The 53,209-nt window shown below is 40.3% G+C and overlaps 2 protein-coding genes across 2 annotated transcripts; both read right to left on the minus strand.

The window, feature by feature from the left end:
* Positions 1 to 12,052: 12,052 nt before the first annotated feature.
* LOC143127049 (basement membrane-specific heparan sulfate proteoglycan core protein-like) lies at positions 12,053 to 45,274 on the minus strand. Its single transcript, XM_076288351.1, has 31 exons — positions 43,228 to 45,274; positions 43,065 to 43,089; positions 42,868 to 42,974; positions 42,600 to 42,653; positions 42,334 to 42,384; positions 41,999 to 42,057; positions 35,425 to 35,482; positions 31,953 to 31,994; positions 31,503 to 31,781; positions 30,966 to 31,238; positions 30,208 to 30,267; positions 29,666 to 29,938; positions 29,303 to 29,563; positions 28,801 to 29,067; positions 28,227 to 28,499; positions 27,862 to 28,137; positions 26,703 to 26,948; positions 26,494 to 26,607; positions 26,338 to 26,368; positions 25,982 to 26,127; positions 25,817 to 25,870; positions 25,669 to 25,716; positions 25,313 to 25,363; positions 16,521 to 16,565; positions 16,045 to 16,209; positions 14,889 to 15,161; positions 13,621 to 13,887; positions 13,244 to 13,516; positions 12,735 to 13,007; positions 12,451 to 12,622; positions 12,053 to 12,229 (listed from the first exon to the last, which is right to left on the minus strand). The coding sequence occupies exons 3-31, from the start codon at positions 42,881 to 42,883 to the stop codon at positions 12,136 to 12,138; spliced, it is 4,494 nt and encodes a 1,497-aa protein (XP_076144466.1). The 5' UTR covers positions 42,884 to 42,974; positions 43,065 to 43,089; positions 43,228 to 45,274; the 3' UTR covers positions 12,053 to 12,135.
* Positions 45,275 to 46,020: 746 nt separating this feature from the next.
* On the minus strand, positions 46,021 to 51,934 carry LOC143127386 (Fc receptor-like protein 5). Its single transcript, XM_076288861.1, has 6 exons — positions 51,870 to 51,934; positions 48,976 to 49,011; positions 48,341 to 48,613; positions 47,971 to 48,237; positions 47,480 to 47,738; positions 46,021 to 46,415 (listed from the first exon to the last, which is right to left on the minus strand). Exons 1-5 carry the CDS (start codon positions 51,898 to 51,900, stop codon positions 47,563 to 47,565), a joined length of 783 nt encoding a protein of 260 aa, XP_076144976.1. The 5' UTR covers positions 51,901 to 51,934; the 3' UTR covers positions 46,021 to 46,415; positions 47,480 to 47,562.
* Positions 51,935 to 53,209: the final 1,275 nt, after the last annotated feature.

A 53,209-nucleotide genomic window follows, 5' to 3' on the forward strand; every position in this document is an offset into this window, starting at 1 on the left:
TTTTCAGAAAAACTTGCTAGATTTGTTTAAGATTATGCATTAGTTCACCATATATAATTGGCATGGATATAACTACAAGAAAACAAATGCATCTGAGATATAGAGATGGTTGTTGTTTTTAAATGTCATGCATATGTGGTCTATGTGTGCTACATTCCGTACAAACCTGCTTCTGTGAATCAAGAAGCAGCAGCCAGAGATGTTCTGAGAGCTGACCCATGTTTAGCTAAAAGCCACAGAGTCTTCAAAAATAAACATGTTGGTCACACAAGTGTGAACTTCAAAAGTCCCTTTTCTCACACATATTTTGTGGTTTAAGTGTTGTTTTTTCCATTGGCTTGGTTTTAGTATCTGTTGGTAAACATTTTGGATAAACCAGCTTGTATTTTAGGAACACCTCCTCATTATTTTGTACAAGGAGTGTTGTAACTGAGAATAATATCAGTGGTCATATGAACAATAAGGCCTCAAAAACTGCATACAGTTTAACAGTATAAATTATTTAGTCTTGATCAACCTTGGATTTCCTTTAACATTTGATGTTTCTGTGCAATATAAAGTATTCAATTCATTAACTATGTCTAATTGCCATGGCTTTTTGCCATAACTATATTTTGATGCATATTTTCTGTTATATTGTGTTCTTCAGAAAATGTTCAATGTACTACCATCTGCACATGTGCAGTAGAGAGGAAATGGTTGGTGAGCTCCTCCTACACACAGCTCACAGCCTACAGAGGAAACCAGACCAGAACCACAATCTCTCACCTCCTCTTGCACAGCAATAGACACGTAGAAACACAAAGAAAAGGTAGAAAAGGTAGAAAACAAGTGAACGAGCAACAGATGAAGAAACAACAAACAAACAGCAATAGGGTATAAAAAGACACAGAGGGGAGGAGAGTAACAGGCAGATTGGGGCAGATGATTGTGAAACACTGAAACCAATGAAGACCCAGATAGTGACTAATTCAACACCACGGACAGCACCCACATGTGGCTCAGTGTTTCATTGTGTTTCTCACGCTGACTATAAATAGCCCTTAATCGTCCTGTCTTCTGACTACCCTGAGTGATGTCAGCCTTGGGGTCGTTCGTTGCGATGGGTTGAGTTGATACAGATAATCATCTTGGGCTAATACTTTTTTTATGCCAGGTCTTTTCTCAGTTCTCTTCTACATGCTGTACATATCCAAATAAGTGTGCAGTGAAGTGCGTGAGTGCGATATGGACTGAGAGGTGAAATGCGTGGATGCAAAAAACAAACAAACAAAAAAAACCAAGAAGGCCCAAAAAACAGCAGCAGGGGAAACCCCCGTGCCCTTTATTCACTGGCCAGTTAGCACCAACAGGTGTGCTGGCCTCGCCCACGCCACCAATACCTGCAGACAACCAGCAGAAAAAGCGCAAGCAGACGGACCAAGCAGGGACGTCACCATGTGAATTCTGGTATGGAGCTGAGTTTGTTATTTAACTGTAATGTTGTCATGTGTTAAATTCTGTAGCCTGCTAGCCTAGAAATCTAAACGCACCCTTGCGGTGGCAAATTAATTTGCTCAGCCTGTAGGTCTAGTATCAAACCATAGGGATTTCTATTGGCTGACGCCGTGGACGTCATCCAATCACAGCGCTCTATTTTGTTAGAGAGTCTTAAGGCGGGCTTAACAGGATAACGACAGTCCTGCGACAGTGAACAACAAGGAAGGTGGCTATGGCGAACGAAGAGCGGTTGTTTGAATCGACGTTGGCGTCAACTTTGGAGGAGTTGGACTTGTGCTTTTCTTTGAAAGTTGAGCAACACAATGCACTTTTTTTGCACGTATTTGCCGTTTTGCCGACTGGATATGGATATGGTCGTAGCGCTGGCTTATTGCATGCCTAGGCAGTTTGAAAGACAATTCTCTGCCCGCCCCTTGGATTAAGCGAGGTGAATGGTTCGATTCCAGACTATACATTTCAATGATATAGGATGGCCCACCAGGCTAGTAGCCTGCTTCTGTGAATGAGGAAACAGAAGCCAGAGACCTTTTGAAAGCTGCAATATGTTCAGTCAACAAAACAGCACAAGAAAAAGGGTGTTGGTGACAGAGTTATGAACTTCAAAAGTGCTTTGCATTTGTGGTTTAGGTGCTGTTTAATGCCTTGGTTTAATTTGAAAAAGGTTTGAGATGAAATTATACACATTATAAATAAATAAAATACATTATTTTGAGCATGGATGGTTCAGAGCAGTGCTCCACTGGTGATCACTAGTGAACAAGGCCTCAAAAAGTGTCTGTGGTTCATAAGTATACATTTTTTGGCCTTGAATCATACACTTTTTCTCAGAAGCTAAAACACTAAAACCCATTGGCTGAAGAAAGTTCTCAGTTGCTTGAACTCATTAAGCTAATTGTTCAGTCTGTTGTCAATACCTTAAACCAGTGGTTCTTAACTGGTCTGGCTTTGGGACCCACAATTTCCCATGTTCATGAAGTCACGACCCATATATATTTTATAGCGTTCAAGACAACAGATTTGGTGAGCTACATGCTAAGAAAGGCGAAGTGCCCGTAGGCCTATTTGTTTGGAACATGCTGTTTGTGTGTTGCCCCCTGCAGGTAACCCCCAGAACCTAGTCAACGTCAGCCGTTTCTCAGACGTAACCCCAGGCCTAGGCAGTTAAGACCCACGATACCCCCTTGAGGTTATTGTAGATAGCAGGGACCTACTGTCGAGTGAAGTCGCACGTCTTCCCTCTGCGGCGCAGATAACCTATTTACTCCTATTTTTAATTATCCCCCTCGGAAGTTGATCAGGCTTCCGTGGTGGATTTATTGAGATGTTTATGAATTAAGGAGCGACTACGCCTAGGTCTCGAACAGTTGGCTAACGTGCGAAGATGTTTGACCCTAGAATTTATCTAGAGACACAGGTTATAGGCTACTTCTTGCTCAGGTTTTATAAGGATGGAGATTTTGTTACCGTCCAGCAGCACTCAAGTCCAACTAACCCAAGTCTTAGAAAGAGCAGATGAATAACCACAGAAGAAACCAGTTATCTTACCCTCCTGCTGGAATTCGTAGAAAATACTGCTTGAAGAATTGGATGCCAAGGTTAAATGAGTTCTTTACTTTTCAGCACTTTGGTGATGTTACAAAATGCGGCGTAATATCCACTTGCAGGTTACAATGTTGTAGAAAATATAAAAAGAGTAAATCCCCAAAAGAGAGTACAATAAAAATAGTAATCCACAGATGGTGAAGAGAATACAATAGTAAATCCACAAATGGAGAAAAAGGTATATAAGAAAAAAGAGTAAGTCCTCAAAAAAGGGAAAAATCCGCTGATAGTCGTTCGGCAGTCTCTCACTGTCGGAGTAGCAGTGCGATCCCGGCAACAGGTGGTGCGGAGTTACGATCCGCGGCTTCAGCCTGGCACGAAGTTCCAACACTTTGCTTCTCAACGAAGTACGGAGGACGAATTCTAACAACCGCACGCGACATCATAAAGCAATAACCCAACGAGTTGAAGGAAGGAAAAAAAAGAAGAAGCAGCCCCGATCATTTAGTTCGGCCCCTATTTATACTAGGTAGACTTGACCTCCCCCACACATTCCTGAGACAAATCAATCCTATTTTCCCACGACAGTTTAGAACCTTCTAGAAGTTCCCACGAGGGCTGGGAATATTCTCACGTTAGCTGGGAATATTCTCACGGTAGCTGGGAATATAGCTGGGAATATTCTCACAATAGCTAATACATTCTAGAAGTCACTGATCTTAACCAACAATTTAAGATGACACGCATTCACATCCTTCTCCGGGTTACATTTCGGAGATGATACATTACATTCAGGTTTACAGATAGTTTCCAGAGGTTACACAAACAGTTTACATTCAATGGCAATTATAACCATGTGACACATTACATTTAGCAACATGCACTTTTACAGTTATCAAGAGAGATCGGTTACATTCTTACAGGTTACAAACACTTATGGCATTAACTCTTCACACAATGCAATCTGAATACATTCATTTAACCAGTTTAAGGCACTTTATCCATTTCACAGTTTTGAGACATACAATTCCTTTACATACATAACTCCCTAGACTTTACAAAGTCAGGCTACTAGAATACTTGTAATGATACATTTCATTCATCGCACTTTATTATTTATTATGAGGTCATTGTTTGCAGTTATGGTTCATTTTCCATTCTTTTATTCACATTCAATAATCATCAAGTATTTCTGAGGTCAGGGTGATCTGGTTTAATAATCCTGCACATTGTTCAACATCTGCTTCAACACATTCATTCACTTCCACGCTTTCAGGTGAACTTAATTCAAGAGTATGTTGCAAGGTCATTGGTTTAACATTACGATTCAATTCCTGGTCAGTTTCTTTCCTAATTTGCCTAATCATATTTTCTAGATCAGAGAGATTACCTTGATAGCTAGCGCTGAATCTAGCTTTTCTGCGTTTTCGCCTTGTAAGACGTATTGGTTTTGTGCTACTGCTCTGTGATCCATACGGTCGGTGTTCAGGCAACACGTCATTTGGCATTACATTTGTGAAGTCTCCAACTCCTGATGTCACCTTAAAGTACTTGACAGGTCTGTCTTTGACAGGTGTACTTTATTATGAGGTATTTTCACTCATGTTCCAGCAATTGTGAACATCGCACACTGTGGATTCTGCACCATTTCGTCTCAATTTAAGTCTGTTTGAAATGGGCGATTTCTTCTTTTTTTTAACCACAAGCTCTGCGACCCACCCAGAATGGTTCCGCGACCCACTTTTGGGTCCCGACCCACCAGTTAAGAACCACTGCCTTAAACCATGTCACATGGTAAAACACAATTTGCAGATATCACTTACAATTTTTAGCAAAACTTTGAACACATTGTCATTCTCAAAACACATTCTGCACTCCAATGCACATGCATCCATACTGGTAAACACAAATGGCAAAAATGAAATAGAAATAGACATACACATGTCATTGATTTAACACAACCACTCAAAATTGATTTCACTTGTTTCAAATGATGTGACAAAACCAATATAAGCCAGTTCAGAGAGCAAACAGGTTGTTGAAGGTGGGAATGAGAATGGATAGAAGAAACTATGTGAGAGGACGAGGACGAGTGCATACAGTATGTGAGGTGGGGGACGAGGAGGAAGGGGAGGATGGCAAGAAAGAGGATTTTTATTGGACACTGTACTACAGTGCATTGTAGGCTGTACTGTAATACAATACTGTAAATAAATCGTATGGCCCTGACCATTGTGCTTTCCATTTGTTCACAGTACTGACTGCTCAATAGATTTTGACTGGTGCAAGTTCATATCAACAAAGAACAAGAATCAAAGGACAAGTTTGTGAGATACAGGGTACTGTAAAAATAGGGGTACAAGGAGGAAGAACAAAAAAATTCAAAGAGCAAACTTGATGTTTTCGTTCATCAATAGACAATGACGGAAAAATATGAATTTTGTTTTTAGATTTAAGAGAACTATATGTTTTGAATAATGTGTTTTCTATTTTTTGGTGTATTGTTTACTGACTGCTTGATAGTGTATATCATTTTGATCACTTTGTTTATGGTTTGAGAGGAGTGTTTGGTTTTGGGTGCAGGTAAAACTGTTTTGAGCCGAAAGTTTCATTTTGCAAGAGGAGCCAGAGGTTTTGTAAATAGTGCTTGAAGCTGAGGTTTTGTGTTTAATGTTTTAAGAAAATGGAGCAAGGTTTCAGAAACTGTGTTTTAGGAATTGAGTAAAACTGTAAAATGTCAGTGCAATATAATGTATTTTTATATCTAATTGCAGAGTGAAGAAAGAGAATGAATGATGAATGTGACATGAAGAGAATGTGAGTGAGTCAGTGAATGAGTGGGTGAGTGAGTCAGTGAGTGAGTGGATGAGTGAGTCAGTGAGTGAGTGGGTGAGTGAGTCAGTGAGTGAGTGGGTGAGTGAGTCAGTGAGTGAGTGGGTGAGTGAGTCAGTGAGTGAGTGGGTGAGTGAGTCAGTGAGTGAGTGGGTGAGTGAGTCAGTGAGTGAGTGGGTGAGTGAGTCAGTGAGTGAGTGGGTGGACGAGTGAGTGAATGAATGAGACAGGAGAGAATGTGAATGAGTGAGTGAGTGAGTGAATGAGTGAGTGAGTGAGTGAAAGAGTTTTTGATTTTCAAACTGCATTACACTCAAGTCCCATGATGTGTCTTTGTGTCCTGTGGACCATGACAAGACTGGAAACACTGTGATGATGAGAACACTTACATACAGTTTGTATCTACCAAAGTCAACCTGAAGCAGGACTAAAAGGGAAGTGAGCACTGTCTCTTTAAGAAGAAGAAAACTGATGTGGACATCGGTTAAAGTCACTGTGGTCTGTGACTTCAGTACGTTAGCTACGTCAGTTTCAGTGCATCTGCGGTTCATTAGTGTCAGAGCTTGTTCACATGCATGCTAATGCAGAGTGGAAGGCAATGGGCTGCACATACAGGTAGCGATGGGCAAAGTGAGACTTTGTGGAACACTGAACCCCATGAACACTCAGCTACCAAACAATTCAGCACCCCGGACAGCTCCCACACATGGATCACAACTTTTTTTTTTAATTACTTTTATCTGTCCTGTTTGAGCTTGGAATACACATTTCCATCAGTCCACACGCAGCATTGGGAGGTTTAAAGACAATTTTAACCTTTTTCGGAATTGCAGTGAATATTTCAGTCCAAAGTCCAAATTCAGTCCAGTCAGAACTTTGGGGGCTTAACTGAAAGCTGTCGCCTCTCCCTCCATCACCCAACCTGTTTTCTGCTGACCTTGAGCCGACTAACTATAGTGGCCAGGGGCTCCTGAGTTATTTTGGTCCCCCGCCAACACACATGCACGTGTTTCCCACCCGTACTCATACTTCTCAACACTACATTTTTACATTACATTTTTGTTCTTTTAGGTACAACTTTTGACCCTTTACCTTATAGGGAACACAATTGAGCCACTAAAGTACTAATATGTACCATTGCGGGATCATTAATGTACCTTTACTAAATACACTCACAAAGGGACCATATTTCTACTTAAGGGACAAAAAGTCCATGGCCTGCCACTCAAAAGATGTTGGGGGAGGAGATTTGAGAGAAACCGTTACTTATTTCCTTAACTTTGTCTCACTCACCAAATAATTGACCTCTCCAGAATAAGTCCCGCCTCCGTAACTTCCGTATCCATCCAACTTCCGGGCGTGGATTGTCTATGGGAAATAACATGGCGTTTCGAAATATCATACCGGTAAAACATCTGTAGGTAGCGAAGTTGAAAAAGCTGGTGCCGTTTAAGTAGTATACTATAGACTATACTACTTAAACGGCACCGAAAATCTAAAAATCCAGTGGAAACTAGATGGCAGAAGTGTGTAGGCCAATCTGCCCAGCAGCTTTTTCTACTTTGTCACCTACAGAGTTTGACAGGTACGATCTTTCAAAACGCCATGTTATTTCCCATAGACAATCCACGCCCGGAAGTTGGATGGATACGGAAGTTAGGAGGCGGGATATATTCTGGAGAGGTCTATGGAGCAACTTACAGGAGCTTGGTGCGCTCTAAGAAATGCAAGTACCAGTGTGTACCTAAGTCGGTACAAATGCTTGTCGCTGGGGCAGTATCCTTTTGAAGAACAATAATGTATCCATGAATGCAGGTAATTTTTTGTACCCATCAAGGTACTAATCTGTATTTTAAGAGAACCACCCCACACTGTAAAAAATAAAGATTAGGGATTATGGGTAAATGTTACTTTCTTGTTTGCCTTGGGGTTCCGGGTTGTTGGTTTTAGGATGAGGTCACAAAGTGTTACTTGTCATCATTCTCTTGCATGTCAGTTCTTTGGACTGTGAACATGTCCAAAAAAGGAGATGAATTATTTTAACTGTGGTGAGACAACTGACTGATGCAGCTATCACTGTGTCTTCCGTCTAAGGATGAACTGCAGATGTATTCAGTCAGTATCATAGACTCTATCTATACAGTCTATGGTTAGTATCATAAAATAGTGTAAGTATTTTATGTGAATACATGAGGCTAACGAAACAAGGAATTATTCACTTTTTATTATTTTCAATATACAAAACATGACAAAACAAACAGAAATACATGGATATATTTTAAATTAACTGTGTAAAAATGTTCATTTAAGACCAAAACTCACCACTTAAAAACATGCAATACAATAATTAAAGATAGAAAATCTACATGAGATAAAGTAACCTTGTAAAAATGTATGAAAATAAAAATACTGAGCAATATTTCAAAAACATTACTGTTTACTAAATTACTAAATAATGTGTATGCTACTTGCCTGCCACCATTACATAACAATAAAATGTGCTGTTCATATTTAATGGTGGTTAGTACTGTACATTAGCCTACAATAATGTGCTTAGCTTAATACTGGTACATATATTTACAAGAACAAGTTGTGCTGCTGGTCTCTTTTTTAAATGAGTGTGTGTTTTAAACACATAGATAGATAGATAGATAGATAGATAGATAGATAGATAGATAGATAGATAGATACTTTATTGATCCCGAGGGGAAATTCAAGAAATTATGACACACTAATATAACTAGTTATTTTGTGTTTTTGTCCCATAGAGAAATAAATACACTGCATTTGAAAGACAGTACACATGGTCACATTTGAGAATATGCATGTAGAACATACATTGATACATTTACACTAAAGCACATAATAACAAATCATACATTTACAGTACGGCTCAATGCTGTTATTGTGATGTTATGCAAGTCCTACGCCTTGGTAGGTGGAGCTTTACTGACTTACTGACATTATAAATAGACCTATCATACTGATTTTATAATTCCTCATCCAGTGAACTCATACTCATTTCATTGGGCATTCCCTGTCCGTCTCTCTCATTCTCTAAGTTACATATTTTTATTGTTCTGAAGTATCAGGGAGATCCACATCGTCATATCCCTCCTCATAATCTACACAGGAAGACAGAGATAAGGAGGAAGGTCACCATAAACTCATACTTTGTTTTCTACAAATACTTGTATTAATACACGCTTATATTACTTATAATACTTGTATTATTACACGCTTTCCTTTAGTAAGATTTTTCACTGTCAGGTCCATGACTGGTGTACAGTATATGGTAGCTTTATGTTTTTAAAACAAACACATACCAGCAGGAATATTAAAAACAATCCCCTCGGTTGAAATTGTATATGCAGTTGTTTGCAGTTGTTACTGGTTATGGAACTAATCTGCATTATAAGTACAAATCTGTACAAACCAAAATAACTAGTTTTACTCTTCTTACCTGGAGAGTTATTAGATTATTTAATTGTTTCATAAACATCTGTAGCACCTGTTTTTAGATAGAATTGATTCAGAAAAGGTAACTCCAAATATAGTGCAAAAACAACCAGATCAATATACATGTATACAGATATTTAATAATGTGATCACACTAACCTCTCTGCAGTGGCATATACAAGGGTGTGAGGGTGTCATAGTCATCTGTGCATCCTATGGTATGGAATGAATGATAAATAAAAGACATGTATTTGTTCTGCAAAAATCCTAACCATACATTACATTAACATTAACAAAACAATACAATCAACATAAGAGTCAGACTTACTCTTCTGCAGGGGCATATACTCTGACTGAGTCCCCTCACTTCCTGCAGACTGACTCTGATTTGGATTCCTCTGGTCCAGGTCTGAACTCTGATTGGTCCTCTGGTCCGGGTCTGAACTCTGATTGGTTGTCTGCTGTTGCTGGTCTCTACAGGGACACAGAGATCTGTTATGTGCTGACAATGTGATGACGTATGACTGACTGTTGAAACCCATAAAGAAAACAGACTGTTAACATGGATAAAGACTAAAAAGACTGGTTATAAAGTAGTCTGTGACTAAGTTCATATTCAGGGTTAAGGCATTTCTGAGTGATTCACAGCTTTCCATTAACAAATTAAATTGTGAAGAAAACTTACAAGTTTCGCTTCACTGTACCGGAACCTAAATCTCAGAACAGAAACAGTCTTTTGTTAACATGTCAGATGCAATACAGGAGTTATTTCCATAAACTGATAACTTTTACTCTTACTTTTAACTTTGTAGGAGTACAGTATGACCAGTACAATGACCACAGCAAATGCTATTAGGAGCCCAATCACCACACCTACTCCTACCACCAACATGGAGGACCCAGAACCTGAAACTGTAAACACAAAGAACAGCTGACAATGGCTGTTACTGATATCCAAATACCATTGATGTGTACATAACCATTACAAAACTATTAAACTCTCCAACCTCTAACTGTGACCCGGCCCTCTGGTGATAATCCTCTCTCTGGGTTGCTGCACTTATAGAGGCCTTCATGTGACCTTGAGACTGCAGGGATGGTCATCTCTCCTGTGGTGGAGGTCTGCAGGAGTGTCCCATCTTTATAGAAGTCAGCACTGATGTTTGATGGCTGGTAGCGATATCTACAGCGCAGAGTCAGAGGATCTCCCTCACTCACAGGATGGACAGGACTCTCCAGGATCACATCACCTTCTGCACAAAGAAAATTACTCATTTAGTTGCCTATACCAAAAGCAATCACACTTTCCGAATGTAGGTGATTGATAAAGATCTTGACAAAGTCTGAGAATTTCCTTCACTGCTCTATAGACCAAGTATTATGAAAGTCTGCTGAACCACCCCATGGAGATACAGACACAACTAGAGTGGCACTCAAACAGCACAGACCTCCACAGAATGTATCACAGCTCTGGGTACTGAAGCTATGGCACTATTATGGGTGAGACTGCAAATAAATGCATTTGCTTGTGTTGACCACTAGAGGGCACACCAGGTGGGAATGTCATATGGTTCAATAATAGTGAAAGTGAAACTAAATCACTGCAGTTGATATGAGAGTCCAGATAATCCCGCACACATAGAGATGGGCAAAACACACCACACCTGGCAGGGGTAATACATTACCAACAACAACTAAAAGAAAACCTAGATACTAAATGGAAAACACAGTTACATTTTCCATACAATATCTGATTACACACTGTGAACTCTTACTAAATGGAAACACTGCACTTTAACTCACTGTGTACTGTGATGTTGACAGGATTACTCTGCTCTCCAGACTCAGACTGACACCAGTAAACTCCACTGTCTGATGGAGATGCTGAGCTGATGCTGCAGCTGTATCCTGTTTCTGATCTCCAGTCAGTGGGACACTTTGATTCTCCTCCTCTGCCTGTGAACCACCTCAGTCTCCATCCAGTAGAGTTGCCCTGAACCCCACAGCTCAGGGAGAGAGGCTCAGATGTAAAGATCTGGGTCCAGTTTGAATGGATAATCACAGAAGTTTTAGGAGACACACCTAAGAGAGACACAAATCAGAATTGACAGTAGAGGACTATAAAACACAAACATACTCATAATAACTTGATATTCTAAGTAAACAAACTAACCTATGAACTTTATCTCAGCTGCATCACTATATTGAGTATAGAAGACTGGGTCTCCTCTCCCAGCTCTGCACCAGTACTGTCCTCCATCAGAGACTTTAACAGAGCTGATGCTGTAGGAGTTCCCATCAGTCTGGGCCACAGGATCAGAGGTCTGTGTGTCTCTGTACCAGTAGAACACCAAACCAGAGGAAACACCCAACTCACATCTCAGAGTCACTAAGTCTCCTGTGAGGAGCAGGTGGTCTGGACTTAATGTGAGTTTGGGCTTTGGTACTAAAGAGGAAGAAACAGTCATTGTCAACCACATCTCAACAAAATGACAGTCACACAGGACGTAAATACATACACGCATCCACACACAAATGTGTGCACACACACACACACACACACACACACACACACACACACACACACACACACACACACACACACACACGCACACACACACACACACACCTTTAACATCAAGAGTTGTTCTCCTGCTTGGTTGTGATGATGTGGGTCTGTGTCTCCTCTCCCCCTGACACCAGTACTGGCCCTTATGAGACTCAGCAGCTCCTCTGATGGTGAAGGTGTTTCCCTCAGACACTGGGGTTCTGCTGGACCCCTTATACCATTTATATGTCCAGTCACTGAGAGACTCTTTCACACACTTCAGAGTGACCGTCTCTCCAGTGAACACAGGACTCTGGGGCTCTACAGTCAGTGTAGCTAAAGGCAGCTCTGCAGAAGAACACATGGAGAGAATGAGGAGCAAAGGAGGATGAATGTGAACTGTAGGTACTGTTTAGATAATGCAAGACCTTGGTAACAATATAGTGGACATATCAATGCAATATTTTACTATAATATTTTAAACATGTATCATTACATGATTTAGACATGATACCTTTGCATATTATTTTCCTCTTAAGTTAGAGAGAACAATGGCATAAAAATATCACCTGGCTCTGTTGATGGTGAGGGTGTTACTGTTTGATTCAGAGGTTCTGATTGACCCGAGAATATTCCATTGATATGTCCAGCCACTTGAAGGCTTTATTGCACATGTCAGAGTGACTGTTTCTCCAGTGAACACATTACTGGGCTTTACTGTCAATGTAGGCACTGGAAAAGCTGTGTTGTGACAAACAAATTGTAAACATGTGTATGAATACAAGCTTTCAAGTAAATATATATATATATATATAATTATCATTTAGAATATAATTAGTGTAGTAGTATTCACCTCTTACACTGACAGAGACAGGAGTACTATGCTGGGAAGTCTTCGGTCTATTTTCTCTACTCCCTTCACATGTGAACTGGTACTGGCCAGCTTGGTCAGGGTGGGCAATGGTGATGGATTGACTATTCTGATTGGGAATGTTATCATTACCTCTGTACCAGTAATACCAATTCCAGTCTGTGTACTCTGCTATGTCACACCTCAGAGTGACCTCATCTCCAGGGTAGTATGGACCCTCAGGAGACTCTACAGTTACTGTAGCTGTGGGCAGAGCTGTGGAGGGCAATGTAATACACACACATTAGTTTACTGATTGACTACTACTGTGTAAGTCAAGGACCATTGAATGTATAAAGAGCCATATGACAGAAAGATACATCTTATCATGGTCCTCAATGAATGATCTGTCTCTACTCAAATTCCTACTATTCAGAATAGCACAACAAGATAAAATCAATCCTTCAACACCCTCTCACTCATACACACACACTCATGCATGCAAAAGTTACCTTTGACATCAATAGTTATTTTATTGCTTGTATGTGATGATGATGTGGGTCTGTCTCTCCTCTCCCCCTGACACCAGTACTGGCCCTTATGAGACTCAGCAGCTCCTCTGATGGTGAATGTGTTGGTGTCCCCCTGAGAAAGTACATCTCTGTCCCCGTCTTTATACCACTTATACTTCCAGACACCATCAGGCTCAATCTCACACTTCAGAGTGACGTCCTCTCCAGTGAACACAGTCTCTGGCTGCACACTCAGTGTAGGTGTAGGCAGGGCTATGGGGACACACACAACACTGATTAACAGCAGGCATCACATGAAAAAGGGGAGTTTTAATTGAATGTATGTTTATCTGGCATTTTCATCAGGCTGTATTCACCTGTGACACTGATAGAGACAGGTGTACTGCGCTGAGAATTCCTCGGCCGGTCTCCTCTCTGCCCTTTGCATGTGTGCTGGCCAGCATCATTAGAAAGAGAGATGGTGATGGTCTTCCTGTTCTGGTCGGGTATCTGCTTACCATCTTTAGACCAATAATACTGATCCCAGTCTCTGTTCTCTGCTATATCACACCTCAGAGTGACTTTCTCTCCAGGATAGAAGGGAGGCTGAGGAGACTCTACAGTTACTGTAGCTATAGGGAGATCTGCAGATGAGGTACAAACATAGGTATACACACACCATCATCAACACTACCACCTCTAATCCTTTCCTGGAATGAAAACATAAATGTTTCCCTGCTACTACCAGTCATTTACGGCCACTTATCTGAATTTAAGCTTAGTCCTTGACTAAAAGAAAACTTCAACGAAGATCTCCATTGAAAGAAACATTTTGGTCAAGGACTAGGCTTATCCCATACGGGAAAGAGGCCTTTAGAGCTGAGGTTCTTAAACTGGGGGTCAACCTGGTGTGGGGGGTTAGTCCCAGGAGAGGGAGGAGGAGGGGGCTGGGAGCATATTCAAGTTCAAAAGGTGAATAGCCTCAAAAGTAAAGGTGTTGACAGCCTATGAAATAAGAAATGTTCTGCCCCCGCCAAAGAGAGTGGGGTCAATTATTGGGGGGGGGTCACCAGACAAAATGTTTTAAGAGTCACTGCTTTAGAGTCTTTCATAGTAACACTCTTTAAATAGGTTGAGCTACCTATACTCTCATTAATGCGTAATAATCCAGTCACTAACCAATTTGTCTGCTGCAGCTCAATCTTGTTGCTGGAAGTTAGCCTATGGGGACTATTTTCAGGTGCTGCATGATATCATTGTGCTGCTGCGTCCATGGTACGTTCGCAATACTCCTTGATTATTATGCCGGAATGAGAATACTGTACAGTTCCATGTCAAATCAGCCTAGAAAATTTCACGTTTCATTTTCCGTTAGTCTTATTACACTTTCTAACTTGAGAGCAGACAAGCTTTAAATAGGAAACTGGAAATCTTAGTCACTTTTAAGCGTGATGCTAGCGGGCGAGTTGCTAATGGTCTAATCAGATTCAATGATCTATGCTAGGCTGGAGCTTAAAGTGGCAACAGCTGGAAGAACTTGAGAAAGGTAAAAGTCAATTGTGGGGGAGGTGGAAAATGAGTGTAATTCCCCAAATGGTGAAGTAAGAGCAAAGATACACAATACCTCATGCCAGATGTTACTCACCTTTAACAGCAAGATAAACATGTCCACTCATCAGTGATGACACAGCTCTGCCTCTCATCTCTCCCTGACACCAGTAATGACTCTCATCAGACTTGGCTGCTGCTGTGATGGTCAGTGTGCTGGTGTCAGGCTGAGAGAGATGACCACTGCTGGAGCCTTTAAACCACGTATACGTCCAGTCACTCTCAGACTGTATCTCACACTTCAGAGTGACTTTCTCTCCAACATACACAGAACTCTCTGGCTCTACGGTCACTCTAGCAGTGGGCAGGGCTATGGGAGGTAAAAAGTAGAATATGAATAAATACTCTTCAGAGTGACTTCCTCTCCAGTGAACACAGGAGTCTCTGGCTGCACACTCAGTGTAGGTGTAAGCAGGGCTATGGGGACACACACAACACTGATTAACAGCACACTCATCACAGGATAAAGGGGCCTGATGATTAACTTGATAACCAGTTTGTCATCCATCACACTCTTCAAATACAGGTGCATCAGCATCTCAAAAAAAAAATAGAATATAGTGGAAAGTCAATTTCCCTGAACAGACTGAGAGATTAAATGATCGGGAAATCATTGCCAGTATATTGACTTAATTATCTGATTAGAGCTCTCGGTATAGATAAATTCTTCATTCTAATATTTTGATTTTTGACATCATTCATTGCCAGTATATTGACTTAATTAGCTCATTAAAGCTCTTCTCAGGTTGACATTTTTTGTATGATAAATTCTTTATTCTAATATTTTGATATACTGGATTTTTGATTTCCATGAGCCGTAAATTGCAATAATCAAGATTATAATAATCAAGAATAAATCAACAAAAAGGCTTAAAATATTTCACATTTCTCTATTTGAAATATATAACTGGAAAAAAAATAAACTTTCTTGTTGTCATGACGTCGGCTGTGATGGTGTATGTGCTCTTGTCAGACACAGTAGCCTACATTATCAGACCTGCCTTTACACCACACATACTTCCAGTTCCTGTCAGACTGTCCTTCACACTTCAGAGTGACTCTCTCTCCAACATACACAGGACACCCCAGATATACAGTACACAGGCACTTACTGGAAATTCAACTGTCTTTTACTGCTAGCATATCCAGTGGAAGAAAATGATTATGGTTCACATTTAGGGACCAAAACTCACCAGACACTTGCAGTTTCACTCTCTCTCTCTCACTCCATTTGCTGACTTCTCTGTTATCTTTGAGACCCTGGCAGATGTAGTCATCACTATGGGACATGCAGAGGCTGTAGTGTGTATTCATTCTTGTCACTCCAGCCTTCTTGTGGGTAATTATATCTACCATCTCTTTGCCAGACAAACTTCCACCCTGACGTGTCCTGTCCCTCTATGCTGCATCTGAGAGTGACAGACTCTCCAGTGTAGAACTGTGTTTGGTCAGGATCCAGCACCAGAACAGCTTTGGAGGTCCCTTTGTAAATCACAGGAAATCACAGGAAATATTACATCCACCTTCATATGAAAATATGAAGGTGGATGTAGGTGATGTAAAGACATATAGTCTGATAACTGAATGAGTCTAGTCTGTGATGTGGGGGATAAGCTGTGTCTGGGATATTTCAACATATTAAAAATGACATGATCACATTCACTTTTACCTTCCCATGGTGCTGCATGTCCAGAGTAGGAACGCAAGATCAGCACTAGAACACAAAGACACACAGATCCAAGTTCATCAGAGTTCTCCACACAGTTTTCATTAAGATTCTGACACTCACCAATGATTTGTTATCTGAGATTTGCTGTTGGGTAAGAACAGAATCACCACTCAGGAGTACACTAACGCACAAGATCAAGTGAAACTATATTATGCTGTAGGGCAAATGTGCTTCATCATTATCTCCTCTCACCATGAGAGTCACCACTACCAACATCACTACGAACTCTACCTTTAAATGTTTTTAAGTGAAATAACAGTGACATTGATGTTGGTAGTGGTATATAAGTATAACAGTGACATTGATGTTGGTAGTGGTATAGTGGTATATAAGTATACTTATATACCACTACCAACATCAATGTTACTGTTATTTACCTGTACATTCTGTATGTTACTGCTTACAATATAACCCACGTTATCTTCAATCTTCAAAGTCACTTTTCAAGAGCAAAAAACAACAACCAGTAGAAAATGTTAAATTATTGTGCCGAGGCCCAGCACAACTACATTACACCACTGAGTAGCAACACCTAATCAGGCCCAGCACAACTACATGACACCACTGAGTAGCAACACCTAATCAGTCCCAGCACAACTACATTACACCACTGAGTAGCAACACCTAATCAGGCCCAGCACAACTACATTACACCACTGAGTAGCAACACCTAATCAGGCCCAGCACAACTACATTACACCACTGAGTAGCAACACCTAATCAGGCCCAGCACAACTACATTACACCACTGAGTAGCAACACCTAATCAGGCCCAGCACAACTACATTACACCACTGAGTAGCAACACCTAATCAGGCCCAGCACAACTACATTACACCACTGAGTAGCAACACCTAATCAGGCCCAGCACAACTACATTACACCACTGAGTAGCAACACCTCATCAGGCCCAGCACAACTACATTACACCACTGAGTAGCAACACCTAATCAGGCCCAGCACAACTACATTACACCACTGAGTAGCAACACCTAATCAGGCCCAGCACAACTACATTACACCACTGAGTAGCAACACCTAATCAGGCCCAGCACAACTACATTACACCACTTAGTAGCAACACCTAATCAGGCCCAGCACAACTACATTACACCACTGAGTAGCAACACCTAATCAGGCCCAGCACAACTACATTACACCACTGAGTAGTAACACCTAATAGACTATAAGCCGTACTCTTCATTAAAGGATGTGTTGATTCTCACCACTAGAATGTGCTGCTCTACTGACATACTCAAAAGAGGCTCCCCTCCTCAATCAGGGACACAGGAGCAGGACTTTCACAACTCATCAGACTAGTGAAGGTGTGCTGGATTATCTAATGATTTCCTGCAAAAGTGTTGAAATCAACATATAATGTTTGGTGTTTCCTAACATTGTTATTTTTTGGGCCAACAGTATTTGCAGCTACATTGTCGTTTTAATCATTTTGAGACTTCTGTTTAATAACAACCTGCCTTTTGTTTAGTAGCACAACAAATGATTACAGGGAAAAAACAGCAGCAAAGCTATCAGGCATTTAGGCATGACATTTTCAGATATCATCAAGTCAAACATATTTTCCTCAAATTAATCGTTCATGCATTTCGTTATATCTGCAGACAACACAGATACAAAACAGAACATATCCAAGTGCACAGACATCCACAAATCGTTGTGCTCATTCATAAACATGGTGGTCTAAGTACATATTTGACAAATAGCTTTGTTCTGAGATCATACATGATGTAGTTATAAATTATACCTAAATATTCACACACATAGTAAAGAAAGCAACAGAGAAGCAACTTTCAGAACACACACACACACACACAAACACACACACACACACACGCGCGCGCACGCACGCGCACACACACACACACACACACACACACACACACACACACACACACACGCACACGCACACGCACACACACACAAACACGCACACACACACACACACACACACACACACACACACACGTTCACACAGAGAGAGAGAGAGAGAGAGAGAGAAAGAGAGAGAGAGAGAGAGAGAGAGAGATAGAGAGGCATAACTCACCAAGCAGCAGGCCCACAGGAGAGAGCTTCATGCTGTGTACTGTCCGGTTTCTGATCAACTGAGATGGTAGAGTGTGATGAGAGAGAAAGACACAAAAAAGACAAACCACACCTCCCCCACAGAGAACAGGGGAGGAGTAGTGGTGGAGCGAGAGAGAGTTTATCTTTCTTGTTTATCACAAGCAAACCAAAAATGTCACAAGGGCCACGTCAACAAGAAGAACAAGTTGTCCCCTTAAATAATAGCAAATTCATAGTTAGTTCTCACCAGAATAACACAGTTAAAGTATCTGTACCATTTGCATCAAATCACTAATAACACATCAAAAGCACGTTCAAACATGGCAACCCAAGTCACTTTTGGCACAAATACATGTGTGCTTGTGTGTGGTGGTGGATTGTATGGGTGGGTGTGTAGGTGGGTGTAAGGCAGAATAACTGAGACAGGCAGGCAGTCAGGCAAAAGTGGGGCTGCAGAAAAGGATACACATAAAATGTCTTGATAGATTGATTAATAAATTGATCAATTCATTCATACATGAATTCTTTTGTATTGTTTACTTCACTGATGTTTAGTTAGATGGTTAACAAGCCGAAATACATACCAACGACAAAATACCAACTATTCCTTGTTCTCCTGAGTGACTGTCAGTCTCTAAAAGTCTATTTTTTCTGTAGAAGCCATTCAGAACAAGAAAATACAGAGAGCAGACAGGCATCCATGAATGTGAATCATAGAGAGAGTCAATGTTATTATTAAGGGTCAAAAAATAGAGGGGGTCATATCACATACATAGATGCAATTAGTTTCTCATTATTGGTATTTTGCTCTTTTTCATTTTTGCAATTGTCATTCTATATTACTTTTATCACATAAAAAAGAAGGAAAAAACTTGCTAGATCTGTTTAATATTATGCATTAGTTCACCATATATAATTGGCATGGTTAACTACAAGAAAACAAATGCATCTGAGATATAGAGATGGTTGTCGTTTTTAAATGTCATGCATACAGTATGTGGTGTATGTGTGCTACATTCCGTACAAACCCGCTTCTGTGAATGAGGAAGCAGCAGCCAGAGATGTTCTGAGAGCTGACCCATGTTCAGCTAAAAGCCACAGTCTTCAAAAATAAACTTGTTGGTTGCACAAGTGTGAACCTTTATAAGTCTCTTTTCTCACACATATTTTGTGGTTTAAGTGTTGTTTTTTCATTGGCTCGGTTTTTAGTATCACTTGTTAAACATTTGAGCATCAACCAGCTTGTATTTTAGGAACACCTCATTATTTTGTACAAGGAGTGTCGTAACTGATAATAATATCAGTGGTCATATGAACAATAAGGCCTCGAAAACTGCATACAGTTTAACAGTATAAATTATTTAGTGTTGATCAAACTTCCTTTAATATTTGAAGTTTCTGTGCAGTATAAAGTATTCAATTCATTAACTATGTCTATTTGCCATGGCTATTTTGCCATAACTATATTTTGATGCATATTTTCTGTTATATTGTGTTGTTCAGTAAATGTTCACTGTACTACCATCTGCACATGTGCATTAGAGAGGAAATGGTTGGTGAGGCCCTCCTACACACAGCTCACAGCCTACAGAGGAAACCAGACCAGAACCACAATCTCTCACCTCCTCTTGCACAGCAATAGACACGTAGAAACACAAAGAAAAGGTAGAAAAGGTAGAAAACAAGTGAACGAGCAACAGATGAAGAAACAACAAACAAACAGCAATAGGGTATAAAAAGAGACAGAGGGGAGGAGAGTAACAGGCAGATTGGGGCAGATGATTGTGAAACACTGAAACCAATGAAGACCCAGATAGTGACTAATTCAACACCACGGACAGCACCCACATGTGGCTCAGTGTTTCATTGTGTTTCTCACGCTGACTATAAATAGCCCTGAAACGTCTTGTCATGAGTGATGTCAGCCTTGGGGTCGTTGCGATGGGTTGAGTTGATACAGATAATCATCTTGGGCTAATACTTTTTTTTATGCCAGGTCTTTTCTCAGTTCTCTTCTAAATGCTGTGCATATCCAAATAAGGTAGCACATGGTTCTGGCTATGGTGAGAACTGACTGTGGAGACAATATCCAACCATGCATCTGTAATAATCTACACTAATGCACATTCTGCACATGTCCTTATTCCATTTTGTGTGTAAATGCCTGCTTCTGTGAATGAGAAACTGTGCCAATTTTAAGTTTCACTGGTATATTACTTACAGATCCTTGGCACATTAAGAACGAAAGAAATAAATGACATTCTGGTACTTTTTTAGGTGGTTCTCACATGCCAGGTCTTTTCTCAGTTCTCTTCTACGTGCTGTACATATCCAAATGGTTCTAGCTGTGGTGAGAACTGACTGTGGCGACCATATTCTACATCTGTAATAATCTATAATAATTTACATTCTGTTTTAGAGTCCTTATGCCATTTTGTGTGTGTGACTGCGTCTGTGAATGAGAAATTGTGCCAATTTTAAGCTTCACTGGTTTATTATAATACTTTCAGATTACTTCCTTGGCACATTAAGAATGAAATAAATAAAGAACATGTTGTTACGGCCTGGCTCAAAGGCCATAACCAGAACAAAGGAGGACAAGTATAGAAAGGTCAACTTTTACCTATTTATTTTACAAAAACTAATCAAAACGAGCGAAAATGTCCACGTCATTATATGGAGTCAGTATGCAGCGTAGTGCGTGAGTGCGATATGGACTGAGAGGTGAAATGCGTGGATGCTAAAAACAAACAAAAAAAACTCACCTATCCAAAAAACCCAAGAAGGCCCAAAAAACAGCAGCAGGGGAAACCCCCGTGCCCTTTATTCACCGGCCAGTTAGCACCAACAGGTGTGCTGGCCATGCTCACCCCGCCAATACCTGAGACAACCAGCAGAAAAAGCGCAAGCAGACGGACTAAGCAGGGACGTCACCATGTGAATTCTGGTATGGAGCTGAGTGTGTTATTTAACTGTAATGTTGTCATGTGTTAAATTCTGTAGCCTGCTTCTGTGAATGAGGAAACAGAAGCCAGAGAAGCCAGTGTTGGTGACAGAGTTATGAGCCTTGCATTTGTGGTTTAGGTGTTGTTTAATGCCTTGGTTAAATTTGAAAAGGTTTGAGATGAAATTACCGGTATACACATTATAAATAAATAAATATAAATAAATAAAATACATTATTATAAAATATAAATAAATAAAATACATTATTTTTGGTGGTTCAGAGCAGTGCACCACTGGTGATCACTAGTGAACAAGGCCACAAAAAGTGTCTGCGGTTCAAAAGTATAAATTATTTGGCCTTGAATCATACACTTGAATTTACGTTTTTTCTTAGTGGCTAAAACACTAAACCCATTGGCTGAAGAAAGTTTTCAGTTGCTTGAACTCATTAAGCTAATTGTTCAGTCTGTTGTCAATACCTTAAACCATTTCACATGGTACAGTAAAACACAATTTGCAGACCTCACTTACAATTTTTAGCAAAACTTTGAACACATTCTCATTCTCAAAACACATTCTGCACTCTAATGCACATGCATCCATACTGGTAAACACAAGTGTCAAAAATGAAATAGAAATAGACATACATGTGTCATTGATTAAACAGAACCACTCAAAACTGATTTCACTTGTTTCAAATGATGTGACAAAACCAATATAAGCCAGTTCAGAGAGCAAACAGGTTGTTGAAGGTGGGAATGAGAATGGATAGAAGAAACTATGTGAGAGGACGAGCACGAGTGCATACAGCATGTGAGGTGGGGGACGAGGAGGAAGGGGAGGATGGCAAGAAAGAGGATTTTTATTGGACACTGTAGTACAGTGCATTGTAGGCTGTATACTGTACAATACTGTAAACAAATCGTATGGCCCTGAACATTGTGCTTTCCATTTGTTCACAGTACTGACTGCTCAATAGATTTTGAGTGGTTGCAAGTTCATATCAACAAAGAACAAGAATCAAAGGACAAGTTTGTGAGATGCAGGGTACTGTAAAAATAGGGGTACAAGGCGGAAGAACAAAAAAATGCAAAGAGCAAAGCAAAGTAGTAATTTCTACTTGATGTTTTCGCAAATGACGGAAAAATATGAATTTTGCTTTTAGATTTAAAATGTACTTCTCCCTGAGAACTATATGTTTTGAATAATGTGTTTTCTATTTTTTGGTGTATTGTTTACTGACTGCTTGATAGTGTATATCATTTTGATCACTTTGTTTATGGTTTGAGAGGAGTGTTTGGTTTTGGGTGCAGGTAAAACTGTTTTGAGGCAAAAGTTTCATTTTGAGCACAGGTAAAGCTGTTTTGAGCCGAAAGTTTCATTTTGCAAGAGGAGTCAGAGGTTTTGTAAATAGTGCTTGAAGCTGAGGTTTTGTATTTAATGTTTAAAGAAAATGGAGCAAGGTTTCAGAAATTGTGTTTTAGGAATTGAGAAAAACTGTAAAATATCAGTGCAATATAATGTATTGTTTATATCTAATTGACATTGCAGAGTGAAGAAAGAGAATTAATGATGAATGAGACATGGAGAGCATGTGAGTGAGTGAGTGAGTGAGTGTGCGAGTGAGTGAGTGAGTGAGTGGGCGAGTGAGTGAGTGAGTGAGTGAGTGAGTGGGTGCGTGAGTGAGTGATTTTTGTGAGTATTGTGGAATACTGAACCCCATGAGCACCCAGCTACCAAACAATTCAGCACCTCGGACAGCTCCCACACATGGACCACAACTTTTTTTTTTTAAAAACTACTTTTATCTGTCCTGTTTGAGCTTGGAATACACATTTCCATCAGTCCACATCCAGCATGGGGAGGTTTAAAGACAATTATAACCTTTTTTAGAATGGCAGTGAATATTTCAGTCCAAAATCCAAATTCAGTCCAGTCAGAACTTTGGGGTCTTAACTGAAAGCTGTCGCCTCTCCCTCCATCACCCAACCTGTTTTCTGCTGACCTTGAGCTGACTAACTATAGTGGCCGGGGGCTCCTGAGTTATTTTGGTCCCCTGCCAACACACATGCACATGTTTCCCACCCGTACTCATACTTCTCAACACTCTCAAAAATAGGGGTGCGGTTGGGGTACATATTTGTTCTTTTAGGTACAACTTTTGACCCTTTACCTTATAGGGAACACAATGGAGCCACTAAAGTACTAATATGTACCATTGCGGGATCATTAATGTACCTTTACTAAATACACTCACAAATAAGGGACCATATTTGTACTGAAGGGACAAAAAGTCCATGGCCTGTCAAAATTTGTTGGGGGAGGAGATTCGAGAGCAACCGTTATTTCCTTAACTCTGTCTCACTCACCAAGTAATGGAGCAACTTAGAGGAGCTTGGTGCACCAGTGTGTACCTAAGCCAGTACAAATGTTTGTCGCTGGTGCAGTACTCTTTTGAAGAACAATAATGTACCCATGCTTGCAGGTACTTTTTTGTACCCTAGCCATCTGTACCCATCAACGTACACTTGTGTACCTGCAATGACTGAAATGTACCTGTATATGTCATTACCGCACACTCTAAAAAATGCAAATACCAGTGTGTACCAAAGTCGGTACAAATGCTTGTCGCTGGGGCAGTACCCTTTTAAAGAACAATAATGTACCCATGAATGCAGGTACTTTTTTGTACCCATCAAGGTACTAATCTGTACTTTAAGAGTACCACCCCACACAATAAAAAATAAAGGTTAGGGATTATGGGTAAATGTTACTTTCTTGTTTGCCTTGGGGTTCCAGGTTGTTGGTTTTAGGATGAGGTCACAAAGTGTTACTTGTCATCATTCTCTTGCATGTCAGTTCTTTGGACTGTAAACATGTCCAAAAAAGGAGATGAATTATTTTAACTGTGTTGAGACAACTGACTGATGCATCTATCATTGTGCATGTTCCTCAAATGTTGTCTTCTGTCTAAGGATGAACTGCAGATGTATTCAGTCAGTATCATAGACTCTATATTATACAGTCTATGGTTAGTATCATAACAGACATAGTGTCAGTATTTTATGTGAATACATGAGGCTAACGAAACAAGGAATTATTCACTTTTTATTATTTTCAATACACAAAACATGTTATGAAATTAAACAGAAATATATGGATATATTTTAAATTAAATGTAACTGTGTAATTTTTTTTATTTAAGACCAAAACTCACCACTTAAACACATGTAATACAATAATTAAAGACAGAAAATCTACATGAGATAAAGTAACCTTGTAAAAACGTATGAAAATAAAAATACTGAGCAATATTTCAACTAGATGTACTGCAGAGCGGTACAAAATATGACCGCCGCCCAGTCCAGCACATTTTTTTCCACAAAAATAAATCACGCAGAAAGGCCTATATGATTCTAACTGTCTCACTAAATTGCATTATCCACACTCAATTCTCACTGTTATCTGCTAGACAACAAGTACCAAAACATGATTAGTTCATAGATTTCACATGTAAAATTCATTTTATACAACCCCACCCCCATCTTGCCTGTTCATAATTCTGAGAAATTCTTGAATTGTGTGCATGTGTGCGTGTACATGTTCATGTTTGTGTGTGTGTGTGTGTGTGTGTGTGTGTGTGTGTGTGTGCGTGTGCCTGCGTCCATATCTCTCTCTCATTCTCTAAGTTACATATTTTTAATGTTCTGAAGTATCAGGGAGATCCACATCGTCATATCCCTCCTCATCATCTACACAGGAAGACAGAGATAAGGAGGAAGGTCACCATCAACTCATACTTTGTTTTACACAAATACTTTGTATTAATACATGCTTTCCTTTAGTGAGATTTTTCACTGGCAGGTCCATGACTGGTGTACAGTATATGGTAGCTTTATGTATTTAAGACAAACACATACCAGCAGGAATATTAAAAACAATCCCCTTGATTGAAATTGTATATGCAGTTTTTTTCAGTTGTTACTGGTTATGGAACTAATCTGCATTATATGTACAAATCTGTACAAACCAAAATAACTTGTTTTACTCTCCTTACCTGGAGAGTTCTTGGATGATTTAATTGTTTCATAAACATCTGTAGCACCTGTTTTTAGATAGAATTGATTTAGAAAAGGTAACTCCAAATATAGTGCAAAAAAAACAGATCAATATATCCAGATATTTCATAGTGTGAACACACAGACCTTTCTGCAGTGGCATATACAAGGGTGTGAGGGTGTCATAGTCATCTGTGCATCCTATGGTATGGAATGAATGATAAATCATTAGAATGAAAGACATTGTTCTGCAAAAATCCAAACCATACATTACATTAACATTAACAAAATCAACAAAAGAGTCAGTCTTACTCTTCTGCAGTTGCATATACTCTGACTGAGTCCCCTCACTTCCTGCAGACTGACTCTGATTCTGATTCCTCTGGTCCGGGTCTGAACTCTGATTGGTCCTCTGGTCCGGTTCTGAACTCTGATTGGTTGTCTGCAGTTGCTGGTCTCTACAGGGAAACAGAGATATGTTATGTGCTGACAAAGTGATGACGTATGACTGACTGTTGAAACCCATAAGGAAAACAGACTGTAACATGGATAAAGACTAAAAAGACTGGTTATTAAGTAATCTGTGACTAAATTCATATTCAGGGTTAAGGCATTTCTGAGTGATTCACAGCTTTCCATTAACAAATTAAATTGTGAAGAAAACTTACAAGTTTCGCTTCACTGTACCGGAACCTAAATCTCAGAACAGAAAATGTACAGACATCAATCCAATGGCCATGTTCCATTATTTTAAACAGTCTTTTGTTAACATGTCAGATGCAATACAGGAGTTATTTCCATAAACTGATAACTTTTACTCTTACTTTTAACTTTGTACGAGTACAGCATGACCAGTGAAATGACCAGAGCAAATGCTATTAGGAGCCCAATCACCACACTTACTCCTACCACCAACATGGAAGACCCAGAACCTGAAACTGTAAACACAATGAACAACTGATAATGGCTGTTACTGATATCCAAATACCATTGATGTATACATAACCATTACAAAACTATTAAACTCTACAACCTCTAACTGTGACCCAGCTCTCTGGTGATACTCCTCTCTCTGGGTTGCTGCACTTATAGAGGCCTTCATGTGACTTTGAGACTGCAGGGATGGCCATCTCTCCTGTGGTGGAGGTCTGCAGGAGTGTCCCATCTTTATAGAAGTCAGCACTGATGTTTGATGGCTGGTAGCGATATCTACAGCGCAGAGTCAGAGGATCTCCCTCAGTCACAGGATGGACAGGAGTCTCCAGGATCACATCACCTTCTGCACAAAAAATAACTAATTTAGCTGCCTATACCAAAAGCAATCACACTTTCCAAATTTAGGTGATTGATAAAGATCTTGACAGTCTGAGAATTTCCTTCACTGCTCTATAAACCAAGAATAATGAAAGTCTGCTGAACCACCCCATGGAGGTACAGATACAATTAGAGTGGCACTCAGACAGCACAGACCTCCACAGAATGTATCACAGCTCTGGGTACTGAAGCTAAGGCACTATTAGCCCATTTCACAAGATGGGGCCGCTGTGTAAATCAACTTCCTGTAGAAGGGCCCCAGCCGTGGCGCAACTGGCTGGGGCACCTGCACCGTATGCCGGCGACCCGGGTTCGATTCCCGCCCCGTGGTCCTTTCCGGATCCCACCCGGACTCTCTCTCCCACTCACTTCCTGTCACTCTCCACTGTCCTGTCGCATTAAAAGGTATAAAAAAGCCCCCCCAAAAAAAATTCCTGTGGAAGAGCACTGTCCCATAGACAGCAAAAGAAAAGTCCACAGGAAAGACAGAAACAGGAAGACATTTTACCCTGCCAATTAAGGTATCATTAACATCAATGAGGCCGGACACCTGGACACTGTGAAATTGTCAGATTTCAAATAAATGCATTTGCTTGCGTTGACCACTAGAGGGCACACCAGGTGGGAATGTCATATGGTGCAATAATAGTGAAAGTGAAACTAAATCACTGCAGTTAATCCAAGAGTCCAGATAATCCTGCAGACATAGAGATGGGCAAAACACACCACACCTGGCAGGGGTAATACATTAGCCAACAACAACTAAAAGAAAACCTAGATACTAAATGGAAAACACAGTTACATTTTCCATACACTATAATATCTGATAACACTCACTGTGAACTCTTACTAAATGGAAACACTGTACTTCAACTCACTGTGTACTGTGATGTTGACAGGATTACTCCGCTCTCCAGACTCAGACTGACACCAGTAAACTCCACTGTCTGATGGAGATGCTGAGCTGATGCTGCAGCTGGATCCTGTTTCTGATCTCCAGTCAGTGGGACACTTTGATTCTCCTCCTCTGCCTGTGAACCACCTCAGTCTCCATCCAGTAGAGTTGCCCTGAACCCCACAGCTCAGGGAGAGAGGCTCAGATGTAAAGATCTGGGTCCAGTTTGAATGGATGATCACAGAAGCAAGAGACACACCTAAGGGAGACACAAATAAGAATTGACATTAGTGGACTATAACACACACACATACTCATAATATTGATATTCTAACGAAACAAACTAACCTATGAGCTTTATCTCCGCTGTATCACTATATTGAGTGTAGAAGACTGGGTCTCCTCTCCCAGCTCTGCACCAGTACTGTCCTCCATCAGAGACTTTATCAGAACTGATGCTGTAGGAGTTTCCAACAGTCTGGGCCACAGGATCAGAGGTCTGTGTGTGTCTGTACCAGTAGAACACCAAACCAGAGGAAACACCCAACTCACATCTCAGAGTCACTGAGTCTCCTGTGAGGAGCTGGTGGCCTGGACTTAATGTGAGTTTGGGCTTTGGTGCTGAATAGGAAGAAACAGTCATTGTCACACAGCAAGTCACACAGCACATATGCACGCACACACACACACACAAACACACACACACACACACACACACACACACACACACACAGGGATGGGCATTGTTAAGAAATTATCGATATCGATGCCATTGTCGAGTCTGCTTATCGATGCGATTCCTTATAGATTCCCATATTGATTGTATGATTCCGATGGATCAGAAGGTTTGGAACCAATTCCTAAACGATACCTGGAACCGATTCCCAAGCCTACACACACACACACACACACACACACACACCTTTCACAACAATAGTTGTTCTCTTGCTTGGTTTTGATGATGTGGGTCTGTCTCTCCTCTCCCCCTGACACCAGTACTGGCCCTTATGAGACTCAGCAGCTCCTCTGATGGTGAAGGTGTTTCCCTCAGACACTGGGGTTCTGCTGGACTCCTTATACCACTTATATGTCCAGCCACTGAGAGACTCTATCACACACTTCAGAGTGACGTTCTCTCTAGTGAACACAGGACTCTGGGGCTCTACAGTCAGTGTAGCCAAAGGCAGAGCTGCAGAAGAACACATGGAGAGAATGAGGAGCAAAGGAGAATTAATGTGAACTGTCCTGTTTAGACTATTGGACACCTTCGTAACAATATAGTGGACATATCAATGCAATATTGTACTATAATATTTTAAACATGTATCAGTTCATGATTCAGACATGATACCTTTGTATATGCTTATCCTTTTTAGTTAGAGAGAACACATACATAAAAAAGTAGTTTTTTGTTTAAAACTTACCATTCACTGTAAATTGAACAGTGCTGCTGTAATATGTTGATTTCCTGCTTCTCTCTCTCACTCCATAGCACCAATACTCCCCCTGATCAGACACAGTGGCTCTGTTGATGGTGTAGGTGTTTGTCTCAGAGGGTTTGATTGACCCGAGAATATTCCACTGATATGTCCAGCCACTTGAGGGCTGTATTCCACATGTCAGAGTGACTGTTTCTCCCGTGAACACAGGGCTGGGTTGTACTGTCAGAGTAGGCACTGGAAAAGCTGTGTTGTGACAAACAAATTGTAAACATGTTTATGAATAGAAGCTCTCAAGTAAATAGATATAATTATCATTTAAAATATAATTAGTGTAGTAGTATTCACCTCTTACACTGACAGAGACAGGAGTACTACGCTGGGAAGTCTTTGGTCTATTTTGTCTACTCCCTTCACATGTGTACTGGTACTGGCCAGCTTGGTCAGGGTGGGCAATGGTGATGGATTGTTTATTCTGTTTGGGAATGTTATCATTACCTCTGCGCCAGTAGTACCAATTCCAGCCTGTGTGCTCTGCTATGTCACATCTCAGAGTGACTTCATCTCCAGGGTAGTATGGACCCTCAGGAGACTCTACAGTTACTGTAGCTGTGGGCAGAGCTGTGGAGGGCAATGTAATACACACAGATTAGTTTACTGATTGACTTCTACTGTGTAAGTCAAGGACTATTGAATGTATAAAGAGCCTTATGACAGAAATTTACATCTTATCATGGTCCTCAATGAATGATCTGTCTCTACTCAAATTCCTACTATTCAGAATAGCACAAAAAGATCAAATCAATCCTTCACTCACACACACACACACACACACACACACACACACACACACACACACACACACACACACTCATGCATGCAATAGTTACCTTTATCACCCGGAGAGAAGAAATACTCTTTTCTGATTGGCTGGCGGGTGGCCTTTAATTCTGAATAACAGGACACCGTTCCATATCAATGCTTATGAATGGTAACTATAACAACCATAGTAGGACGACGGTTGCAGCGCTCTAGAATCTTTTGGTTGCAGGCTTCCCAACAATGGAATCAACTGTAAACAAGCTAACTGTCCATGCTAAAGTTGTACAACAAGCTGAACTAGTGAGCTTCTTTTTAAACAGAACCGCGTGTTTCCAGTGTTTACAGTGGCAACCGGGTGATAAGCGGGATAACGGCCTTCGAGGTGTGTCCAGTTATACGGAATTAATGGACTTGGGCGGAGGCAACTCCCCTCCGCTGCGCGTCGGGGAGTTTTTGCCCCTCGCCCTCGTCCATTAATTCCGTATAACAGGACACCTCGGCGGCCGTTATGCCTTACATAACATCAAGAGTTATTGTATTGCTTTGTTGCATTGCAGTTGGTCTGTCTCTCCTCTCCCCCTGACAGCAGTACTGGCCCTTATGAGACTCAGCAGCTGCAGTGATGGTGTACAGTATGTGTTGGTGTCCCCCTGAGAAACTACATCTCTGTCCCAGTCTTTATACCACTTATACGTCCAGACACCCTCAGACTCAATCTCACACTTCAGAGTGACTGTTAGAGTATTTTATAGTAACCCTTATACTGTAGGTTGAGCTATACCTTAAGAGCAAAGATACATAATATCTCATGCAAGAAGTTACTCACCTTTAACAAAAATATAAACATGTCCACTCATCAGTGAAGACACAGCTCTGCCTCTCATCTCTCCCTGACACCAGTAACGACTCTCATCAGACTTGGCTGCTGCTGTGATGCTCAGCGTGCTGGTGTCAGGCTGAGAGAGATGATAACTGATGGAGCCTTTAAACCACTTATACGTCCAGTCACTCTCAGGCTGTATCTCACACTTCAGAGTGACTCTCTCTCCAACATACACAGAACTCTCTGGCTCTATGGTCACTGTAGGAGTGGGCAGGGCTATGGGAGGTAAAGAGTAAAAAATGAATAAATACACTTGACTTCCTCTCCAGTGAACACAGGAGTCTCTGGCTGCACACTCAGTGTAGGTGTAGGCAGGGCTATGGGGACACACACAACACTGATTAACAGCACACTCATCACATGATGACACCCCAAATATACACAGGCACTTACTGTACCTGGAAATTCAACAGTTTTTTACTGCTAGCAAATCCAGTGGAAGAAAATGGTTATGGTTCACATTAAGTGACCAAAACTCACCAGACACTTGCAGTTTCACTCTCTTACTCCATTCGCTGTATTCTTTATCTTTGACACCGTGGCAAATGTATTCAACACTATGGGACACATCCAGAAGCTGTGTTGTGTATTCATTCTTGTCACTCCAGCCTTGTTGTGGGTAATTTCTACCATCTCTACGCCAGAGGAACTTCCACCCTGACGTGTCCTGTCCCTCTATGCTGCATCTGAGAGTGACAGACTCTCCTCTGTAGAACTGTGTTTGGTCAGGATCCAGCACCAGTACAGCTTTGGAAGTCCCTTTGTAAATCACAGGACAAACATGACATGAAGGTGTGAGGAAAACTGATGGAAACTGGACATAAAGACGTATAGTCTGAGAACCGAATTAGTCTAGTGTGTGATGTGGGGATAAGCTGTGTCTGGGATATTTCAACATATTACAAATTACATGATAACATTCACTTTTACCTTGCCCTGCTGTATGTCCAGAGTAGGAACACAAGATCAGCACTAGAACACAAAGACACACAGATCCAAGTTCATCAGAGTTCTTCACACAGTTTTCATTAAGATTCTGACACTCACCAATGATTTGTTATCTGAGATTTGCTGTTGGGTAAGAACAGAATCTACACCCACTCAGGTGTACACTAACGCACAAGAGCAACTGAAAACATATTCTACTGCAGGGCAAATGTGCTTCATCATTATCTCCTCTCACCACGAGTGTCACCACTACCAACATCAATGTCACTGTTATTTCACTAAAAGTGTTTAAAGGTGCAGTCAACCATTGTGCATGTTATCACACTTTACATTCTTTTGTCCAAAACAATGTGCATTATATTTCAATCAAGGACCAAAAGAAAAGCCCTCCCTTCACTGTTCCCGGAGAAACTCCACACAGTGTTGCACTTTTGTTTGGGGGACAGGCTGCCCAGTTTGTTTGTTTCCAGTTTTAGGACCCTGGGCTGCCTACAGAGAGCGTTTTATTTATAAAGTGTACTCACAGGATGGGCAGCTAGCTGATTGTGAGGAGACAAAACATGTTTTGGGCTTGAGTGATGATTGCTGACTCTGATATCTGACTGTACCTTTCATCATCACTTAAAAAATATGCATACAATTATATCAACACAATATAATTTCTCTCTCATACACAAAATATGCTCTCATTGTACCCTTGACCCACGTATACCACATCCTTCTTAAGTGACAGTTTTGAGAATAAGACAATGGTGAATCTGTGTTTGATCCTCAAAACCACCTTTCAAGAGCAAACAACAACAACCAGTAGAAAATGACTGTGCCGAGGCCCAGCACAACTACATTACACCACTGAGTAGCAACACCTAATCAGGCCCAGCACAACTACACTACACCACTGAGTAGCAACACCTAATCAGGCCCAGCACAACTACACTACACCACTGAGTAGCAACACCTAATCAGGCCCAGCACAACTACACTACACCACTGAGTAGCAACACCTAATCAGGCCCAGCACAACTACATTACACCACTGAGTAGCAGCACCTAATCAGGCCCAGCACAACTACACTACACCACTGAGTAGCAACACCTAATCAGGCCCAGCACAACTACATTACACCACTGAGTAGCAACACCTAATCAGGCCCAGCACAACTACATTACACCACTGAGTAGCAACACCTAATCAGGCCCAGCACAACTACATTACACCACTGAGTAGCAACACCTAATCAGGCCCAGCACAACTATATTACACCACTGAGTAGCAACACCTAAGCCGTACTCTTCATTAAAGGATGTGTTGATTCTCACCACTATGTGCTGCTCTACTGACATACTCAAAAGAGGCTCCCCTCCTCAATCAGGGACACAGGAGCAGGACTTTTTACAATGCATCGGTCTAGTGTAGGGTTGCCACATTTGATTTGTGAAAATCCGGGACATTCATTGCCGACCCCCCCCCCCCCCCAAAAAAAAAAAGTTATGATTTTGATTAATGTTAAATGCCTTTCATTATAGGCCTATTACTGGTTTTAAATAATAATTTATTAACAAATGCTGCAAATGGTATAGCCTACTGTTTAACTATAAATGGTGCATTGTCACTTAAAGGAGAATTCCGGTGTGATATTGACCTAAAGTGTGTTGAAACATGATACCGAGTGTGAACGTATGTCTCATAGCCCATCTCGGCTTGTCCCCTGCACTCCAAAATCTGGCGCTAGTTAGCCGATGCTACCAACAGCTTTTTCAATGGTGGTGCGTCGGCATCGGGCTAGCCATGGAAATAAATCACTGTTTTACACCATTTACGAGGCTCAATGTATCTCCACACTTCATTGGTAGACTTCCGAGGGCCCTGACATTTAAAACGAGACATTGAGAACTTTGAAAAAGCACTGGTAGTTTACTTACAAGACGATTTATACAGACAGTATCTTCACGAAGTTTAGCGTTTGCAGCCATCTTGAATTTAGTCACGATAAGTCGAGCGACGAGTAAGAATGAACAGGTATGATAAGGGATCAGATTCCAAAAATAATTCAGTGGAAATGCATGGATTCCAGTTTCTTTCAGTAGCAGCAACTGGAATCCATGCATTTCCACGGAATTATTTTTAAATAAAGTTAAAGTTAAATGTGGCAATAAAATTTCAGTGAATCTTTTACAAAAGATTCACTGAACAAAAATGCTGATGTGGTACATGAAAATGTAGCTAAAAATGTGGAGAATGCAATGCAATCAAGCATTATGGACGATATATTGTCACAAGCTGGCAGAATAGGCAACAGGCCGATGTGCGTTTTATTTGGAGACTGTTTTGCGAGACAGAGACTGAGTTTGCTGCTGATATTCTGGGGATAGGCTACAACATAGCCAATGTACGACTTTAGCCTTTTAATATATTTGCTGCATTGGATCAGTCTTCCTAGAACAGGCAAGGGCTTTCTAGCCTCACGTCAGCAGCGCTGCATCACCCATATAGCCTACATTAAAACAACCAGCGGATGGTGGGCGGGTGCCGTTTCGAAGATTGGTCAAAAACTTTGTGTTGATGGATGGCTGATGGATGATAAGTTTTGCTATGCAGTTATGGTTGAAATAATAGCCCATCAGCGCATCTCTAGTGTGTGTGCCTCTCTCTCGCTCAGAGGGGAGGGAGAGGCTGAGGGTCGATCCAGCATGGATTCTAAACTCTGTGGTGGATAGGATCTACAATTAGGTGTTAACAATACTACTACGCTAGGTCGAAGTACTCCCAAGTGCTATTGCGCCACACATTGTAGTTCTCCGGTTTATTCGCTTGGAAAATCGTTTCATGTTGCGTGGCCGTAGCATTTCTATCAACTACTCGTGCAACTGTATTTAAGTCGGTAAAACGTGGATGTTTTTGATTACTTCTACGCTTAGTTGCCGTCAAAGCCCGCTAGCATAGCAACATGCTAACACAGTCCAGCCGCGCACCAGAGCGTTTGAGTGCACGTACGGACACGGGAGAGGTATGACTCAACTCGTGAAAGTTAAGGTAAGAACATATATTACTACTGACATTGGGTGGCGTGTTCCTTTAACACGTTTTCTGAAAATTTTGTTCCATGTGCCCTTTTTAAAAAAATTGAGCCCCTGCCCCTTCAAAGGTCTCTGCACGCCCCTGCTGTGTTGTATCACAACACAGATACAAAAAACGGAACATATCCAATTGCACAAAGATTCACAAGTCTTTGTGCTAATGCATGAACATAAGAGCTGGTGGGTTTAAGTAAATATCTTACAAATAGCTCTGTATAATTATGTAGTTATAAAACTATAGGCCTACCTAGATATTCACATGCATAGTAAATAGTAAATAAAGCCACAGAGATGGAAACTTCCAGAACAAAACACACACACACACACACACACACACACACACACACACGCACACACACACACAGGCGTAACTCACCAAGCAGCAGGCCCACAGGAGAGAGCTCCATGCTGTGTGCTGTCCAGTTTCTGATCGACTGAGATGGTAGAGTGTGATGAGAGAGAGAAAGACACTCGCTCAAGATAAACTACCCTACCCAACAGAAAATAGGGGAGGAGTGGTAGAGAGTTTCTGTGTGTGTGTGTGTGTGGTGGGGGATTGCATTGGCGGGTGGGTGTAAGGCAGAATAACTGAGATAGACATGCAGTCAGGCGAGTGGGTCTGCAAAAAGTAATACAAAAAACATATCTCGACTGATTGAATGATTGATTGAGTGATTAAGTGATTTATTGATTAATCCATTCATTCATACATTCATTATTTTTATTGTTTACTTCACAGATGTTTAGTTAGATGGTTAACAAGCCGCAATGCATTTTGGACAAAATACCAACTATGCCTTGTTCTCCTGAGACTAAAAGTCCATCTGTTTTTTTTTCTGTAGAAGACATTCAGAACAAGGAAACACAGAGAACAGACAACAAGTAACCATATATGTGAATAATAGAGGGAGAACTTGGATGTTATTACTGAGAGTCAAAAAAGGGGTCAAAAAGAGGAAGGTCTGAATCTTTCATATCACATACATAGATGCAACCAGTTTCTCATTATTGGTCTTTTGGTCTTTTCTATTTTTGCAATTGCCATTCTACATCACTTTTATCACATTAAAAAGGAAACTTGCAGGATCTGTTTAATATTATGTATTCATTCACCATATCTAATTGGCATGGCTATAACTGCAAGGAAAAAATGAATGAGGAAGTAGCAGCCAGAGATGTTCTGAGAGCTGACCCATGTTCAGCTAAAAGCCACAGAGTCTTCAAAAATAAACATGTTGGTGACACAAGTGTGAACTTTAAAAGAGCCCTTTCTCACGCCTCTTTTGTGGTATTTTTTTTTTTTTCATTGGCTTGGTTTTATTATCACTTGGTAAACATTTTAGGATCAATGATCTGGTATTTTAGGAACACCTCCTCATTATTTTGTACAAGGAGTGTCATATCTCAGAAGAATATCAGTCGTTATATAAACAATAAGGACTCAGAAACTGCATTCATTAACTATGTATTCATTAACTATGTCTAATTGCCATAGATTTTTGCTATAACTATATTTTGATGCATATTTTCTGTTATGTGTTGTTCAGTAAATGTTCACTGTACTACCATCTGCACATGTGCATTAGAGAGGAAATGGTTGGTGAGCACCTCCTACACACAGCTCACAGCCTACAGAGGAAACCAGACCAGAACCACAATCTCTCACCTCCTCTTGCACAGCAATAGACACGTAGAAACACAAAGAAAAGGTAGAAAAGGTAAAAAACAAGTGAACGAGCAACAGATGAAGAAACAACAAACAAACAGCAATAGGGTATAAAAAGAGACAGAGGGGAGGAGAGTAACAGGCAGATTGGGGCAGATGATTGTGAAACACTGAAACCAATGAAGACCCAGATAGTGACTAATTCAACACCACGGACAGCACCCACATGTGGCTCAGTGTTTCATTGTGTTTATCACGCTGACTATAAATAGCCCTTAATCGTCCTGTCTTCTGACGTAAAAGTCCTGGCAGGAAGCGATTACATCAACGTTTTTTGGTATATCCAGTTTGTAATATTTTTTTCCGAAGTGTTTACAAGTTAATGTTAACTAATAATTGTTGCAAACTGGTACTACAAACAAAATATTAGTGCATTCCTGGATCTACATCCTTATGCATGCTTCCTGCCAGGACTTTTACGGGCTTTTCCCAAATCACAGAAGTAGCGTCGACGCAGCGGTATAGTAGCAGATAGTAGCATCCATCAGGCAAGTGTTATTTAAATAAACTCCTGGTGTACTTACAAACTTTTCAATGCCTTGCTTTATGAGTAAAGAACATAGTTGTACTACTGTAGAAGTTTCGTACCATTCAGGGCATTATTAGTGGGGTAATTTACGAGATAAAAGTTGGTTCCATTACGCCTGCAGAAAGTCATTCGTTTCTGACAGCGCTACTCGACCAGGGTTTGACCAAGGGAAAACAGGTTCTGGGAGGGTGTTTGGCTCGGGGTCATGGTGCAAAGGACTAGAGCCCGACCGATCTATCGGCGGGCCGATATTATCGGCCGATATTAGGCATTTTCCAAACTATCGGTATCGGCATTTATAATGGCCGATAAATGAATATTTTAAAAATAAAATAAAAACGGACGAAACACCCTTCAACCATGTCATGAGTGTTGGCGTTGTATAGTTTGTCCTCCAGAGGGCACTCTACACCGTCCCTGCTGGCAACACTCGTGTATAACGCGCCACACATCCTGCAACCTGCTGATCCAGCCAGAGTCGGGCAGAGAGAACCAGTTTTCCGCGAGTGAGATCATCAGTGAAGTGTGTTCATGGTGATTTGGTCACGAGACATACATTGCTTGAAATAACAATTAAACGAACATCCCCATCAGTTCTCTTAACTCAAATAAGCATGACAAAATTCGTGAAAACAATGTCCAGTTTTGCTGCTGTTAAATAAGCCGAGAGTGAAGCGGAATTAGCTAGTAATTACGTTACGTTGTTACAGTGTAGTTGACTGTCTGTCCTTTTAACTTTTGACAATGTGACTGAAGATGTATTTCTTTAATAGCGTGACAGTTATAGCAGTGAGACGTATCATCTCTCCCCGGTCTGTTATTTTGAAAGCGTATGTTTTACAATTTGCAGTATGACGTTATCCATTGCTAAATTAGGGCTCATCATAGACTAGCTAACCACAAAGCTAGCTAATGCTATGAATATCAGTGGAAGACCGCTAACGTTAACATTAATGAACTTGGAAACCACAACGAACTTATTCTGCCTAAATAAAGTAATGATTTATTACTAGTATATCTGTAGTTACAGTCCCTGCATTGTAAAATGTAAATTAGACGTGAGAGGAGTGAACATTTAGACATAGAGAAAAAGTATCAAACGTAGCTTGTGCAATACGTAGCTTGTGCATAAAAGTTAGCTTTTCTTTTACACGTGTGTGAAATCCAATGACGCCAAGTGTGCGCTTCAGACTGTCGTTCAGCCGCAGCAGAGTTACATAATGGATTTAGATCACTAAATAGTAGGTTTTAGAAGGCAGGCAGCAACTGATGATTGAAAATGGTTTGATGTAGCTTGATGGAAATAATTTTAAAAGTGCAGGTAAAGGGATAAGCAAGCTGACATTTTAATTATAAGGTAGCTTGTAAGGCTAATTGTTAAGTCTTAGTTCAAAGTTATATTTATGAAACGTGTTGTTGTTATTGTGTTTTTGTTCAAAAAACTAAGTTTCATATCTTAACTTTCTATTTTTATACATTTTATTTATCAGAACTTTAATATATTTCGATGTTCCTCTGTTCCACTGTGACAATATTATTTAAAAATAAACAAGTTTGTTTTTGAAATGCATTATCATATTATTTTAGTCAATACTCATAAATAACTACAAATAACTAATGTTAGGGAAATCTGTTAATGTTTTGTTGCGCGTTTCTGAAAAAATATATATATATCGGCCGATATATCGGAATATCGGATTTTTAAATCAACAAATATTTGTATCGGTATCGGCCTTCAAAATCCTTTATCGGTCGGGCTCTACAAAGGACCCTAGGGTGAAATTACTCCGAACCATCGCTTTAATGTGATGTTGAAAGTCACATTAAAGCACTTGGGACCAAGAAAGGTTTTCTGAAACACTGAAATCCTACTCTGGTACATAACAATTCACCACCCTGGACAGCTCCTATACCTTCTGCCCTCCTTCAGGGACAACAAATACACCTGGAATTCTCCCTCTCTGAACTCTACGCATGTTCCTCATCTGTGCCTTCAAATATTCTCTTCTGTCTAAGGATGAACTGACATGCGGATGTCATCAGTGAATATGATCAAATATACACCTGACGAAGACCCGAGTGGTTGAAACGTTGTGTATAACCCACCATTAAACTGGGAGCTTTAGAGACAGTGTGCGGATATCTTTCCTTTTGTTTTAGTCAGTATTTCTAGTAGTGTTGTCACGATACCAAAATTATGACTTTGATACGATACCTGCCATAAATATCACGATGCTCGATACTGAAACGATACTACGGCGAAATCCTAAGATATCTGGAAAAGAAAGGACTCATACCTCCTCCAAGTGTATTGAGTAATTTGTGTTGAATTTGGTGCACTTTTGTAGTGTGCAGGTCAATTCTGGGTTCTAAACTTCTAAAATTCCTACATAATTATTATTTTTTATAGTCAGTAAAATAGTAGGCCTACTTTGTGTGATTAAGTCCTTTATTGTTTGTTATAGTTCATTTACATTGTGTTGTGTTTTAGCAATAAAGTAGCTTTAAATAGCCAAAATAGGCTAGATCAAGGTCAGTGTTGAAATTACTGCATGCAAATCACTAAATGCTATGCAGAGGGGCCTAATCTTTAGGCCATCTGATGTACAGTATTGATGGGTTTCATCAGGTCCCTTTCCACAGGTGTATTAATCAAGCACCATGCAGTCTGCATTGATAATCAAGGTGCTTGATTTTATACACCTGTGGAAAGGGACCTGATGAAACCCATGAATAGGCTACCGTAGGCCTTCCCGTGTTCATGGGATTTCTTTGACAGTTGCAAAGGGAAAAATGTGAGGATAGTCTTCTTTGCGCCCAGTGTACAAGTACGACGTTCCAACCACTCAGGTCTTCAGATAGGCCTACACCATTACCTGTTGCAATATATCTGTGTGCATTCCTTCATTACGTCTATTTCGTTGATAACATGATTTGCTACCACGTAACAATAAGCCGCTATTATTATTAGGACTCAACACGCGGTGGTAATATATGCTGTGGGCTTTAATTAGCGCATTTCGGGTAGCCTATCCTACATCTGGGCAATAATTGTTGAACAAATTGCAGTTTACATGCCATGCCTAATATTACCAGTAGTACTGACCGAACATGAAATAGATTGTTTGGTAGTGTTGGTAATGTTATTCTGGCGTGAACATTGCGCTTTCATCACGTTAGCACCCTATGATTACAGCACATTATGTCTCGTCTAAATGATTACAGCTCGTTATGTCTCGTCAAAATTCATTCAAGGTTCGCTTTATCCCAGAGAACCATACTCGTTTCACTTAGGCTAGACTAAAACAGAATAGAAGAGAAGAACTTGGCACTAACCATGTAGTTGTGTTTTCTATAGCATATTTAACCTGTCGTTCTTTGAACTCTTTAAAAATGTTGGGATATGTCTGCGAGGTGTTTAGCCAAGTTCCATGCGTAGCCTACTGTTTTTAAATGACTTTCAAACATATTTTACAAACGGGCCTCTGTGTACCTGATGGCTTGCCTTCACTATTCGCGATGTCTTTTGTTTTATGCACCAGGCCAAGGACTGTCGGCAAAGAACTATGTTTACGTTGCTGTGCGTGCACTCACTGAGAGCTGCCTGCTTGACACGCCCACTTGCCTAGATGCGTGCAAGGAGCAGTGAGAGCAGCAGTTCACACAGACCGTTATTATTTTAATAAAGTATCGATTCTAAAAACGTCGGAAATCGTATCGTTTTTTGCGTGAAGGCATCGTGATACCTTTTTAGTATCGATACACCGTGCAACACTAATTTCTAGTATCCAGCACATGTAGAATCTTTATAGATGTGCGTACACCTCTACACTTTAGTTTATGATCAAACATAGTCAATATTTCATCACTCTTTCGTTTTTCCTTTTTATTTTCAATATACAAAACACACTATGATATACAACTCTATATCTTAGATATCTTAAATTCACTTGGAAAATAAATGTTCATATAAGAAAAAGTTAAAACATGTACTAAAATAAAGACAGAATATTAGACACCTTTTAAAAAATTATGAAAATAAAAGTATTGCATTATTTTTTGTGAGCTAATTGGCTGCCACCTTCAACAATGAAGTATGCTGTTTTTATCTAATGGCGCTCAGTAAATTACAATTGCAAATTACCAATTTACTCATAATATATATATATATATATATATATATAGAGAGAGAGAGAGAGTTTGCAGCAAGTTGTGTTCTTCATTTTATTGTTTATGAACACATACACTAATTGTGTATCTGCCAATTATGTACTTTTTATCCCATAAATAAACAAACAATCAACTTAAAAGACATTGTCTACACATGCCGTCATTTGGGGAAATGCCACTTCTTAAAAATACACATATAGAACACATATTTATCAAGCTCATAATAATTCATCAGTTACAATAGACATCAAAGGCATTTGCTGAGATGTTATGGAAGTCCTAAGCCTTTGTAACAGATAGATCTTTGAGCTTTGTGCAGATGGATCCTAATTTAGGTAATGCCATCTAAAAGGGAAACAACAGAGTTTTGTTGCTTCCCAAATAACGGAATTCCGTGAATTGATACAACACACATGGCACAACATTCACATATTCATTTGGACGTTTTACTTAGGCAAATGGCTTTTTCTTACATCTATCTCTATCTCTCTCTCTCTCTCTCTTCCTCCTTGTTCTCTAAGTTACCTCTGTTTCCTCTGCTCGAGTGTCTGAGGGAATCACATCTTCATATCCCTCCTCTTCATCTAGAGAAGATATAAGTTAGGAGGATTGTCATCAGAAACTCCAGATCATTTTGATATATGTTTTACTTTTGTGAGATTTTCACTGTCAAATTGATGACTGGTGCATACAGTAGCTTGTATTCACCACAGATACACACCAGATATATTACAAATAATCCCTTTACGTGTATATGCATTTTTATTAGTTATAGCTGGTCATGAACATAGTCTGCATTGTATTTGCATAGTGCCAGCAACAAATAAAACATAGATGTTTAGTTGAACAATAGGTCATACCTTCTTGAGAGTCGTTGGATGATTTCAATGTCTCATAGATATCTGTAGCACCTGCATCAGATAGAAATGATAAAAAAACACATCCTGTAAATGCCTACTGTATATAGTGTAGTAAGAATAATGTAAGATCAATGTAAACTCAGATTAGTGTACATAGTGTAGCAAGAAAAATCAGATCAATCTGCTCAGATCATTCAATCCCAAATACAGTACAATGTTCTGGGAATCAGACAAATATACATCCTTTCAAACATGAACACACAGACCTTTCTGCAGTGGCATGTATAGAGGTGTGATAGTGGCATAGACGTCTGTACTTCCTGTGGGAATGAATGGAATGGAAATGGTTAAATTGGAAGAAAAAATATTTATAAGATGCTGTATACTAAACACACTTCACCATGTCAACTCTTTATCCCATGCTCTCAGTTTGTCATAATTAATCTCACGAGGAAGAATACTGTGACAGGAAATCAATAACAAATCCATACCATGCATTACCAGTGTAAAAACAGACAGTGTAAAAAGTCTTACTCTTCTGCAGAGGCATATACTCTGAGTGAGAACCCTCCCTTCCTGCAGAATGACTCTAGTCCTGATCTGAACTCTGATTGGTCCTCTGGTCCGGCTGCTGTTGGTCTCTAAAGGGACATATAGATCTCTTATATATGCTGACAATGTGATGCTGTATGACTGATGAAGTGAAAGGATTTCAGCAGATTTGTACTCACTCTGTTGTAGTGGTCAAATATAGGCCTGCAGTGAAACACAAACAAAACTCTAAACTGTAAAAAAAGTGTATGAAAGCGTGTGTAGAATGTACAGGTGTTTAGAATAGTTTAATCTACAGGAATTCAATAGTTGCAGGCAATATAGTTGTTGTGTTTTACATACCTGTGAGATCTTTAGAGCGGTGCAGCCAGAAGACTAAATAGGAGAAGAACATTGCCAGCACCACTCCCACAGCTAACAGGATGAAGGAACTGAAATCTGACAAAGAAATGCAGCAGTCACCCAAATCTCTCTCTCTCTCTCTCTCTCTTTCTCTCTGTGTGTGTGTGTGTGTGTGTGTGTGTGTGTGTGTGTACGCGCATGTGAGAGAGAGATAAGAGAGAGACATTTACATCTGGGCAGTGGTAGCATAGTCATTATCAGTGTTGGGAGGGTTACTTTCAAAACGTATTCCGTTACAGAATACAGAATACATGCCCAAAAATTTAATTTGTAACGTATTCCGTTACGTTACTCAATCTGAGTAACGTATTCTGAATACTTAGATTACTTCCGCATTGAATTGCATTTTATAAGTGTAGGAATGCGGCCATCAAATCCTGCTTAGGCCTACTAAACAGCCTATTCTGGTGTGTTCTTCTGTTCCAAATGGCTGAAGTGTTAGGCCCACATAGGAGAAAGTAAAGTCAACTTAGCTACCTGATACAACTTTAAAATAGCAAGGTGACCACTAAAACTACAGCAGGCAACTAGGCTAATTAAAACAAACAAAATAAATAGGCTACTTTAACTCATTGAATTCCAAGCTGTTTTCGGGAGCTTTGTCCTAGAGTGCCAGCAATCTAGACCAGTGTTTTTCAACCACTGTGCCGGGGCACACTAGTGTGCCGTGAGAGATCATCAGGTGTGCCGCAGAAAATTACCCAAATGTCACTCACTGGTCCAGAAAAGCAACTGTTGCATCAAAGAATTTATAACCACATGCACTCATTGATTGTATGATTGCACTATTTGTGGTATGCAGGCATTGTACAACGGGGGCCCCATATCCAGTATTCACAGAATCATCACATATCTAGTTCATAACAACAATTAAATTAGATATAGGCTAGTCACCTACAAATGAAACAGAGGGCGCTTGTTTTTTTGAGCAGGTCTTGCATAGAAGCCATAATAAGGCCATATCTGTGTATTATTTAAAATTTTAGGCTATGGTATGTTTATTTTTTCTTCACACAGGATGTTAGTGTGCTGTGGGACATTTTAAGTGTCAAAAGTGTGCCGTGGCACAAAAAAGGTTGAAAAACACTGATCTAGACCATTGTTGATGATTTTTGTACAGCCACAGCATATTCTGTGTTATAGCTATGAACACGTAGAATAGCTCGATTAAAAGGTGAGACTTTAAGCTCTCAGTGGGTGCAAACCGTGTATTTCTACACGCCTCTGTTCCCTGAGAAATCCCAAGCAGTGGCTAGTTTTCATCAAAATCACTGTTTTTTTTCTAGAAATGGAGATATAACGTCTTTCATGAAATATGAAGTGTTGCCTGTTACTTACTTGTGTAAACATTCCGGGAAGTGATCAGTGAGACCTGGCGAGACTGCCACCTAGTTATAGACCCACGAAAATGGCCTGGTTTTGACCTGACGTGCATGCGTCACTGATTTGACCCAAAGCGGCAACCGAGTTATGATAAAATGTCCAGATAAAATGTCCAGATTGTGCGTTTTCATGAGTTTCACGATCGTCATATATTTCATTTCCATTCATCACAGAGTTCCCAAAATCACATATAAGGTGTATTAGAGTGTTTAGCTTCGTCATTTAAAAAAAAAAAACTAAAAACGTAATATTACGTTTTTGGCACTCAACGCATGGGAAGGAAAAGGCACTCAGTGAGTTAAGGGCGTAGCCAGAAATTATAATTAAGGTGTGCCTGTGAGGTTTTTCGGTGGCATCAACCCAGTACAAGTGAGGGGCGCATATGACAGATGGAACGTTAATGACCTGTAAATGTAAACACTATAGGCTACTGTATATCAGTGCTCTCAAAATGAACGTGATCGCATAATGGCAATCAAAAAACGCACGTTAAAATATGCTACTTGCAAGAATAATTCTTCAGAGGCTGCACCATATAATTCATTTTAAAACGTAAATGTAGATCTAATTAGAAAAAAAAATAATCCATAAAGCTATTTTAAGTTAGAATAAAAAAACTTGCAGTGCCTATTTTAGAGATTGGTTTTATTGTAGGTCTACAGTAAATCAACACGTTAACTAGGCCTCGTTTATTGATTAGCAAACTGTAACCGATTGGCCGAAGTAGCCTGAGCTATTAATACTTGGGAAAATATCCTTTGAACAGACATCAGGAACCACGATCAGTGAGGAACAGTAGTTACCTCCACTTACTTTACTCCTAATTTGCTGTGCAAACAGTCATTTCAGGGTCTCCGATGACGCGTCAATAATGCACGCTGGCTGCGTTTTGAGGCTAGTGCAAGACGGCGGGGCTTGGATTTAAACATGTAAACAATTTCATCATAGATTGCTTTCAGGAGCTTCTGGGAAATGGAGTTGCCTTAATTTATTTAGAGAGTGAATAAACTTATGAAACAGAGAAGTATCGTCATGTAATCCATTGATTTCAACAATGTAACTGTATTCTAAATACCAACTATTTAACTTGTAACTGTATCGGAATACAGTTACTCATAATTTGTATTCTGAATATGTAACGCCGGTACATGTATTCCGTTACTCCCCAACACTGGTCGTTATGGAGCTGGGCTTGTATGCAGTAGCCAGAAAAGTTGTGGGTTAAATTCCCTGCTGACACCATTGTGCCCTTGAACAAGAGACTTAAAGGGGTGGTTCAGGATTTTGGACATAGGACCTCATTTCCAAGTTAGCAAGTGTGATATTTAAACGTTATTGTGTGTGTGACATTGTGAAGTGTACTTTGGAGTGGGTAAGACTGTTTTTAGTGGCAGGCTAACACATACTGATGACTTGCGCTAGCCTAGCACCTGCAAACTCTGCAATTAGAAGGACTGGATGAAACGTGTTGAAAACGGTCTCCACTGATAAATATTACACTTGCTAACTTGGAAATGAGGTCCTTTGTCCAAAATCCTGAACCACCCCTTTAACCCCAAGTTGCTTGGGGGAAAATGACCCTTGTAATTATTGACACATGTAAGTCAAGTGGAGATAAAAGCCAAATTAATAAATAAAAAACATTTGAAAAAAAGATTATTGAATTTTGAGAAAGGTGAAGTGAAGTGCGTTACTTTGTGCCTGTCCTGGATGAGTGTCCACAGACACTGTAGGTACTGGGAGACCTGTAGGTACAGAATGACAAGTAAACCATTGACACTCCATCAGCAATTGAGACAGAATGCAAGAAACAGAGATGCTGCATAATGTTACAAATGATATAAAAGGGACAACATATTACTTTGATCCTGCATGATGTGTAAGAGTTTAGATTGACACTGTAAACTCTTCAGCACTTAAATAAGGAACCATTGTATGCATTTGTATTGGGTTTTATTCAAAATCAAACTTTGTGAAATGTGCTTGGGACAGTCACACCATATGATCTTTGTCTGGTTTGGTTAAAATTTGTGAAAAACGGGAATAGGAATGGCACAAATGCTCTGTATGTAATGTTCATATAAAACAGCATTTTGTAAACAATTCTTCTTTTCTAACCACATTCTTTACAGATTTTGTGATTATTTTGTTATGTTTGACATCTCAGAGTCACTGAGTCTCCTGTGATGAGCTGGTGGACTGGACTTAATGTGAGTTTGGGCTCTGTTAGGAGACTATCACTGTTATCAGCACCTCATCACAGTAAGAAACTCCCACAGCACACAGATGGATCATAGACATTTGTGCATGCACATGGCACACACACACACACACACGCTCGCACACACACACACACACACACACACACACACACAAACACACACACACACACACACACACACACACACACACACACACACACACACACACACACACACACATACACATACACAAAAACACACGCACACACACTATACCTTTGATGGATCATAGACATTTGTGCATGCACGTGGCACACACACACACACCTTTAACATCAAGAGTTATTCTTCTGCTTGGTTGTGATAAAGTGGGTCTGTCTCTCCTCTCCCCCTCCCCCTCTCACACACACACAAAAAACACACACACACACACACATACACAAAACCACACGCACACACACACTATACCTTTGATGGATCATAGACATTTGTGCATGCACATGGCACACACACACACACACACACACACACACACACACACACACACACACACACACACTCACACACACACACACACACACACACACACACACACACACACTAGTTACCTTTGACATCAAGAGTTATTCTCTTGCTTGGTTGTGATGATGTGGGTCTGTGTCTCCTCTCCCCCTGACACCAGTACTGGCCCTTATGAGACTCCTCTGATGGTGAAGGTGTTTCCCTCAGACACTGGGGTTCTGCTGGACCCCCTATACCACTTATATGTCCAGCCACTGAGAGACTCTATCACACACTTCAGAGTGACGTTCTCTCCAGTGAACACAGGACTCTGGGGCTCTACAGTCAGTGTAGCCAAAGGCAGCGCTGCAGAACACATGGAGAGAATGAGGAGCAAAGGAGAATGAATGTGAACTGTTCTGTTTAGATTATGAAAGACCTTGGTAACAATATAGTGGACATAGCATGTATTATTTTATTTTAAGCATGTATCAGTACATGATTCAGACCTGCTACCTTTGTATATTGTTTTCCTTTTTAGTTAGAGAAAACACTCACAAAAAATATCACTTTTCACTTGTTTTTTTTTAAAACGTACCTTCCACTGTAAGCTGAACAGTGTTGCTGAAAGGTGATGATTTCCTGCTTCTCTTTCTCACTCCTGAGCACCAATACTCCCCCTGATCAGACACAGTGGCTCTGCTGATGGTGAAGGTGTTGCTGTTTGGTTCAGAGGTTCTGATTGACCCGAGAATATCCCATTGATATGTCCAGCCAATTGAAGGCTGTATTGCACATGTCAGAGTGACTGTTTCTCCAGTGAACACATGGCTGGGTTGTACTGTCAGAGTAGGCATTGGAAAAGCTGTGTTGTAACAAAACAAATTGTAAACATGTTTATGAATACAAGCTTTCAAATAAAAAGATATAATTATCATGTAAAATGTCATTAATATGTCTATAATCACCTGTTACAATGATAGAGGCAGGAGTACTACGCTGGGAAGTCGTTGGCCTCGTTCCTCTACGCCCTTCACATGTGTACTGGTACTGGCCTGCTCGATCAGGGAGGGAAATGTTGATGGCTCGACTTCCCCTATTTTGAATGGAATATTTGTCTCTGTACCAGGTATACCAATACCAGTCTGTGTACTCTGTTATGTCACACCTCAGAGTGACCTCATCTCCAGGGTAGAAGGGAGGCTGAGGAGACACTATAGCTGATGTAGGTATAGTGGGATCTGTGGAGCAAATGACATTAAAAAACACATCCTTAAAGATATCCAAGAAATGAATGATGGCCGCATAGGCCTATATGAGATGTTACTTTTAACAGTGTGATGAGCACATTCACTCATCTGTGGTGACACAGCCCTGTTTCTCATCTCTCCCTGACACCAATAATCCTTGGACACACATATAAGGTGATCCTACACACACACACACACACACACACGCACACACACACACAGACACACACACGTCCTCATTTTAGAGCAAATTAAGGAGCGAAAAGCAATTATAACATAACACAGGAAAGCTGTGCAATGCTCAGCCTCCCGCCTGACCTTCTTGGATTATTTATTCCATGAATGAATCTCACCTGCAGCATGTCCAGAGTAGGAGTACAGGCACAGCACTAGAGAAAATAGACAGAGTGATCATGATACAATACATAGACACACAGTTTAAACACTTCCACAGAATTTGTAAAGAGAAATGTCTGTCCCAGGACAAAGCCAAAGTGCACTCTCAGTCATACGTGTATACAGCATGTCCTTCCTTAGTGTTTCAACAGCTGGTCTGTCAATATTCTACGGTGGCGCATTGCATTCACATCACACAAAAAAAATAAGGGTAAGGCTATTTGCACCCCTGGTACAATTAGCAGTGTATGCTATTCGTACCCTGGTACAATAAGAAGTGAATTCTATTCGTACCCCGGTGCACACAGCAATGTGTCCTATTAGTACCCCGTCTGGTACAAATATCAATGTATGCTATTCGTACCCCGGTGCACACAGCAATGTGTTCTATTAGTACCTTGTCTGGTACAAATATCAGTGTATGCTATTTGCACCCCTGTGCATTTAATCTGGCATATTGATCACACAATGTAATAATATATATATATTTTTTTTAAACAGTTGTTACATAACAGAGTGTGAATAGCTCAGCTGTGTAATAGACAGGGGTACGAATAGACACTCCGAAAAAATAATCAGGTTATCTCATAATTACGAGATAGTATCTCATACGAGATAGTATCTCATAATTATGACATATTATCTCATAATTACGAGATAATTATCTCGTAATTACGAGATAATTATGATTTATGACACATTTCCAATTCTGCCCCCACTTGTGTGTGGCAATGACATGGTCTAGCTAGCAACATTAGAGAAGATAGACCTATCAGCTTCCCAAGAGAAAGTCTGAAGCTGAAGTTCCTTTCAAACCTTTACTTAGGATTCACTGTAAAACTAAGCAGACCAACAGAGTACATCTCAGTTATTTCATTCGATGTTTTGTTTAAGAGCAATCATGTAGACTAGCATTTCAAGTTACAGAATATAAACGAATGTGTTAGCTTATGGCTAATGTATATGAGAAATCCCATAGAGATTTCTCACTAACAGTTAGCATAATCAATAAAAGTAGATATTTAGAGCCAACTTCAGTCCATTTACGAAAGGGTTACATAAGAAGAGTTCTTTGTTTACAACTGACTATTTTCTCTCAATATAATACGTGTAGGAAAAATGTGACTGTTTAACTCATCAATGCCACTTGAACAAGTAGCCTAGCTGCACAAAATAAACAATAGGCGTGCATGTGACAACGTGGATGGAGGTAGCCCTATGCGTAGTAGTACCTCCACCTACTGGTAGGACTGCCAATGTGCAACATTGTATTGCCTTTGGGCAAAGAGTAGCCTTTAGAAGCTTCTATTCTCTTTGCTTTGGGGTTGTTGGCGATTTGACAGGCTTATGTTTCCACACAAAGTCCTTTCAGGCAAGTTCCCCCACTCGGCGGCCATCTTGCAATGAACTTTGGGCAGTTATCGGGCATCTATTTTCCTATTCAAGTGAATGGGGAGGCATACAGGAACGGGTAGGATATGTGTAGAGACTACCGCCATCTTGTCATTACGAACTAACCCTCATTAGAATGTCTCTGTTCCACATCAGGCTGAGGTATGATACGAAGACACACAACCTACATGCAAAAGAATCATAAATCTCTTCTTTCTAGGAATATGTGTGTAGCTCGATCAATGCTGAGAACCAGAGTAAAACCAAAACCAAAAGCAAAACACAGCAGGCTAGTAGTCAAGCAAGTACAGGAACTGAGCCTGACGGGCCCCTCAGCTAAACATGACTTCTTTCCCACCACTAGGAGGTGCTGTTGTAATAAGACACTTCTGCTCAAGAGATCCAGTCAACTTCATCAGGGACAGAGTAGCAGGACTCACACAGCACATAGACACAATCCAGTCAAGCTGTGTATTAATCTTTAAACTGTCAATTCACTTTGAAAGAAGATTAAATCTAACAGAAATAAGGCCAGTGTTTTCTTACACTCTCCCTCCCTGGCTGTAGCAGTTCTGGGTATAAGGCAACACTGTAATCATTTTATTGGTTTAAATTCACATACAATAGAAGCCTGTCTCTGTAGAGTAGCACAGACACTACAGGTAAGTGTAGCAATAGACAGGACAGATGCAGTGTTACCGAGATGCATTCAACAGCTAAAAAAAAAACATGTAGCATTTAGCCTAATGGTGAGACTTGTGGTTGAAACCATTCTTCCTGTCCTTGCATTTCAACTCTAATATTAGCACTGGAAGATTCTAATGCAGCTTTCAACATTAAGATTTAGTAAAACTCCAATCTTAATTTATACTGTACACATTAAACAGCAACAACAACAACAACAGCAAAACAGGAGTCCACTGAGTCTTACTCATGAACACAAACACTGGTGAGGTTTTATGCAAAGACAACAAAATTGGTCATGCGTGTTATTTAGATGTAAACCCTCTTGACCTGATGGCAAACTCAACTGCTATTTACTGCCATTTCATCTGCATACAACAGACATGAAGACAGGTGCAAACACACAAATTCTCTCATCCTCTCATACAAGTCTGTCTTTGAGATCACTCTTCAGTGTCATTGCTCATTCATATTAAGACGAAATCGCTGTTTAATTGATGAACATCTACTGTTAATTCTACAGTAACCCACTGACAACCCTGCAGCAAACTACATGCCCTTTCTTTGTAAGTGTAGAGTGCTTGCAATTCTACTTCCCAAAGCAGAAACAGCATTTTTACCTCAGAGCCCCAGTAAGTCCCAAGTAAGTTTGAGCAACTTAATCAAGTGTGTAGGCTAACCCAAAGCAGAAACAGCATTTTTACCTCGAGAAGTCAGAGGCCCAGTAAGTCCCAAGTAAGTTTGAGCAACTTAATCAAGTGTGTAGGCTACTCACCAATCAGAAGCCATATAGGAGTGAGTTCCATGGTGTGGGCTCTCGTGTGACTATCTCAGTGTGACTACCCGGCGTGAGAATATTTTCTACCTTAGACGATGGCTCCACCACAGAGAACAAGGCAGGGGAGAGGTCAAGTCTCCTCACATCTTTCACAATACCAGCGAGTCGAAGGAGGAAACCACTGTTTCTCAGACCCTCTCACAACATACGAGCTCTGAAAAGCAGTTGACAGTACAGAATGTCTACCCCCCCACACCTTATAGGGGGTCATTCATACTTGTGATTGTCAATAGTTTCTCCAAATTGATATGTAGAGCTAAAATGTGTCATGCTCTGCATCGCTACTTTTAGACTGATTTTGTCTGCTACAAATTTACACCATCAGCTTCATGAAAAAAGCATACATGTGTCATGCATGACACTTCTTTGTACTTTATACAGTAGGCTACATGCCCAAATATGGTACTCACTGGTTTTAACTGTACTTTTTTAAAAAACTTCAGTAATGGACTGGACTTTTATTGCTTCAATTGCGAAACTCAATGTGCTTAAATATACCTTTAATTGCTATCACACAAAACTTTTGCTCAGCAATCATGGGAAATACTATCAAATTTATTATGATATAACTAATCAAGGAATGAACACATATTCAAACTTTATAGCCACCATGCTTAGGGAGTCACCACTTTCTTTAGCCTCTCTTCACCATGCTGGTAAACCGGAACGAATTTGAACATTATGTAGTCTTTATTACACGGCTCTTCACAATGCAAGTAGAACGCTCCATTTAATTGACTTTAATGGGATTTCCCAAAGTTCCAGCGGTCATTATTTTCGACTAAAGCACCTCATAATGACCGCTGTCAAGTTTGTGCTTCTAATTCAGGTCTTTCATATCACTCCGCAACTACTGGAACTTCATTCAAAAGTGAAAAGCAGACGGTTGATCTGTGTTCTAAAGAATGTTTGATTCAAGTTCAGCGTGTGTTGCGAACTATTATACATTATCCCTTACATGATTTGGTGCTCATGGTTTCTGTAAAATTAACTGGGGCGCGTTTCCTAAAGCCATAGTTGCTAACTAAGTTAGTAAAGTAGAGAATTCATCACATCTTACTAAACTGTATACTTTACTATGCTGTGTGTGCCTCTTCATCTTCTGCCCAGGAAGCCTTTGTGACTTCTGACAAGATTTTTGAGGCATAACCCCCGAGAGGATGTGGTTTGATCTTTTCCTCCCCTGAGCAAACCCACATTACCCAATGAAGGAGTCTAAAGACAAAACCTCAGCCTTTCTCTTCTTGTTTCTGTGCTGTTTTTGTCTGAAGTTTCGT

This window comes from Alosa pseudoharengus, unplaced genomic scaffold, assembly GCF_046254945.1.
Source record: "Alosa pseudoharengus isolate Yale_2024_CS ecotype anadromous, Long Island Sound unplaced genomic scaffold, YU_APseudo_1.1 YU_APseudo_1.1_scf_17, whole genome shotgun sequence".
NCBI lineage: Eukaryota > Metazoa > Chordata > Actinopteri > Clupeiformes > Clupeidae > Alosa > Alosa pseudoharengus.

Coding starts and splice junctions, on each gene's coding strand:
- LOC143127049 (XM_076288351.1), bottom strand. Junction 31,782..31,952: donor TGGACATACAGCAGGGCAAG/GTAAAAGTGAAT, acceptor TGATTTACAAAG/GGACTTCCAAAGCTGTACTG. Junction 25,364..25,668: donor ATCATCCAAGAACTCTCCAG/GTAAGGAGAGTA, acceptor CTTCCTGTGTAG/ATGATGAGGAGGGATATGAC.
- LOC143127386 (XM_076288861.1), bottom strand. CDS start 51,900: ATGGAACTCACTCCTATATGGCTTCTGATTG. Junction 48,238..48,340: donor TGCCTCTATCATTGTAACAG/GTGATTATAGAC, acceptor GTTACAACACAG/CTTTTCCAATGCCTACTCTG. Junction 47,739..47,970: donor TGTTCAGCTTACAGTGGAAG/GTACGTTTTAAA, acceptor TGTGTTCTGCAG/CGCTGCCTTTGGCTACACTG.